The sequence below is a fragment of the Euleptes europaea genome, chromosome 8, assembly GCF_029931775.1.
Source record: "Euleptes europaea isolate rEulEur1 chromosome 8, rEulEur1.hap1, whole genome shotgun sequence".
In the NCBI taxonomy this organism is placed as follows: domain Eukaryota; kingdom Metazoa; phylum Chordata; class Lepidosauria; order Squamata; family Sphaerodactylidae; genus Euleptes; species Euleptes europaea.
The window spans coordinates 36,581,588-36,653,676 of NC_079319.1; the positions used below are offsets into that span (position 1 = coordinate 36,581,588).

At 41.0% G+C, this 72,089-nt stretch overlaps 1 protein-coding gene and 1 non-coding gene across 2 annotated transcripts; both read left to right on the top strand.

The window, feature by feature from the left end:
* Positions 1-409: 409 nt before the first annotated feature.
* Positions 410-49,472, top strand: TRPA1 (transient receptor potential cation channel subfamily A member 1). Its single transcript, XM_056854903.1, has 27 exons — positions 410-526; positions 5,387-5,549; positions 7,853-8,028; positions 9,056-9,163; positions 10,402-10,510; positions 11,000-11,145; positions 12,414-12,550; positions 15,896-15,944; positions 17,998-18,097; positions 18,204-18,304; positions 23,457-23,626; positions 23,708-23,872; positions 25,876-25,990; positions 27,101-27,267; positions 28,379-28,472; positions 30,408-30,467; positions 32,246-32,344; positions 33,914-33,984; positions 35,256-35,400; positions 40,376-40,465; positions 40,625-40,797; positions 43,109-43,238; positions 43,878-44,060; positions 47,278-47,346; positions 48,118-48,228; positions 48,432-48,529; positions 49,274-49,472. Exons 1-27 carry the CDS (start codon positions 410-412, stop codon positions 49,470-49,472), a joined length of 3,345 nt encoding a protein of 1,114 aa, XP_056710881.1.
* On the top strand, positions 30,055-30,125 carry TRNAS-AGA (transfer RNA serine (anticodon AGA)). Its single transcript has one exon. It is a non-coding gene; the product is annotated as a tRNA-Ser (tRNA).
* Positions 49,473-72,089: the final 22,617 nt, after the last annotated feature.

The following is a 72,089-nucleotide window of genomic DNA, read 5'->3' on the forward strand; positions in this document are numbered from 1 at the left end:
AGAAAATATTTTTGTTAGTCTTTAAGGGGCTCCTGGCCTCTTGCCCTTTTCTACTCATGCGATCGTTGCAACCACACAACTCTCTGTCCGGACAATAGGATCCTACGCTTGGCCTGCCTTCCTTCCTGAACGATTGGATGAAAGCCCGTTCGGGAAAGAGCCCGCCGGGGGCGGAAAAATCTGGGCAGAGGGCGGTCAAGGGGCAAGCCGGAGGGGGCTCGTTCCTGGGCCAGAGCGGGCGGGGGTCCGCGCGCCACGCCCCCAAGCCCCGCCCGCTCAGCCGTGGGGCTCGGCCGTCCTCTGCCCCAGAGGGTCTGACTCGGGGCTTTCTCGTGGCGGCTCGCGCAGGTGCCCAGGCGCCGGCCGTTCCCGACGGGCCGCCAGGCGAGGCGCGGAGGAGCCGCCCGCGATGAAGCGCTCCCTGGCCAGGTGGTTCGGCTCCGAGGAGAAGCCGCGGGGCGCCGCCTACGAAGGGGTCGTCTGCGATTCCGACGCCGCTTCCATCGCCTCGCAGGACGTTTTCAAGGTGAGTGGCCGGGCGGCTGCTGGCCCGCTTCCCATCGTCGCGCGTTAGCCGGGCCGACGTCCGCCTTATTTGGACGGGGACGACTGGACTGTCTGTCCAGCCAGGTGTTAAAAGCGCAAGGAGCGTGGCCGGGAGAAAGGGGCCGTTTATGCACGGCAGGTTTTTGCCCTGGGGGGGGGGGCACTCTCTAGCTCAGTGGTTCCCAACCTTTTTTTGACCAGGGACCACTAGGACTTCTTTGTTCAGTGCAGGGACCCCAAGGTTCAAAATAAAAATTTCAAGAATTTGAAAATAAACTTTAATCATAACTGTTAGTTAAACATTAAACTTAGAATAATATTTGAATATATATATTTATAGTAGAGAACTTTTAATTGAAAATATTTAATTGAAAATTTTAATTGAAAATATTTAATTGAAAATGTTAATTGAAAATGTTAATTTATTATGGGTTGATAACTTTGTTTCACGGACCTTAATTTTGTTCTCGCGGACCCCTGGGGGTCCACGGACCCCTGGTTGGGAACCAGTGCAGTCTAGCTGAACATTTTCCCCACCCGAATTCTCCAAACTCAACCATAACCCCCCCTGCAGAGTTTGGAGAATTCGGGTGGGGGAAATGTGCATCTCGAGAGCGGCAGATCCAAGGCAAAGCCTCCCGTGCATAAATGGCCACTGTCTGATAATTGCCCTTTCTCCATAGGCATTTCTTACATGCGCCTTCCTCCATCGCAATCCCGGTCCAAACTGGCCCGCCTCATTTGACTCTGAATGGCACCAGTGTTCCGAAACAGGGGGCAACAGTTGTCTAACTATTATGGAATGGGAAGCAATTCTTTATATTATTTTCTTCAAATATGGGATATCTGGCAAAACTAGGCTGAGATCCTTGACTATGCGTGTGATCTTTGAGTGAGCTTGTGTTGAGTTGAAATGAAACTGACGGTTGTCTTGAAGCCCTAGTATAAATTTGTTGTTCTACACATTTTGCCCTGTAAAGACTGCTTTCAAAAAGTTACCTTTTAATATAAGCATTTGTATAGAAGAAGGTTGAATGTGCTTCCTTTTCTCAGAAAAGATGTGTATTCTCCACAATACTGGAAGACTTTCTGGCATTTAATTTTTTCTGGGAAACAGATGTATGTAACCTGTGTGATGTTGGGATGCACATCTCTAAATTTTAACAAATGACATTTTGCATTTCCTATAAACTCTGACATAGATCTTACATTGGCTCCAATGTACATTTGATTTAGAATGGTTCCTCTCTTGTTTACAATAACATTTGCTCGATGCCGTCAACATTAAAAAGCATTCAGTGTAACCTGTGAAAACACTATCTTAGGATGTGTGCTCATAAAAGTATGGGCTAGGCATCCTTCCTGACCCAATCAGTCTGGATGCTAGAAAATCAACTTGAAAAGGTTTTACTCTAGGAAATAATTTACAGGATTATGTGTTAACAATGTATATGTAATAATACCTTTTAATTGCATTGAGTGTATCTTAAAACAACTTGTTTAGAAAATCCAGTGGTATGGTACATAATCTTAGAAACCCAGAAAAAATCTGGACCATAAGATGTGCTGCTATTGCATGCTTTTTATTGACCTTGATCTAAAGTTCACTAGGACAGTTTGAATGATTCCCCTTTTGTACTCAACTCCAGTCCACTCTGGTGCCCATGACACAATGTCCCAATTCCTGTCTAATGTGGGAGGCCTAGCCTTGCTGCAAGCTACATTTCTTTATTATACAATTTTTAAAGAACCCCATTATGATATCCAGATGAGGTCATGACAGTATGAGACATTTTGTCACCAAGGGACAGAAGGGGGTTATGCGTGTATTCACCTCATGACTCCCCCAAGGCAAGAAATCTAAAATATGTATTTAAACTGGAAAAATCTTGGGACAATATCTTAGGTGGAATTTTGTAGGAGATGGCAATGGTAAATTGTACCAGATTTTATCACTAATGCATAAGCAGAAAGAAAAAGTGAGAAAAGAGAGTAGATACAAAGGCGATGTGTTAAAATACACCAAAACTAGGAAATATATTAACCTAATAATTCACACAAATGCAAATCATGCAAATTGAGGAATAAGCAATCAACAAATGATTAATCAATTCCTAGTAGAAGCTGTCCCATAAAGCTAGATGTATTGGCCATGGACAGTCCAAAAACTGGATCCTCCCATTTTAGGTGTGTGCAGCATACTGGAGAGGGAGGGAGAGGAGGGAGGAGGCAAGGCTGTGGACATTAGGAAGATGAGGTATAGGGCTGAGATTTTCTAAGCAGGACTTGAAAGGAGTTCAGCTGTGCTGGAGAGTGAGGGAATCCACATACAGTTTAGAATGGCTGGGGAGAGGAGGGGGAAGTTGGTGAAGGAGAGATTGGAGAAAGAAGTAGGAAAGTTTCATACTTTGCCTGATCCTGTAGCGTGCTCTAGTGGTTAAAGCATCAGTCTGTGGTTTCGGCAACCTATATTCCAATGCACACTTTGCCACAGAAGGTCACTGGTTCACCCTAACCTGCAGTGCTCACAGGTTGTTATGATGATAAGATGGTGGGGGAGAATATTGTTAACAGCACTGAGTGCTTCTTGGGGAGAAAAGCAGGGTATGCAAATAAACAAACAAAAGTGGTCTTAGAGTTCCAGAGTGGCAAGGGAATGATCCAGGCAGAATAAAGCCTTCTTCAGTTATAACAGTGAAGGGAAATTTTGGTATGACTGGACCTCAATTTAGGGGGTTGAGTCTTCAAGAGCAAGTGGTGGAAGGCCAGTCCAGGGGGCAGCTGGCCCTAAAATGCCAGCTCAGAGGAACTGCTTAAATACTAAACCTTTGTTCCCCTTTTTGAGAGGGTGGGAAACTGAAACAGAGGGGCTACATAAGGAACAGATCTAGGATCCTCCTTAGATTACAAGAAGACTCCTTTCAGAGTAACTGGAAGAGGCCGGTTGATCAAAAATTGAAACAGCTAGGCTTTACTTCTCCATTTTTATTATCTGTAGAGAATGATAAACTAGCATTGGCTTGGGTTAAAAAGTAGTTATTAAAATTAGATTTCAAAAGTTCAAATCTGTGAGCAGGAAGGGTGTGTTCTCTTTCATAGAATGGATTGGAATCTCTGGTAACCCTTCTAGCATATTTAAAATATCAGTTTATTCCCAGATACTGTAATTTTTTTTTTTTTGGCTGCCAGATTAAATGCCGTACCATCGCTTGAATTAAAACGCCAATTTGCTGGAGTCCTTTTTCCAGAAGGCTAGTGCTTTTGTAACATGGGGAAGATAGGTACCTTGGCTTACTTAGTCCTTGAATGCACTTTATTTGTGAAGACAGAGAAGGATGGACAACCCTGTTGTTAGAGAAGGATGAGTTTATGAGCAGTTATCAGAGCTTTTCTTCTGCAGGATAAAGATCTGAATATTATTAAGTCATTGGCTTTTTATCTTTTAGTAATTCAGCATAATTTTTTTTTTTAAAAAAAACCCTTTTATAATTATGGTGGGTTTAGAAGGGAAAAAGGAGATTTAAAAAAGATATAGTAGTGTGGTTAGGTTTAAGGCTATGGCCAATAAAGCCATACCATTGAAGGAAGGAGATTGTGCTAATAGAGCCAGCTTGGTGTAGTGGTTGGTTAAGAGAAGTGGTTTGGAGTGGTGGGCTCTGATCTGGAGAACCTGGTTTGATTCCCCACTCCTCCACATGAGCAGCGAAGGCTAATCTGGTGAACTGGATTTGTTTCCCCACTCCTACACATGAAGCCAGCTATGTGACCTTGGGCTAGTCACACTCTCAGCCCCACCTACCTCACAGGGTATCTGTTGCGGGGAAGGGAAGGTGATTGTAAGCCGGTTTGATTCTTCCTTAAGTGGCAGAGAAAGTTGACATATAAAAACCAACTCTTCTTCTTGTGATGATGCTGATGAAAACAATCCTAAGAAGGTCTGCTCAGAAGTAAGTCCTATTTCATTCAATTTCAAGGGAAATGTCCTTAGGATTGCAACTGAGGTTACCTGCCTAAAGAATTAATTGATTGGTTTAGTGCATTTACAGCATTGTATTTTTTAGTAGAATGTAATTGTCCTGTAAACATCTGTTGTTTGTTTTGGCCTGGGTCTAAGGGAATCATACAGTCAAAGAACAAATCATTGATTGACGTGTGAAGCAGGTTTTCCATGGCAGGCTCACTGTTTGCTCAGGAGATGCACTTAATTGCACAAGGCTGATTATGATTCACTGTTTGATATAAGATGAATTCTTCCTGCGCCCGTGGCTACATATGATCTTGAGATCTGAAGAGAACTCCAGGGAGCATGGCAGAGAGGGATCTGTGTATAACACTTCCCAAAAAGAATGAGCATGGTACGGCACTAGGGAGTCAGTCTAGGGGATTCAGGTTTGAATCACTGCTCTGCTTTGGAAGCTTGCTAAAATGCCTTGGGCCAGTCATAGTCTCTCAGCCTAATCTATTTCACAGAATTGTTGTGAGGATAAAATTAGTAAAAGGAGACTATTGTAAACCACTTTGGACCTCTGTTGGGAGAACAGTGGGGTACAAATGCGTTAAAATAAAATAAATAAAAAGTTGAGAGAAACAACATGGAAAGGCATTATGTAGTGGACTTCAACAAAATTAAAGTTTCTGAACTCAGATAAATGGAGCGGCAGTTGTTGGATTTAAAGAAATTCAACCCACTTGGGTTAAATCTTTGCTATGGTTTTACAGAATTGTTAATGGCTAGAAACTATTTAACCAACTTTCATGTTGATTGCTAAGGTGTCTGGAGTTTCTGTAATCTATCCTCTATGAAAATAAATGACATAGCATTTTAAAAAAATAAAATTAGGTGATCTCAGATGGAAGTACCTGCAGACTACGGAGCTTTATTAAAAAGAATCGTGATGGACTTAAGAAAGTAGATGACCTCAATGCCACTCCACTGCATCATGCTGCTGGACAAGGTCGACTTGAGTCAATGCAAATGATTATTGATGGTTCTCCAGCTGAAGGTGACAAATGACAAATAAATTTTAATCATTAAATTGTCTGTATGGTGCTATAAAAATACTTATCCCGTTAAGATTCATTAACATGAATGAAGATTGTGCAGCAGCTTTGTTTTGTACAATGTTATGTTCTGTAGGCAATAGTTTTGCATGAAGACATATTTAGGCACTGTGCCATAACTAAAGAAAGTTTCGAATACTGTGCCATAACTAAAGAAAGGTGCATGTTAGTTTCTACATAGCAAACTTCTTTTAAACCTGGTGTCATGCTGCAGGCAGAGAGCAAGGGCCAGAGGCTCGAAGCATAGCCTAGGAAGCAGTCCAGGGTTGTTAACAGTTCAGTCAGAGTCCAAGATACCAACACAGGCAAGGGCAGTCCAAAGCATGAGTCAGGGTCAGTCCAAGAGATCAGGATGTCAGGAATCCAAAGTATGCCAGGGAGCCAACACCGATACACAGGAAGGTTAGTGACAAGTTGCTTGCACAACACCCAAGCTTGCTTGATGGCTTAAATAGGCTTGGGGTGAACCAGCTGTTGCCTGTTACCCTGTCTCAGCATTCCATGTCTGGTGGAGCTCATTAGTCTCCTCACTGACATCAGGGAGTGTTCTTTGTTGAGCTTGTAGTCTAGCACTCCTTCTCCTATCGTGTAGTTGTGCCGGGAGTCTTTTGCTCCTCTGCTCCAGAGGCTTTGGGGTGCTCTCTGGTGACACTGCCTTTGGCCTTGAGGAGCTCTCTGGTGACACTGCCTGTGGCTGGATCTCTGACACATGAGTCCCCTGCACTTGGTGGCTGTAGACACAGGGAGGACCTCTCTGCATGAGGCTGCTCTGCTTGTAGCTGCTTAGCCTTCTGCTGCTCCACTCTTTCACTGGCTTCTGCTTCACAATCTTCTTCTTCTGAGGAAGCCTCAGTATGCTGAACAATGACAAGTGGTTGGACTGTTTGTGTGTATATTCTCTGCTATTTATTTAGTGATTACTGACTTTAGTTAAGGCTCAGTAAAATGTCTGACCTTGGGTGAATGATCACTTCACCGCACAGTAAGTCCTGAACCTCAACATTGTATAATATATAGCCTCATTCAGCATACTTTTAAGATCATCTGAATTAGCTATTGGGTTTCAATTTCATACTCTCTTATTTTTCCTTTCTTTTATAAATTAACAAAATTGGCACTAGTAGCAGTTGCTTGTGTCTGAGCTTTCAGGAGCTTTGGAACTAATCTGGAACTTTTTGGGATTTGTTTTGTGAATTACCTTTCAAACAGAAAAGTAGTCCATAGGTAACTAACTTATTTGTAAAGTGTGTAGAAATTAAATATATAATTTGTGTTTTCAGATAGACTGTTTTGCTTCTTCCCTTGCTGATGGTAATGTTCCATTAGAAACCCTTAGTATTATTCCCTAGAACAGGGATCCCCAACCTTTTTGAGCCTGCAGTCACCTTTGGAATTCTTGCACAGCATGGTGGGCACAGCTACAAAATGGCTTCGATAAAACGGCTTCCACAAGAGGTGGAGCCAGCCACAAAATAGCTGCTGCAGCTTACCACAGTGAAAGTCCTTGTGCTGTGTTTGAAGCTGCTGCCAAAGCAACATCTTTAAAAAATTTGTAGAGCCAATCAGAAGCCTCGCTGGGCAGGAGCCCTACCTGGCCCCACCCACTTTCTAAATACACTTTGTGGGTGCCACGAAAGGTGTCAGTGGGTGCTGTGGCACCCGCGGTCATCATAATGACTCAATAAGAGGTTGGTCTTTTAAATGCCGACAGAGAGTTTAATCTGGAGAACTGGGTTTGATTCCCCACTCCTCCCTCCACATGAGCAGAGGACTCTAATCTGATGAACCAAGTTTGTTTCCCCACTCCTACATATGAAGCCTGCTTGGGCTAGACTCTCCAAACTCTCTTAGCCCCACCTACCTCACAAGGTGTCTGTTGTGGTGAGAGAAAGGGAAGGCGATTGTAAGCCAGTTTGATTCTTCCTTAAATAGTAGATGAAATTGGGCTATAAAAATCAACTCTTCTTCTATACAGATGAACTGGAAAAGTAATCAATTCTCAAACACTTTGTGCATTATACATCCATTTATGTTTGATACATACATCCATTTATGCTTGATATGTTTACATTTAAAGACACAGTCTGCTTTATGCAGTTCTAAGCACTCCTTTCATTATCAGGCTAAGATCTGCATTTGCAGTTATTATTTATTATAACATATTGCTGTGTCAATATTTGCTAGTTTAAGTGAAGCCAAACTGTGAGATGACGTCTGATCTGTTTTTTACTATCCTTTGGCCTAGCACTAAATGTGACTGACAACTCTGGAAACACACCACTGCACTGGGCCACGAAAAAAAAGCAGGTCGAAAGTGTTAAATTGCTTCTTAGCAGAGGAGCTAATCCAAATATTCTTAACTCCAGTTTGATGGCACCGCTTCACTTGGCTGTACAGTATCTTCACAATGAAATAGTTCAGGTAAAGCTAAAGTACATGATAATATGCATGGAAGCGAATGAGTATTAAAATGAGTATTAAAACATCTCTGTGTTGGTTAATTCCAAAATAACAACAATAAATAAGTCTGGTGGAGTCTTACATGGAGTTGGCACTAGGAACTCTTGGCCGCAGTAATTAATTAATTAATTTTGAACAGTATTTGGTGCCTTTCTACCTTATAGGAACTCAAGGTAGTGTACAATGTCAATAATTATAAAATACAATAAAATACATAAAAACACTAGTTAAAACTAATAATTTAAAACTACCAGTAGGCAGAAGAAGTAATCAAATGCCATCATGAATAAAACTGTATTCATCTGCTTCCTAAAGACTGAGAGTGAGGGGTCCGTTTGAACCTCCCTGGGGAGGTTGTTCCATAACTGAGGGATCCTGGCTGTCTAATTTAATTAACAGATTGTACCTTTTCTAGAGTTGGCAACTACTATCCTTGTCTTACTAGCATCTAGAGTCAACTACTGCAATGTGCTATACATGAGACCATCTCTTTAAGCATTTTAAAAGCTGTATTGGTACAGAAAGTAGGAGCCTTTATTCTTATTGTGGTGGAGAGAATACAACCAAGTAACAGCTCTAGCTGTATACTGAATAAAGGACCTGGACCATGAATTAGATCAAAGTTTTTTTTTAAAGCACTTTAGTCTGCAGTCTCCATTAAACAGAGAAGAGTCTCCCCCCCCCCCTTTGTAGATAGATAGGACAGTTAAAATATACATTTCATTCATCTGATGCAGTGGACACTAACCTAGAAAAATATTATGCCATAATAAATGTGCTAATTTTTTAGATGCCAGAAGACTCTTTTTGTTTTGCTATAGCAAAGTAGCATGGTTGCAGCTGTGGAATTTGCTGTACCTGTCGCCAGTAGAGAGAGTAGACCTGTCTGTAATTATAATGCCATTGCTGTAATGTCAATGTACCCTATTACTCTTAGACAATTACAACATTATGTGATAGAAAAGTCAATTTTTATGTTAATATTTAGATTTTGGCTGAACACAGCACTACAGATGTAAACCTGGAAGGAGAAGGTGGGAACACCCCCGTATTAGTAGCATGTTATAAAGATAATGCTGAAGCACTGAAAATTCTGGTATGTAGAACAAGTTGATTTTTGTTAGTAAGTTTTTGTTTATCTATGAATTGATATTTGTATCTACCCTTTTTTATTTCTGTGTAATAAAATACACACATATATAACCTCAAACATTTATTAGATGTAGCTACAAGGAGCTTAATGGGGGTTATTGCGGAATCTAGCTAAGATCTAGAGCTCTGTTTTTTGAAAGTATGGACGAATGTTTTGCCTCGTAAATCTGTGGCAAAGCACCATGTCTCATTTCATATGAGGAATGCCAAACCATGAATGAGCCCTGGCCTTATGCAGTCCCTCTTCTGCCTCCCCTTCTGAACGTTCTCCAGTTCCCTCCCTTTCTTCCTGGTTCTGGTTCATTGTTATGTCAGAACCCAGAAAATTTTCACTTGTGTAAATCACAGTTTGCCTGCAAGCCAAAATTGAAAATTACAAACAAATTATGCTTTACAATTCTGGTATGTAGGCAAAGTACAATCATGGTTTGTCTGCATCGAATGGAGTGGCAAATTATGGTTTGCTACAAACTGAGAACAGGGTAGGGAGAAAGAGAATCAGAGTGCACAAGGTGAAAATATGAGAAGGAAAGAGGGGATATGCAAAGGAACAGACGTTCTGAATAGTAAGTAGTACATGACATGCTCCTCACTCTTCTGCTGGCTCTTTTCTACTATGAAAAGGTCTCTAAAAATTCTGAATGTCTCTAAAAAATGCTAGGATGCTTGGTAGCTTAACATTTTCTTTATAGCTTCTCCAACCATGCTGTTTCCCTGCTGGTCTTTGGCCTTGGCAGTGCCTATGCATGCCAATTGCTGGTGTTAGTAGCCATGATCCCAAATTAAAGTGGATGCATGTACAAACCATGTACAGTGTACATTTTATTTTTAATACATGTGTTGAATAATTCTCATGTTACGTTTAACAAATGTACAGCTGTACATGTGACAGACAGATGTGTGCCCATTACAGTGCTTATATGTACATTCTGCATGTACATGTGAACAGGGCTAAAGAAAGTTAGGGAAGTCTAAGTACTTTCTGAAACCAAGTGAGTGCAACTGTTTAACTGCACCCAAATACCATTGCATCCAATGGGCTTTAGAGGCTATTGACATTCTGTGGACTGTACATATTGACCTCAGTCCAAAATTTTGAAGGTGACACTATGCAATTGGCTCTGTGTTTCTTGTGGATTTTTTTTTAAAATTGTATTTTAATGTCTGATCATTTTCTTTCAGATTGAAAATGGTGGTAAAATATGTAAAGCAAACAGTATGGGCTGTATGCCAGTTCATGCAGCTGCATTTTCAGGTGCAAAACCATGCATGGAGATTCTTTTAAAAAAGGGTAAATATGTTCTTAACATCTGACATTAATATTTCTTACAATGAAAGCAGCATGTATTTCGTTAAAATTTAATTATGTTTCAGGTGACACATTTCTCATATAACAACTGCAGTTGTCAGTAATGTGATGCTGCTCTCATAACATTAGTGTGTATTTGTTACTGGGAGGCAAGCAAAAAAAGCAATCATACTGTTTTGTGTGTAAATATTTTGTGCGTGTTTTATTTCTGTGAATTAATGTGTATTTTTGTATATGCTTGCAGTAGTTTAAAATGCAGGTATCTAAGGTAAGAAAGAGGGGGGTTGGATGAATTACTTTATATTCATTCCTAAATTTATTGGCGTAAATTCTGTAGTATTACCAGGAACTGACTTGGCAAAATTAGCATGCTCTAAAGCTTGGAGACATTTTAAAGTAATAATTGTAATATTGTAATCTGTGCTTTTTTTAGCAGTTTGCAATTTAAATATGTATATTATGTACTTTAAGGTGAAGAGTTAGGCTATTCTGCTGAAAATCACATCAATTTTATTAATCATGGGAGATGCAGTCCTCTCCACCTGGCAGTTCAAAGTGGTGACTTGGAAATGATTAAAATGTGCCTTGAATATGGAGCACAAGTTGATCTGAAGCAGGTAACAACTAATATAACATGCAGTTACTTAAATATATTGGGCATGGTTTATCTAAATCAAACTTATTTTAATGTAGAGGTTTAAGCATGTGCTTAACAGTGAAGACCTAAACAACATTGCACTCTTTTGAGTCCATTAACTTCAGTAGATGGGCAGAGCAATCTATGGGAGGGGGGCAATGCCCTTAGGAGCTGGTGTGATGCCTGCGCCAGCACAGGGCACTTATGCCGGTGCCGGAGCAGCAATGGTGGCAGCGTATTTCCACCGCAAGGGATTGTGCTGGCGCCAAAGGGGGTGTTCCAAGGGGTGGGGGTGACTTTAGTCAACTCACTAAGCCCTTTTGCCCTGGGAACATCCCCTTTTGCTGGTGTGAACTTTTGCCTGCAAAAATCATGGAGTTGCCCTGTGAAACTCTACGGAGCTGTTTCACAGGGCTTGGGTGTGAATTTATTTTATTATTCCTACTGCAGAGGCAGCATGGCTGTGCCATCCTCAGGTACTTCTTAACTACCCCCCCCATGGGATTGGTTTGTTTGAAGACTGTAACAGTTTAGGATTGCACTGTAAATCTCTCCATTGAATTTAGTGGGACAAAAATTGCTTAAATTTGACTGCATCTTGTTTGTTGTGTATTTTCTTTTTTCTTTTCCAGTCTAATCACATCTCATATTTCATGGCTAATGTGCTGATGTAATGATATAGAAATGATAAAGGATAGTGGAAATTAATTTTAGAGCAGAATAAAGACTCATGTGGTAGAGGTGGCTGTAACAGCAGAGGAAGTGTTGTATTGAACGTCTCTGCCTCATGGTTGAGAGACTGCCCAAGTTAAAAAACATGCATAGGGAACAATATGACAAAAGTTTCAAGATTCTGATTAATGCTAAATATTTTTGCATGCTTATAGGCATTGTAACAAGATCAGTGATCACAGCCATTTAAGCATTCACAATTTTGCAATTAAGAGAGCATCACAGTCAATTTCTGCTAGATTTGGACAGCTACTGTATACAATACATTTATTTCATGATTTGTTATACATATAGTTTGTCTCCAAACTAGGAAATAGTAACCAGTGTCTTAAATTCATGGCTGTAACAAGGAAGGTATATGATGTGATATTAAGGAGAAATAAAATTAAATAATATTTGAAATATGTGAGCTGGGTCCTAAATCTTAATTTCCATAAAAAATGAGAATTTTAAAAACAGTTGGCAGACAAACCCTAATTGACTGTTTATCTTATGTTTTATGTTACCTTTTTACAGAATGACAAATGCACAGCTCTTCATTTTGCTGCTACCCAAGGAGCCACTGAGATTCTGAAGTTAATGATGTCATCTTATAAAGGCGAAGAGTCTATAATTGATGCTTTAGATGGGAATAAAGAAACATTACTTCACAGGTGAGAGTGTTGATTGTCTGCTTGATTAGTTCAGCTGAGACTTTCATAAGCTCCTTGATAACAATGGGATGATCCCTGTCCCCCACAGTATGTTACACTCTGGACATGGCATTCTTGGACAAACTTGGGAGTTGGGAAGGTATCAATGGTGCCTTTGTCAAAGACAGATTACTACATGGTTAGATTATCAGCACATCTGAATCACTCCAGTGATATGGTCCAAACTGAGATGGATCCAGCTAGCTTCTAGAGAGCCCTGGGGAACTTTCTGATTGATAGAGCTAGCAATTCTCTCAACACTCTGATTTTAGGAATTATTCTTAGATGTCTTTTGCCACTGAATAGAGCCAGATCATGTCCTTGGTACACCTGGGAGCTGGGGACAATGAAACAATGTTGACTAGAATATAACTAGAGGAAAACCCAGGATACTACAGCCTATTTGAAGGACTGTTCTGTGTCAGAGATAATAGCAAAGAAAATTATCTCTCTACCATCATCAGTCCACTGAGGGTCAGGAGAAGGGTCTCATGAACACAGAGCCTCAATGAAATCATCTTGTAGCCTTGGTTGCCTATTCTGGCATAGAGGTATGCCAAAGTTTTTCATTTTGTTTTCATTTTACAAATTTCTTTCCTTTTAGTTTAGTTAGTGTTGTTTTTCATTGTTTTTGTTCCCATTTTGTTAACAGCCCTTTTTTTCTTTTCTTCCCCTACTTTGTGTGCTGGTGCTGATTCCTGTCCTGCTTTTGATGGTTGATCTGGTGTCTGGCCAGTCAGCTGAGCAGCAAAAAGTGAATCTTCCCCCACCTCATTGGCATCTTAGCTATTATTTTGGAGAAATCTAAGATGCTGTATCTTGGTGCAGTCAAGGAACCTGATATTAGAATGTGGGAGACTGAAATGGCATCTGAGGTAGGTGGGGAGAAGTTCTCTGAAGAGATGGCATAAAAATTCCTGACATAAATTCTCTTCCCACCTCCTTAATGTTGGCCAACTACCACTACGAGCCTGGCAACCATTGCCATCACTATAGTAAGTGCTGCAAAAAGGAGAGATGAAAGAATGGAGTAAAGATGTAGGATGACGACTAGATGTCTGGACTGCTAAACTCCAAGTCAACTAATAAACATGCTTGACTTGTTTATTCATTGCTTTTCCTGTTCGTTTTTTGTATCTAAACAAATGGGACTTTTTGTGTTTTTTCCCCATCCAATTTCAAATGAATGCTCATTTGTACTGTGAAAGGTTTGCAAGCATTTTGCAGATAAACACTGCAGCTACTCTGATGTGGACTCCAGGCTGAATATGCTACAAGTATTCCATTGGCACTCCCTTGCTATTTTTCTTTGGGTAACTTTCAGTTGTTACTGCCGGCAAATGCTGAAATTTGGTTAAAGAGGTGCAGTAGTCTACCACCTATATCAGGGATGGGGAACCTTTTTTCTGCCAAGGGCCATTTGGATATTTATAACATCATTTGCGGGCCATACAAAATTATCAGCTTAAAAATTAGCCTGCTATATTTGGTGAAATATTTAGCCAAGAGGCACAACCGGAGACGGCTCCGAGTGTCTGCCACATAGAGTGACTTGCTTTTGAGCTCTGCTGTCTCAGCTGGGCCCAAGAGATTCAGGCAGGGCAGCATCCTTCTGAGCTAGAGATCTGCCAGGACCCATGAAGAGCAGGACCAAATGATTACTCAGGCCTTATACGGCCCCCGGGCCTGACGTTCCCCACCCCTGACTTATACATTTGACTCTTTCCCATCATGGCTGATGTTATTTAGCTGAGGGCAAGTAGCTCACTGTTTCTGGGTGGTTTTTAAGTTCTTTTTGAGAGAGAGAATGATCTCTGCCAATCTGAAGGAGGCAGTCTGTGAGGCCATTCATTTTACCCAACAATATTTTGGACTATCACTAATATCCATGGGCAAGGTGATTGAGCAAGTGATGGTGGCCAAATTCCAGACATTCCTTGTTGAACATTATTATCTAGACCCATTTCGCTTGCTTCTGGTCTGTTGTGAAAATTCAGGTGGGATCTATATAAAAGATAATTAAAGCTCAACCTGTCTTTCACTCCCCCCTCCCCAACCATGGAAGAATAAGAATGGAAACTAGTCATTTAGTGTGAGCCTCTCCTGGACACCACCAGCCTGCTTCCAATGAAGACATACTCTGAGATAAACACCGTCTCCTGAGACCAAAGTTCCCTAACCTGCCTTACTGGCAGCTTAACCCTCTGAGAAGAAAAAGCTAGTTAACTGCTTTTTAGTCTACCCCCCCCCCCCACATCTGCTGCCAAGGTTCTTAGGGCCCTGATTGGCTGAAGAATTTAAAGGCAATTAGCAGCTGGTGGGAAACACATCTGTCTTTGGGACTAAAACTGCCTCAGATGAATGACCAGTACCAGAAAAGAAATGGAAGCTGGGTGAAAAGAGATATACAGAGTGTGATCTTGCTGATGCCTCTGGACTTCTGTCTTTTGATATAATTCTGGATTACCTAATGGGGTTGAGAGCTTGAGGTGCTATGCTTTAGGGTTCGGTTCCTAGTTAGTCAGTTGATTCTAGAAAGTGGTTTTAGGGAACAAGTGCTCTACACTGTAGCATTTCTGCAACAAACTTTGGTTTCTTTTTTTTTTTAGTTTTATTGAAATATGCAGAACACTACATAATATGTCAACGTACACGAAGCATACAAAAACACAATACACAAAAAGAAAAAAAGTGAAGAAAAAAAAGAAAAAGTGAAACACAAAACAATACAGAAACCAACCTCCAGCTCTCCTCATACCCTATTTCTCTTGTGAATAATTTTGATTTAATCTATTTTTACTTTAATTATTATTTAACTATTTTCATCTTAGTCTATCATTTAATAAATTTAGGTTCTAAACCCTAAGGTCATTTTTTTATTCCTAAAATATTGATTTATATATACTGACCATACCTTCCAGTTTCTTAATATCTACATGAAAGCTCTGGAAATAATCATTCAGAGATTTGGAGCAAGGTGCCATCAAGATGTGTGCAGAAAACACATCTTTTTCTCAGTTCCATCTGAGGTGGTGGATGTCTGTAGTCATGATCTAATACTGTGTGCACAAGTGTATTTTTATTTACAGAAAATGTATCATACTTGCATGAAAATTCCTCATTGTCCTCATAAAACCAGGGAAATGCTGTCACCTTTGAAGGCACTTGTGTGCCCCTAGAAGGCTTTGAATTGTGTCCAAAGTCTGTAATTAACATAATGTAGGCTTTTCATGGCAGAATCACCAATGTTTTCTTCAACATCACGTTGTGTTTTTATCATATTCTTTCCCCCCATTTTTATCACAGGACTGCATTGTTTGATCACTATGAACTGGCAGAGTATCTGATATCAATGGTAAATATTTAATTTTAATTGAATTTTTACTAGTACTAGGCTGGTGTTAAGCACTGCTTTCAGGTTGCATGGTAACATGCACAAAGGCACAATTAAATTAATTTCCTGTATAGGAAGTACAGGCCATTAACATTGTGGTATGTTTATTTGGGTTCATGTAAGTCTGATGATACCGAATAATACTTATTAAATTATAGTGCTGTTTTAAGATGATATATGAGGCTGGAAGAGCTGTGATTTTTGTTTTCATTGCAGCAATTCCACGGCTAAAGAGAGAAGCTACCGTTTTAACTGATCAATGGCTTTTTCCCACCACAGTTGAAAATATTGCTCCAGATAAAAGAGAAGCCTGACTACGTTAGGATATGTATCTGACCCAAACAATTAATAACAGTATCTATGCATTAAAATATATACATAAAATTTATTTTAATTTGATTTGATTTCTATCCCACCCTTGGCCAACCAAGTTGTATGCATGTGCAAAAGGAACTTCCATGTGCAAAATGTACATTTTCTGAAGATTTCCCACTCAAAGGCAGCTTTAAGCACTGTATCCTTTACTCCTCTGCTACCCCAGTTGCTAGGGGCAGCTTTTTGCACTGTAAAGCTGTCTACAGAAGACGGGAAAACAGGAGCCTACATGCGGCTTTTGAGCTCAAGCCATAATACTTTTGGCCATTCAATTTACACCTAAGCACATAGAGGCAGTTTGTATTGTTAAACTGTACCCATTTTCATGAGTGCTAAGAAGTTACAGGGGCAGGATTAGAAGATTAACTGTATAAACCAGAACAGAGTTACTCCCTTCTAAAACAATTGATTTCAGTGGATTTAGAAGATGTTTCTTTGGATGAGAGGGCATTGAACACAACACACTAGAACGCTGCATAACATTGACAAGAGACCTTCCACCTGCAGGTGAAAAGCTCCTTCAGGAAACCTAGTGAATATACCCCAAATACAAGTTGTGTGCATCTTCTGAATTGTCATTGCAAAAAAAAAAAAATTGTATTACATCATCATTTATACACTAATAGCGAAATCAGCCAAAGCTGAAGATACTTAAATCTGGTGACTGGAACTGTGAATGGGCAAAATATTTTTGAATATTTGGGGCTGGCATTTTAAGGATCCCAGGCCTGTTTTTCCTCAGTTTTACAAATTTGGATGGGGTTTCAAAGGTGTCCCTTGTATAACTTAGTTTGGCTTGGATTCTTTGCTTTGACATTGGTTCTGTTGGACTTTCCACATTGGCCCTGGGTTCTGCTCGATTTCTGTGGTTTTACATTGGTTGTGTTGGGCTTGTTGATGCTTGTGGAATTTGGAGGCTTTAGGCCAGTTGTTGCTCTTGTGTGTTTGGCGATTGGCTTATTTGCCCTGGAGAAAGCATGGGATTCCCCCCCATAGGAAACAAAGGAGAAGTAGGGGTACCTTGTTCAGGGACCTGTAGAACTGGACCCCTTGATCTAATTCACTTGAAACTCTGGGGGTCTTTAGTGACTAGGTCCCTGCATTGTTGCTGTTATTTACTTGAAAAACAGCCACTCCAGCCCGCTGGAAATGAGTCCCATAGGGCTTAATGGACTTGAAAAGTTTTAGAATTCCTAAAAAACCTCTGAATCCAGATTCTGAAATGGTATTGGGAACCCAAATAATATGGAATACCAGCGTGGAAACTGTGAAATCTGAATCTTAAAATCCCGTATTTTTTAGAGTGCACGTCCCTAGTTATCAGTGTATCAGTAACAAATTTCTCTTCCATAATGGCCCAACATTCTGGGTTGGTTTTGTCAGTACAATACCATAATTTGTTTCATTGGCTTGGTACAACATTCCTTAACAATGAACCTTTCTGTACCTTTGTCAGGGTACCTGGATTTAAGACTGAGCCTGAAAGAGTGGGTTTTGAGGTCCATTTACATCAAGGAAAAATGGTTACGGCATCTGAAAAGCAAACAGCTTTTCAGCAAACATATGTAATAGGTCTCTAGTTTTATTGCCTGCACTGTAATTACATTAAACATAATGTTTGATGGATCTTAAATTGCAGGGAGCAAAGATTGATTGTGTTGACGTTGAAGGTCGAACTCCACTATTACTTGCTACCTCTTGTGCATCGTGGAAAATTGTGAACTTATTACTCTCAAAAGGTACAAAATTAGCGAGATAATGAATTGTGTAAAATTGTAATAGCAGCTGAAATAACGGCATTAAGAGTCAACAACTTTTGAATTTTTTTTCCCTATGTGTATTTAGGAGCAAATGTAGAGTTAAAAGATCACCTGGGTCGTAATTTTTTACATCTAACAGTACTGCATCCTGGAGGATTACAGCATCTGAATGAAAATTTTTTGCAGGTACAAGGAACATCGGTTTGTGTATGTTAATTACTACAACTTAGTCTTATAGTGTTAGAGACAATATTCTTTTCTGTAGAATGTGCTTATAGGGAAAGTTATTTATAGTTGTAATCTGCCTGTGATATTCATCATAGCTATTTTTGCATATTTTGCCTATTTCAGTTTTAATAGGCAAATTTATTATTGCATACCTGCCTTGTTCCACCAGAACCTTCTGTAGAGAAATCTGACTATTTAGTAAGCACATTTAGGTCCAAATGGTACTCCATACCTAGCAAGCCTCCAATTTGCTGCTGTTATTCTGCGTGACAAACAACATGATGCTTAATGAACATTTATGAATGTATTGCTCACTGAAAGTCTTAACTGTCCAAAATATTGTTGAAGGCTTTCACGGTCAGAGTTCATTGGTTCTTGTAGATTATCCGGGCTGTGTGACCGTGGTCTTGGTATTTTGTTTCCTGACGTTTCGCCAGCAGCTGTGGCAGGCATCTTCAGAGGAGTAACACTGAAGGACAGTGTCTCTCAGTGTCAAGTGTGTAGGAAGAGTAATATATAGTCAGAAAGGGGTTGGGTTTGAGCTGAATCATTGTCCTGCAAAAAGTATCAAAGGTAATGTGCTAATCATTGCCCTGTAAGTATCAAGATAATGTGCTAATGAGGGTGTGGTATGTTAATATGGAACCATTGTATCCTGAAATGATCTGTTAATGTGTGAAATCCAAAGCTAATCCGCATGGCTATTGTGGACTATAGTCGTTAGTCTGGAGGTTTTCAGGACAGGAAGCCAAGCCTTATTCATTCTTAAACTCTCTTCTTTTCTGTTAAAGTTGTGCTGATGTTTATGAATTTCAATGGCTTCTCTGTTCAATCTGACAAAATAGTTGGTAGAATTGTCCAGTCTTTCAGTGTCTTGGAATAAGACCCTGTGTCCTGTTTGTGTCAGTTGATGTTCAGCCACTGCTGATTTCTCAGGTTGGCCAAGTCTGCAGTATCTTTCATGTTCTTTTATCCTTGTTTGTATGCTGCGTTTTGTGGTCCCGATGTAAACTTGTCCACAACTGCAAGGTATACGATATACTCCTGCAGAGGTGAGGGGGTCTCTTTTATCTTTTGCTGATCGTAGCATCTGTTGTATTTTCTTGGTGGGTTTAAACACTGTTTGTAGGTTATGTTTTTTCAAAAGTTTCTCCATCCTCTCAGTGACTCCTTTAGTAAATGGCAAGAAAACCTTTCCTATGGAAGACTGTTTATCCTGAGTTTTCTGATTTTTGTTTGGTTTAATGGCCCTTCTGATTTCATTTCTGGAATAGCTGTTTGCTAGCAGTGCGTGATTTAGATGATTAATTTCTTCCTTGAGAAACTGTGGTTCACAGATCCATCTTGCACGGTCCATTAATGTTTTGATTATTCCTCTTTTCTGTCGGGGGTGGTGGTTGGAGTTTTTGCGTAAGTAGCGATCTGTGTGAGTTGGTTTCCGGTAGACCTTGTGACCTAACTGAAAGTTTGTTTTACGGATGACAAGGGTATCAAGAAATGGGAGTTTACCCTCATTTTCCTTTTCCATGGTAAACTGAATGTTTGGGTGGATATTATTGAGATGGTTTAGAAAGTCCGTTAATTTTTCTTCACCATGGCTCCAAACAGTAAATGTATCATCTACGAACCTGAACCAGACTGTAGGTTTGTAAGGTGCCGATTCTAATGCTGCCTTTTCAAAATATTCCATGTAAAGGTTTGCTATTACTGTCCATTTATTACAGTCCCACTGGTTTTGTCATGGCCTGTCTGGACAAAATGGTGTCCTTGGGTCTGACACAGGGACACTGCAATTTTAAAATGTTGCAATTTGGCTCATGGTGCAGCAGGACCAGGAGCTCTTGTTCCCCACTCCATGCCTTTTCAAGTGCTGAAATGGCTGGCCCTGCAGCAGTTTCAGCATTTGAAAAGACACCGGGTGGGGGAAACCAGAGCACTTTGTCCTGGCGTCTTGTTTGCCTTGGATTTCTAAAGGGGTGTGACTCACAGTGCACATTGTATTGTGGTGTTTGTACAATTGTTTTTGTATTGTGTAATCAGATAGTTATAATGAGGTGCTTTTGTTTGTCTTGTATATATTGCATGTCTATTTTTTGAAATATAGAGATATGTTTGGGCTACTTGCTGTTATTCCTTGTGAGTAGTTCTCATTACAGCATAGGGTTTTGTTGTATTTAGTAGGGCTGTTGAAAAAAAATTCGGTAAAATTTAGATTCGGCAAAATTTGGCCCATTTTTATTCGGGGAAATGCCGAAGTCCGAACTCCCCCGCTTTGGATCCGTGCAATTCGGCATGAGGTCCGGAGTTCGGGGAAAAATTCAGCTGAATAAAGCCATTAAAATCACAACCGCACCTTTCCGTGGCTCTGGGGGGGCATTTTTGGGGGTAGAGGTCCCAAACTTTCAGCGTAGCTTCAAAGGACCCTTCTTGCAATAACCCCCAAGTTTTGTAAAGATTGGATCAGCGGGGGCTGAGATATGGGCCCCGAAAGGGGTCCCCCCTCCTTAATGTGCATTTGCAATTAGCAGAGCTTGCCGCCCACTCAAAGCTCCCAGCCCCGACAAACAGCTGAGCTGTGGGGAGCAAGGGCCGGGCAGGTGCGAAGAAGTTTGCAAACCATGAAAAGCAACACAACCGTGCAAACTATCACATTTGCAACCATGCAAAGCAACACCTGACACCTGGGAGTTTGCAAACCATGGAAAGGGACAGAAGAAGTTTGCAAACTATGCAAAGCAACCCAACCATGCAAAGCAACACGTTTGCAACCATGCAAAGCAACACCTGATGCCTGGGAGTTTGCAAACCATGGAAAGGGACAGAGGCATGCTAGCTAAGCATCAGGAGCAGGTGGGGGTGGAATTTCCCCTTTTGCATCGGACTCGGGACCAGGCAAATGCATTCTTTAAGTCACAATTTGAAAACAATTTTTGAGCAAGCATCAAAATAGACCTAACCGATCTTATGAATGAGGGAAAACATGAGAACACACAACTGAAGCCCCCCCTCAAAACAGGGAAAGAGAGACTCAAGGGGGCACCCCCCCAGACAGAATGGGCGAAAGCCCCCTTTGGCTTCCCCCCCACCCACAGAATCTGCTCCCTTCCCACACACACACAGGAGAAAAATTATAGATTAATTAAAGGGGTCTTACTGTGGATGTCTTCTGTTCCATCAGGAGGGACTTGGAGGACTGGGTAATCCAATACGTTTCCATTTAAGCACGGGAGGTTTTGCCTTGGATTTGCCGCTGTCGAGATGCACATAGGATCGGCTGATCCCATTCATCCCAATAGGGAAAAGGGGGGGCCATATCTCAGCCCCCGCTGATCCACTTTTTACAAAACTTGGGAATTCTTTCAAGAAGGCTTGTCTGAAGCTACGCTGAAAGTTTGGGGGCTGTACCCCCCAAAATGCGCCCCCTGCAGCCATGGAAAGGAGCGAATGTGTGCTGTAAATGGAATAAAAATGCACATTAAGGGGGGACCCCTTTCGGGGCCCATATCTCAGCCCCCCCTGATCCAATCTTTACAAAGCTTGGGGATTCTTTCAAGAAGGCTCCTCTGAAGCTACGCTGAAAGTTTGGGGGCTGTACCCCCAAAAATACGGCCCCTGCAGCCACAGAAAGGAGCGAATGTGCACAAGCACCCCCCCACAGGGATTTCTCTCTCACACAAACAGATACTCTCTCTTTCTCTCCCCGGCCGGGCCGTGCAGCAGCTGGGCTCAGGCACTCAATCGCGACTGATTGGCCAGAAGAAGACCCAGCTTGGCCACCGATTGGCCGGGGGAGAATGCTGCTTACTAACTGACGGTTATGCTGCTGTGCCGAACCCCGAATTTGCCAAATTTATTCACTGAACACCCCAAACTCGCTGAATTTGGCTCCCCGTTTTCCCGCCTTTTTTGAGTTCGGTGCCATCTGAACTAAAAACCGCTGAATCAGGGGAAATTCGGCTGTTTTTCGGTTCGGGACGAACCAAATCGACAGCCCTAGTATTTAGCCTTTACCTCTCAACATGGCCACATCTGTGGATACTTAAACCCAGAGATTGGGGCCTTTGACAGACAAGACAGATTTTTCTTCAGTTCTGTTTTTCATGTTTCTGGCTGTTCTACAACCCAAATCCTATGTCATTGTTTATTGAATGTCCCATCCTGTTGATTGTATCGACTCATTGTAATCCGCCTGGCGTCTCATTGAAAAAGGCAGTCTGTAAATAACATAAATAAATAGTATGGCCAAGGTGCCCTCCCCCTTTGATTTCCAAATAGGGACAGCTCTGAGAAACGCCAGTTACACACAGTTGAAGTACTAGATTGCTTAAGTTCAGCTATGTGAGCAGGAAGCTCAAAAATGTTACACTATTATACTGTGGCATGTGGGGAACATGTGAGAACTTGGGGGGGATATCATTTCTCTGTCACCTCTCTCCCTATTGCTATTCCTCTTTTCCTCCTCCTGTGAGTACCTGCAGTCTCTCCCCTTCTCTCCCCTTCAGCTTCCTCTTTCTGACTCCCCATCTTCAGCTTTCTTTCCCTTTGCAGCCCCTCCCCTTACGTTCCCTACCACATACCTAGCCTTTTTGTTCTCCCCCAGCAGGCTTTGCATCCTCCCAGTTACCCACCCACTCACCTAAATAATTGTGTATGTCTTTCTCCAACTTCAGCTTTCCTTTTTTAACTTTTTTATTCCTCCTCTTCCTGTTTTATCTTCCCTTTCTCCTATCTTTCTCATAATGTAATCTCTTGAGATCTCAGTCACATCATTTTCTTAAAGAAGTAGGCATTGCTTGTAGGATTTGAGTTTTTTTTTTTTTTTTTACTTTCCAATGTATTTTTAAACATTTAATATTTAATTCAAAGCTGGGGTTTCTGCCAGGCCTGTGGAAGACTAGCTCCTGTTTGAACATGGCCCTATTGTGTCGGATGTTTGTTCCACACTCTGAGGCCATTGTTTAGAATTGAATAATGGGAGTAAATACACAATTGTATATCTTCCCTTTGATCCACTGTGGACCCCCAAGCTGTATGGACTTAAATGCAATGTAGCTTTGCAAAACAATAATTTTCACTGATTACTATTAATATCACTCTTTCTATGTGACAGATGAAGCATATTAAAGATCTTGTAACTGATGAAGATAACGAGGGGTGTACTCCACTACATTATGCATGTAAACAAGGGGTTCCCCTTTCTGTGAATAACCTCCTTGGCTTGAATGTTTCCATCTATTCTAAAAGCCGAGACAAGAAATCTCCATTACATTTTGCAGCTAGGTAAGTTTGTGAACTGTCTTGTTTCCACTTAATCTTCGTGATACAATCATTAGTAATTATTACACAAATCTTTTCTTGTAGCTATGGACGTATCAACACTTGTCAACGACTTCTACGAGATATGGGAGATACCAGGCTCTTGAATGAAGGTGACAAGAAGGGCATGACTCCTCTACACTTGGCTGCTCAAAATGGACATGAAAAAGTAGTGCAGTTTCTGCTGAAAAGAGGTGCTCTCTTCCTTTGGTAGGTGTATATATCTTCTTCATTGCTTCCTTAAAATATATATAGGATAATTGCATGCATTTAATAATCTTCCCATAAATTAATCAGAGCTATTAAGAAAAACATTTTGTCAACATGGATAATACATATTAGTGTCACATGTAATATGATGTTGGGCCTCACAAGAATGTTGTTTAGTTCATCGGCAGTTGCACAGAGATACTTATGTTGATAACAGCTATTCTGCTCAACTGCCAATGAAGTAAATAGCCATAATTGCAGGTATAATTTTTTTATTTATTATGTATTAAAATAAAAATTGTTTACACCCTGCCTTTTCTCTTGGCTCAAGGCAGCTTTATTACCCAGGGAACAGGAGCAAATACATGCGTGTGACCATTCACACATACCTCCAACTCTGGGCCTGTTGAGACCCCAGTTTGTGTTCACACAGATTGCAAAGTGATGCAGTATTTTCCTCATAAAAGAATAATAATAATAAGAGTTGGTTTTTATATGCCGACTTTCTCTACCACTTAAGGAAGAATCAAACTGGCTTACAATCCCTCCCCCTCCCCACAACAGACACCCTGTGAGGTAGTTGGGGCTGAGAGAGCTCTAAGAGCTGTGACTAGCCCAAGGTCACCCAGCTGGCTTCATGTGGAGGAGTGGGGAATCAAACCCAGTTCTACAGATCAGAGTCCACTGCTCCAAACCACTACTCTTAACCACTTTTCCATGCTGGCTCTCAAAAGGCTAACTTTTATTAATGACAAATGGATATTTTGAAGGCAAGACAAAAGAAATTTAAAAGGCAGTTGGCAAAATACTTGGCAAGTCAAAGTGAAATATTTCAGATAGCTATTTTAACAAGTCCTAACAGTTACTAATTTTTTTCATAAGATGCCCAATTATGTCTCATTTGTGCCTAGGCCATGAGAATTGTATGGATGTGTGTCGCTGAAGAACAGAGGAAGGCCAACCAGATGAGGGAGGGAAAAATAATTAAAAATAATACAAGGAGGAGGCTTGCATATCTGAGAGAGGGATGTGGAGACATGGGGAAAGAGGGGTGGCTGGCAGGCAGGAACCATGAGATCCGGAGGTGGGCTTTTGGAGAGACAAAAGGAGGTTCTATGGTAGGAACCAGGAGCTTTGTCAGAGCAGCGCGGAACATGGGCCGTAGTGAGAAAAAGAGGAGAGGAGATTAAGAAAAAGTGAGAAGTTAGATCATAGTTACCGGTCTTGAAAAACTGCATGTTGTGTCCTTAAGGGTGGAGATAGGCTTAAATGGGAAAACTTAAGCTGACCTGTATGACCTGTCCTATTAAATCCTATCCCTTATATACCTAATTTCCTTCCATTTGGGGGGGTAGTCTTTTTAGAGTTCTTGGAGTCAAATTAAAAAAAGAACTTTGTTAATACTGTTCAAGTTTAAATTCACTGGCTTCTGTGTTTCTTGAGATCATGCATAGTGGCTTGCCTTGTTGGCAGAACAACAGTACAACAGCTACATTTTGTACCAGATTGAAGAACTTTTCAAAGGTAGCCTCGTATAACACATTACTGTAGTCTACTCTGACATTTCCACTGAACTGGAAAATACTATGTAGAATTTGAAATCCTCTATTTCACCCTCCCCGCAAACCTGATTGCCCAGGTTAGCCTGATCTCATCAGATCTCAGAAGCTAAGCTGGGTTAGCCCTGGTTAGTACTTGGATGGGAGAGCACCAAGGAAGTCCAGGGTTGCCCTGCAGAGGCAGGCAACAGCAAAACACATTCATTTCTTGCCTTGAAAACCCTACAGGGTCGCCATAAGTCTCTGCAACTTGATGGTACTTTCCACCACCATCCCCTCACTCCCAAAAAAGATTGACCATATCACAAAATCACCAGCCTGCACAAACTACTCATCTCAGCACACTTATATTTTGCTTTTTAGAAATAAGTCAGTATAGTATGTATGACATAAAAATCATGGCAATTCTTTTGTTGGAAATTATTTCAATTTGTTTTCCAAAAGTGATTTTAAAGGCTGGACAGCTCTGCATCATGCTGCCTTTGGAGGGTATACTCGCACAATGCAGATAATTTTGGATACAAATGTTAAGAGCACAGACAAAGAGGATGAAGACGGGGTAGGTGAATTCATAATCTCCAGCCATGATCCTGGAAAGTGTTATGAAGCAACCATATTGTTCTAGAGCATGTAATTAATATTTGAATCTACAGGGGAGTTAGGGTGAATCTTTTTCTAATGGAAATGTCATTGCGGTGTGAAGAATCCTTGTAGTTATTTCATTTGCACAAAAGTAAAAATATACAGTCACTTAGCTTTAGCTATCAGGCTGATATCCTTTTGCCTCTCTTACAGCTTGCCTTGTGGACCTCAAATTGGGTGGAATGGTGTCACAGAAATGTTTTAAATAAATGAAAAAAAATAGCCTTTAAACTGGATTAAAAAGTGCTAGAAGTCTTAAAAAAGGAGAAACACTGTATGTCTTGTGTTCGCTTTTGGGATATTAGACTGAATTTTTTTTAGATTAATGGACACTACATTTTATCCATGTTAATTTTCTCAATAGTGATATTTTTGTGGCATATAACAACAATATAAATGTTTTTCTTTCATAAAAAATAATGCTGTTGTCTGGCATGTGCCTAACTTCTCTCCACAGAAATCAATTTCAGTTTGATCTGTTGCTCTTTCCTTAAAAGTTTTGTGTTCAATACGGTAACTTCAAAGAATGTATATACTGTATAGAAACTGTGCCTGGCTTACATTGAAATCCTAAACAGAGCTATACCTTTCTAAATCCATTGAAATCATTTGTCCTGATTGTCCATCACTTTAAGTGGACTTAGAAGGGTGTGAAGCTGTGGTTTGGGTTGCAATGGTAGGCTGGATAATTCTTACAGTTTCTTACAGTATCACCATCCAGCAAACAAATTAGAAAAGTTTTAATTATGTTTATAAACATGGATTTTGTGGATCTGGTAACATACGACAGTTTGTTTATGTTTGAATACTTTAAATGATATATATAAAAGTAATATTTCGTTCTATTTGGGAAAAATGGCAAAAAGATTTAAGAAAGTGAGCAACAAAAGGGGTTAGATTCTGCCCCATCATTCTGCAACTTCATAAATTAGCAGTGCAGTTGTGTTCTACTGAGAGTAGTTTATAAAACTTGTTTTTGTGTTGAAATTTTTACTTCTATGTTTGATATGTTGCCCTGTGGAAAAAGAACACAGCTCTTCATCTTGCTGCCAGTGAAGGTCATGCAAAAGCAGTTAGGATGCTTCTTGATGCCGGAGCCAAAATAGTCTTGAACAAAGCTGATGCTTCTTTTCTTCATGAGGCAATACACAGTGGGCGGAAAGATGTTGTGAATGCTGTCATCTTACATAAAAGGTGAGATGCTTATAATAGGTAACAATGTGCAAAGTCCTGGATAATATAATACTTTCTAGGTCTATTGTTATTATTCACAATGTGATTCCACCATTTTAAACTACTGCTGCACCAAAATCAAATTAACTGTTTTAATTATATCATTTCTGTACCATTAACACCCACCTTCTCTTAGGCAATTCATTTTTTCCTCTTCGGCATTCTCTAGCAAAAGTAAAAAAGCATCCATTGTTGCCCGTTTGCTTTCCTCTCCATTTCTCTCCTCCTTTCTCTGAAAAGTCTATTTATGATTCTCATTCTGAGAAACTTAACCTTCCTGATTCCAATGAAGTCATAGAGAATACTTGTTGCATAGGTTCTTGTAGGTTATCCGGGCTGTGTAACTGTGGTCTTGGTATTTTCTTTCCTGACGTTTCGCCCGCAGCTGTGGCAGGCATCTTCAGAGGAGTAACACTGAAGGACAGTGTCTCTTGCTGCATAATTTATTATTATAATAATCTATTAATTATTATTAATACAATTAATTAATACTACAATTTGCCAGTGTTTTTATATATATTCAACAGTAATTATTCCAGGATCCAAACTCTTTTTTTTAATATTGGGGCTAATGGCAGTTCACAGATGCATTTCACTAACAGTCATGGTTTCCCCCAGCACAAGGGGCCTTGCCCTGATAAAGGAGATCTTCCATCCACAGAGGTTCCTTGCTCTGGAGGAAATGGCACTGTTAGCAGAATGGATCTGCTGGTTGCAGTCCAGTGGAAGAACTTCTCACCCCTTCTTTAGATAATCAATATTCTCATGAAGTTTTGGAGACAGCAGTGGCAAGGCACACTCTCTGATATCCATCAGGAGGTTTTCATTCTGCAGCAGAACGCAACAAGATCCATGTCCGTTTTAAAGTCAGCAGCATGTTGGGATTTATAATCGGTTCTGTCAAAGTAGCTAGCAAGGTATCATTTATTTGCTGCTGTTGAAGCCATTCCAAATGCTTCTGAATATTTTTACAATTAATATTTTTATAAATCTTAAAGCGTGTTAATGTATCTCCTTGTTTTTTATGATTACAGTAACTGTTCTGAGCAACTTCACCCTATTTCTTTTTCAGATGGGAAGAGTCTATGACAACTTTTTCTCACCGTTCTACTACCAATAAATGCGCTATATTGGAGATGGTTGAATATCTTCCTGAATGTTTTAAAGTAAGGCAGTTTTTACTGTAGAATTTAAACCTCAGTAATATAGAGCAAAAGTAAAAGCTAAGGAGCCCCGTGGCACAGAGTGGTAAGCTGCAGTACTGCAGTCCAAGCTCTGCTCACAACCTGAGTTCGATCGCAATGGAAGTTGGTTTCAGGTAGCCAGCTCAAGGTTGACTCAGCCTTCCATCCTTCTGAGATCGGTAAAATGAGTACCCAGCTTGCTGGGGGTAAAGGGAAGATGACTGGGGAAGGCACTGGCAAACCACCCCGTAAACAAAGTCTTCCTGGTAAACATCGGGATGTTACGTCACCCCATGGGTCAGGAATGACCCAGTGCTTGCACAGGGGACCTTTACCTTTACTTTAATATAGAGCTGGATTCAATTGTATTCATCTCTGTGTAGAAGGTGTTTTCTGTTAATGGAAATGATGTTTTTGAATCTTATACTAGAATATTTTGTAAGGAAAATGAAATTAAATCAGAAGGCATACTTCCTCATGTGGGCAGAACAGGAAAATTATTATTATATTACTAAAACATGCCTATTAGGAGTCATGATGGAGGAGAAATTGCATCCCTCCCACTGGTTCCATCTGTGTTTCCTTCCTGTTCAGCTTTTGTTTCCATCCCCCAGCTGGATCTCTCCATTACCCCCCCTCCATTAACATTTCCTTGTGCTCAACACCACTACAACATTCTTGATTGCTGCAAAAATCTCTCACAATGCCAAGGTTTTCATGGACTGGGCTGTGGGTTTTAGTGTCCTCTCCAAAGTATCAGGTGCCAGGTTGTTCACCTAGTGCTTGTGAAGAGAAATATGTTTATGAGTAATCTTTTGATATTTATACAGCACCTTAACTTGTTGGTGCCATGAGGTAGAGAAACAGATATACACATGAAAAAGCAACTTCAAAAATTGTATTCTAGAACTGAGAATTTGCAAATCTAAAAAATTCATAGTAAATAGTTCAAAATTTGAATTAACTCGTATTCTATCATTCTCTGATAATCAGGCACACAGAAACCCATTATTTCTAAAATTATCCCAAAATAGTTGTGAAGTATTCTGACAGCCCAATCTTAAATAAATTTATCTGGTAAGATTCCCCATGTATTTAAATTTAACTTCAAGTTAATTCTAAGTATTCTGAGAACTTTGATGTGAACACTATTGTCAGGTGAACTTACCTGGATTGAACATTTTTGATTACAGCTAAGGGGAGCTCCTAATAGAATTACATTCATGGTTTTTTGACAAAATTCACCTTGAGCACAGTGCTAGGAGGTGTTGTTCCTGCACAGTATCTGTTTGTGCTACATGAGCAAATCATGTCTGCATAATAACTTAAAGTAACAAATAACAGACTTTACTAAATATTCTCAGGAACTAAAGAAGAGGCATGTATCCTCCAGGGTCACAATCAGGTCATTAAAGGGTCCATTGGTTTTTCAGCAGCATAGAAAGCTGCATCAAGAAAAAGGCTTGGAAACAGCATATTAGGTGGCCCTTTGGCTCAGAATTTAGAACAGGAAAAGATGGTCAACTTTTTAATTCTTATGAAGTATCATGGATCTGCCTTGGAAGGGCCATGGCTCAGTGGTAGATCATCTGCTTAGAATGCAGAAGGCCCCAGGTTCAATCCCTGGCATCTCCAGTTAAAGGGACTAGGCAGGTAAGTGATATGAAGGACCCCTGCCTGAGACCCTGGAGAGCCACTGTCAGTCTGAGTAGACAATCCTGACTTTGATAGACCAAGGGTCTGATTCAGTATAAGGCAGCTTCACATGGAACATGTGAATGGCTAATTGCTTCATTCAAAGTTATTATCCTATCCTAGCTTTTTACTTCATCTTTGCTTTGGTTTAATGACATTTTTGTTGCTAACTGCACTCAAGTATTCTGTCAGTACTAAAATTCTTTTCTTTGTCTCTACAAGTTAGTTTTAGACAATTGCATTGTTGAATCATCAGAGGAAAAGACATGCAGAGACTTCTATGTGAGTAAAAAGCATAATAACTTAAAGTAACAAATAACCAATTCCCTGACTGGTGAGGAACCTAGACAGAGCCAAGCACAAATATAAAGCACAAGCAGATAAGCATCGCTCTCTCAGCAAGGACTTTCAAATTGGTGAATTGGTGTATCTTTCCACCAAAAACCTGCGATCCACTCGCCCTTGCCACAAACTCAGTGCCAAGTACATAGGGCCGTATCCCATTGCCCGGATCATTAACCCTGTCACTGTGGAACTAACTCTCCCTAAAACCTTAAGACGTATCCACCCCGTCTTCCATGTCAGCCTCCTCAAGCCTCATGTCGCCTCCTCGGAATGGCACCCGGAACCGCCTCCCGGGCAACCCGTGATGGTGTGGGGGGAGGAACATTTTGAAGTGTCAAAGATCCTGGATTCACGTATACGGCATGGGTCCCTGCAATACCTAATTCGCTGGAAACACTTCCCCCCTGCCTACGACGAGTGGGTGCGTGCACGGGATGTATCTGCCCCACACTTAGTGAACACCTTTCACACCACCTACCCGGACAAGCCATCCCCCTTGCAAGATGGGGGGGGGACTTAAGGGGGGCAGAATGTCAGGCCTGTGTCTCAGTTGGTTTCGTTTTCCCACTGACCAGACTCAAGGACTGTTATGCATACCTAAACTCTTTTGAAGCTGTGGGAACCACAGCGCTGTTTGCGTTTTGTAATCTCTTGCTGTTTTCATGCTTTTATATTACCAAGTGCAAGCCAGCAAGCTCCATTGCTGTCACCTTTTCTTTATGCTCTGTTAACCTATTTGACCAGTAAAAACCAACTTCTTTGGACCTGACTGTCTCTGATGTGGTTTTTGGTTCAGATTGGGCCAAGGGCTTACAAAAGCAAATATCTATACTGAGATATTTTGGTGTATTAAACAGCAGTGTATAGTTTACTTTGATACTTACTTTTGTGTTCATTAAAAAGATCATCAAGCCTTTGACTAGAAGTGTACTATTTTTGTATGCTACAATTTCACCAAATTGCATCATCTGAACTCTGATTTTTATGCCACATTTTCTCCAAGAATCTCAGGGTTCTGTACATGATTTTACACCCTCCCTTTAATCTTCATAATAATCTTCTGAAGAAGGATAGTCTGAAAAGTAGTGAATGGTCTAAGCCCACCCACCAGGCTGCAACTGTTTGCTAGAGAGTAAGTCCCATTCAACTCAATAGGACTTACTTCTAAGTATAGGCTGCACAGCCAGTAAAGTTTGGAGCTGGTTGGGGAACCCATGTCCTTGCCTAACGCCTACACTGGCCTAGCTCTTTCAAATATGACAGTGCTATTTATATTTTAAACAAAAGCATTTAAATTATTGTTTAAATGGAATTCACTAGAGCTGATGTCTCATAAGTTAGTTTTACACAATTACCTCCAAAAAGAAACACATATATTTGTCAAATTAATTAAACATGTCTGAACTACTTTATTTTCCTAGTCTGAGATAGTTTCCCAATGAATATTTTGGCAGAAATTGAATATTTTTCATAGTGTGTGATATGACAGGTGTAAAGGAAGACGGGTTGGTTAAAATCAGACAGGGAAGAGGCTGCAGACACAACAGCCATGCAATGAGGTGCAGGTTTTGAGATATGCAGATTATCAGAAGTTCTGATACCTCTCTGAGATTTTCCTTGATAGTGCTTGCACATTGTCAAAGAAGTAGTGTGTTACAAGGTTTGCTTGTTTTTTTAAAGTAAAGCTGAGATTTTCTTGGTTTGCACTTGCATAGGTTGAATATAACTTCAGGTACCTTCAGTGTCCCTTGAACTTAACTAAGAAGTTAAAGGATGATGACGACATAGTCTACGAACCACTTATTACTCTAAATGTAAGCTATGCATCTGTGATTTCCCTTTTCCAGCTGGCCCTCTTCTTTCAGCGTTCCCTCATATGTAAAATTAATCTTATCATTGAGTCATAGTTTGCCACCAGGCAGCTAAACAATGAGGGCCTCTCCACATGGTTAGTTGCTTATGGTCTTTTATGCATGGGTTAGATCTCCCTGCTTGGACCTGGGTTCATCACACATTAAAGTAACCCGGGTTGGGGGAAACTGTACGCATTGGCTTGAATGATCAGGAACGAAACTGTGTGCTAATTGAACCATGAATACAGAAAAACAGTCTCCCAAGCTCAAATCAAGTCCCACCCCTTTAAATGCTGCTCTGTAACTGGCTTACTTCGCAGTGCTCCCGGTGAGAGACGATTTCCTTCCCCCCCAAACCCAACTGGTGCATAAAAAAGAATTTTTAAAAAAAGGAGGAATCGGAAAGAAAGGGGGGGGGGAGAAATCCAAGCCTTGTTTAAAAAGTCTTTCTTTTGCTCAGAAAGAGCTCTGAGGTAGCAGGAAGCACTTGAATCCCCGCCTCTTTACACACTGGTTTGTGATTGGCTGTGAGAGAAGCCAATCTTCTGTTTTTGCCTCTTTAACCATCAGCATGCTGCTTTGAGGAGGGGGTTGGAAAAGAGTGGGGCGTGATGGCGCGGGGAAGCTCAACCCGAGAACGGAGTATGCATGCTCTGTGACTCTGGAATGAGCCAGGATGAATGGTTTAATTCGGGCCAGAAGAGAAATGGGAAAAGCCAGGTTCATTTTGCGTCGAAACAGCATTGAGCTTCCAAGGAAGGAGATATCGTTGTTTTATGCATGGTCGCTTTAACCTCCTTTATTCCCCATTTCAGCCAGGATCAGATTTTTCAGTATGCACATCCCAAACTGCATTAGACCCTTTTAAATCCATTGAGGCTCAGGATTGCACTGTTATTGTTATTGTTGTTTGTATACATGGCCACAGTTTCTCTTCTAGAAATAATTGGAATATTCTTTAATGTTTTCTGGGATTCTTTAAATACATGCAAAATGTCTTTACCTTTATTGCTCATTGTCAAGGTCTTAAGCATTTACATTGTAAGGAAAAACAGTTTTACAAAAACAGCATGATCCCTTAAAGCTTGGGACATGCAAAATGAGATAAGGAAATGAAATTGCTGTGTGACTTGAAGGTTTTTTCTTGTTGGCATATTCTCAAGCTGTTCTGTATAATTACACTAATTATCTGCATCTGGATAAGCATAAACATCCTTCAAATCATATCTGAATTAACTGTTGGAAGAGTGAAAATCTTGCATTTGAATTTGGTTTTGTTTCTTCGAGAGAATACAATTTTCGTTTTTAATGTCTATACATATGATATTTTTCATGATTTAAAAACATGGTAAGAACAATAAAGGATAATGTATACTACAATGTAATTTCAAAAAATAGCGGTAAGGGATTCCCCCCCCCCCCCAACACACACATACTGGGCTACTACAATTACTAAATAGCTCTGTGTTAAACTAGTATCTTGCAATTATTAAATTGTATTAAATGATACATCTGCATCCTGTTTTCTAGGCTATGGTACGTCATAATCGTGTTGAATTGCTCAGTCATCCTGTCTGTAAAGAATATTTACTCATGAAATGGTGGGTGTTTTTATGAATTAGCTCTGCAAATTTCCCATTTATAAAGTTCTTTTTAGCATTTATTGGAAAAGAGAAGCAGAGAAGGAACTCACTTGTTTCTCCTTTCCCCAAACTAGAAATTCTCACCCCTACTTATGATGCATGAAATTATGGTCAAACATTATAAATAAATTACATTTCATTAATTTCAAGGGTTGATTTGTATGAATGGAAGGTACTTTTGCTTTTTTTTTTTTTTTTTTGGCAGTTTCTGCTGATTTCACATTTGAATTGCAGTACGCAGCCTGCCCTGTTATCAAAAGCTTCCTCACCTTCATGAGCACAGAGAACGGAGTGGGCTACAAAAAACAGATGTGTTGAAAATATGTTTATATTTTGGCCCTAAGTTGAAAAGCCATCTTACATGCTGGTGGACCATGCGGAAATGTGGGAGGAGGCAACAGTTTGCAAATCCCCCCTTTCCTCTGAAGAATAAGCTGTCAGGAGTTTGAAAAGGCTCTTTTTATTCCCCCTGTTTCTGTCATAGTCACTGTGTGTCTGTGTGTGTGTCGCAGCAGACTTATGGCGACCCCTTTTGGGGTTTTCATGGAAAGAGACTAACAGAGGTGGCTTGCCAGTGCCTTCCTCTGCCTTCATCTAAATCTAATCCAGCTTTCCTAATTATATGTTCTGCATATAGATTGAAGAGATAGGGAGATAAAATACATCCTTGTCTGACACCTTTGCCAATTGGAAACCATTCTGTTTCTCCATATTTTGTTCTAACTGTGGCCTCTTGGAATAAGTAGCTCATTGATATAAGACTAGATATGTAAATTTACTGAATATTTTGAAGCCAGGGTTCATAGAATCAGAGTTGGAAGGGACCACCAGGGTCATCTAGTCCAACCCACTGCACAATGCCAGAAACCCACAACGACCTCCCCCCTACACCCCCAGGGACCCCCACTCCATGTACAAAAGATGGCCAAGATGCCCTCCCTCTCATCATCTGCCCTCCCGCCGAGGTTTTTCCACATATTTCCTGTGTACATCAAATGTATTTCCTATAACCCAAACTTTTGTTAGTTCTGGTCCCTTCTTTTTGTTTTGTTTTCCTTGAGATTGGCAACTGAAAAATTTGCCTCTATATAGCTTATTTAGCTCAGAACATAGTAATATATATTTAAGAGAGTTATATGTCAAGTTTATTTTGAAAAAAATCTTGCTTGTGCAGTGAAATAGAAAATGCCATCAACTTATAGTATTAAGTCATTTTTTTTCCTTTGTAGGATGGCTTATGGGTTCCGAGCACATCTTATGAATCTTGGTGTATATTCTCTTGGGCTAATACCACTAACCATTCTGATCACCCGCATAGAGCCAGGAATATATTGCAATGGAACAACAAATCAGCCAGGACCTTTTGACAATAAGGTACTAATTACATTAATTACAGTTTTTTAATTGTGAGGATGGAGGATGAGTCTATCAGTCATTCTTAGCCAGGATAACTAAGACAATAAGCGATTGGATTTTGGGGACAAACAGCAAGGAAAAATGATTGTCTTGATGACCTGACTGAAAACTTCAAGAGACATCAGAAGTGGAAACAAAATGTTCGAGTAGATGGTTCTTAATCTGATCAAACAAGGGAGTTCTTGTATTCTCTTGGGAACAGGAAACAGTTCTGAACAACCAACATACACTATTAGATCATTTTATTTTCACCTATTTTCTCTAAAAGTGAACACAATTTTAAATTATTTTAACTCTTGATTGTATTTTAACTAATTGTATACAGATTATAAACAGGTAAATCTGGGCATAACCCAACAATATTGCTAAACTAATGCAGGAGGTTGCTCAGCTTTATGATCGCTTAAACCATTGGTGTAACAAAACTCCAGAATTATTCAGTAGGCAGCGTGTTGGTCTGTGGTAGAAGAGCTAGATTAGAGTCCAGCAGCACCCTAGAGACCAACAAGAGCTTCAGGGTATAAGCTTTTGAGAGTCAAAGCTTTCTTTCAGGTATCTGACAAAGAGAACTTTGATACTTGAAAGCTTATACCCCAAACCTCTTGTTGGTCTCTAAGATGCTACTGGACTTGAACAAAACTCTTAAATTTCTACTTAAACTCCTTTAGGGTCAGTAAGTTGATTGAGCCAACCTGTTCTAGGTGGGGTTGTAGTTACTATTTTTGTTGTTTCCCAATTTTTGTATGTTCGAAGGGAAGAGCAGATCTTTGCTGTGCACAGCATCTTTATGCAATTTCCGATACTGTACAAGCTGCATCTTTTCCTAGAGAAGCAGATTTTGGCCACTGTTATCCATGCACTGATCACATCCACACTGAAGTACAGTAATAAGCTCAACACAGAATTCCCTTCAAAACATTCCTCATATTTGGAGGGCTACATATTTGCTTTTGGGTCCAATTTTTGTGTGTGTGTGTGTGTGTATGTGTGTAAAGTGCCTTCAAGTCGCAGCCGACTCATGGGGACCCCTTTTGGGGTTTTCATGGCAAGAGACTAACAGAGGTGGTTTGCCAGTGCCTTCCACTGCACAGCAACCCTGGTATTCCTTGGTGGTCTCCCATCCAAATACTAACCAGGGCTGACCCTGCTTAGCTTCTGAGATCTGACAAGATCAAGCTAACCTGGGCCATACAGGTCAGGGCAGATCCAATTTATCCAACCCTAAAAGGCCTGAATCTGGGATATCTAAAAACCAGTCTTTTTCGACGTGTTCTTTCTTGTCCATTCATATTGTCTACTTTTGTATAGATAAGGCAGGCAGTGATGAGGAGCGGGGTCTTCTCAGTTATGGTTAGGGCTGTTGAATTTAAAAAAATTCGGTATAGTTCGGATTCGGCCGAATTTGGCCCGTTTAGATTCGGGATATGCCGAAGTCCGAACTCCCCCACTTCGGGTCCGTTCAATTCGGCGGGAATTCAAAGTTCGGGAAAAGAATTTGGACGAATAAAGCCATTAAAAACACAATCGCGCCTTTCCGTGGCTCTGGGGGGGGCATTTTGGGGGTTAGAGGTCCCAAACTTTCAGCAGAGCTTCAAAGGACGTTTATTGAAAGACTCCCCAAGTTTTGTAAAGATTGGGTTGGGGGGGCTGAGATATGGGCCCTGAGATATGGGTCCCCCCCACCCTTAATGTGCATCTCTCAGCAGAGCTTGCCGCCCACGCACAAAGCTCCCAGCCCCGACAACAGATGAAAAGTTTGCAAAGCAACTGCAAAGCAACACAACCTTGTAAAACAACACCTTTGCAACAGGGAAAACCAGAAGACACACAACTGAAACCTCCCCCCTCAAACCAGGGAGCGAGAGACTCGAGGGGGAACACACACCCCAGGCAGAACCGACAAAAGCCCCCTTTGGCTTCCCCCCCACCCACAGAAACTGCTCCCTCCCCACACACACACAGACTCCGCTTTCCCCACACACACACACACACACATACACAGGAGAAAAATTATAGATTAAAGCCCCCAAAGGGGTCTTACTGTGGCTGTCTTCTGTTCCATCAGGAGGGGCTGGGGAGGACTTGTAATCCAAGATGATTCCAATTAGGCACGGGACGTTTTGCTCTGGAGATGCACAGGATCGGCTGATCCATTCATCCCAATAGGGGAAAGGGGAAAGGGGAAAAGGGAAAGCCCATATCTCGGGACCCCCTGACCCAATGTTCACAAAACTTGGGTGGTCTCTTAAGAACACTTGTCTGAAACTCCGCTCAAAGTTTGGGATTTGCACCCCCAAAAATGCGCCCCCTGCAGCCACGGAAAGAGAAAAGGGGGGAGGCGATATTTCTGCCCCCACTGAACCCATCTTTACAAAACTTGGGGGGTAACTTAAGAATGATTGTCTGAAGCTATGCTGAAAGTTTGGGGGCTATATCCCCAAAAAAGCACCCCCTGCAGCCACATAAATGGAAAAAGGGGGGAGGGAAAAGGGGGAGAGCCCATATCTCAAGACCCCCTGACCCAATGTTTACAAAACTTGGGGGGTATCTTAAGAAGCTTCATCTGAAGCTCCACTGAAAGTTTGGGGTCTGTACCCCCAAAAATGCGCCCCCTGCAGGCATGGAAAGAAAAAGGGGAGAGCCCATATCTCGGGACCCCCTGACTCAATGTTTACAAAACTTGGGGGGTATCTTAAGAAGCTTCATCTGAAGCTCCACTGAAAGTTTTGTGTCTGTACCCCAAAAAATACGCCCCCTGCAGCCACAGAAAGGAGCGAATGTGCACAAGCACCCCCCCACACACACACACACGAGGATTTCTCTCTCTCTCTCTCTCTCTCTCTCCCTGGCCGGGCCGCACATCAGCTGATTCCTCCAGTACTCAATCCTGACTGATTGGCCAGAAGAAGACCCAGCTTGGCCACCGATTGCCCGGGGGAGGAGAATGCTGCTTACTGACTGTTATGCTGCTTACTGACGGCCCCAAATTTGCCGGATTTATTCGCGAACTCCCGAACTCGCTGAATTCGGCTCCCCGGTTGCCCGCCAGTTTTGAGTTCGGTTCCTCCCGAACTAAAAACCACTGAATCAGGGGAAATTCGGCTGATTTTCTGTTCGGGCCGAACCGAATCAACAGCCCTAGTTATGGTGTCATATTTACTGTCCTTCAAGTGCCAGATGATGACTTGTTTATACTTCCAGGGTGTAAGTTGAGGTCCCTCACCCAAAAAAGACAAAACCAGTCACTCTTATCTGTTTTATTTTACTTCAGTATTTAATTTGGATTTTATGTGCTGTTTGAATTTTACAGATCAGCTATTGGCTTTAATGTTTCTAGCTTCCTAAAATTTTTATTTCTCTGGTGTATTAGCTTTTGTAATTTTATTTTATTTTTGATTTTAATTGTGCTTTTATTTATTAATTCAGAGAGCCAGCATAGTGTAGAGGTTAAGAGCGGTGGTTTGGAGTGGTGGATCTGGAGAACCAGATTCGATCCCCCACTCCTCCACATGAGCGGTGGAGGCTTTGTTTCCCCACTCCTACACATGAAGCCAGCTGGGTGACCTTGGGCAAGTCACACTCTCTCAGTCCCACCTACCCCAGAGGGTGTCTTATGTTGGGAGGGGAAGGGAAGGTGATTGTAAGCTGGTTTGATTCTGCCTTAAGTGGTAGAGGAAGTCGGCATATGAAAACCAACTCTTCTTCTTCTAATTTGTTTGAGGCCCTGGAAGCCATTTTCCTGACTGAAAAAATGGGATATAAATGTTTAAGTAAATAAATAAATTTATATGCTGAGGTACAAATTCATGGTAAACCTTTTGCATGGGTTCACTGCTGATAGTGAGAGTTTATTTGGATGAATTTTGATGCTCTGGGCAGAGGCTTCTGTCTCATGCTGAGTTTGAAACAAAGCGTCTCACACCAGACTAAAGTGTTTTGCCAAATGATTGCATGTTTATACAAAACAACTGGTAAAATATACAATCATTATATTGGTGCATTTGAATTCATTTGAATGGCTGTACTTCCAAAGGCAGAGACAATTCACAAGTAAATGTCAAACAGTTGTCATGCCAGTACCAGGCCTTAGTATGCTTAGTATTAACCAATACAGCTTGAACATTACATGCTGCAAAGAGATATCATTTTTTGAGAAGCAAGAGAGACTGGCAGATCTCAAGAATACACAGCCAAAATCCCAAGACATATATTCATTCTTATTAGTCTCAGGCAAAAAGCCGAACTGTCTCTGGTAATGACAGTGGGCTTCCAGCCTGGTTCATGACCCACTACAATAAGATGAATAAGGGATAGCTGTTCCTTCCCTTGATTGGGCACTGTTGAGTATCCCTATATTTGTAATAAATAGGTAAGGTGTCATATACCAGTGTTATCCTGTTTATACCTTAGATCCACTAACAAAGTTATGAATAGCTGAAGAAAATAACAAGAATGGGTATTGTACAGATCATAGAATCATAGAGTTGGAAGGGACCACCAGGGTCATCTAGTCCAATCCTCTGCACATTGAGGGAAATTCATAACTACACGTCCCAAGATGCAGTATATTTACTTTGTCTGAACTTCCCCTGGACATGGGGAATTTTTCTAGCCTTTAAATGCTTTTCTGTTATAACGTGGTTATGATTTCTGAGGAAGGGAAGCCTTAGACTTGTAAGAGCTATCGGTAACTGGCTGTCACATGGTACCAAAACTACCCACAGTTCTGGAAATAATTCAGAGAATTTTCTGTTTCATAGAAGTAGGGTGTGAGGTATTAAGAGTTATACAGTCTGTGCTAATAGAGCATCAACCTTAGCAGGATGGTAGACAACATCTCATGTCACTAGAATAGTATTAAGGAGGAACAGGAAACAAAGCTTATATTACATTTATCCATTCACCATTCCCTCTAAAAAAAATTCTCTTTCAGAACTCATACTTCATAAAAGTATGCATGTGTTTGGTTTTTATCATGAGTGTATTGGGAATCTGCAAAGAAATAATACAGCTGTTCCAACAGGTATGTGCATATATTATGACCCCTCCATTCCCGTATTTGAAAGTTTTTTTAGAAGCATGCAAAACTGTATTTTGTAAGAAAAATCCTTTTTCATTGTGCCATCTGCTTAATTATGTTATTTCCCCCAAAATATTAATACTTGTTGTCTTTATACACTAGAAACTTAGGTATTTGTTGGATTATTCTAATCTCCTTGACTGGACAATTCATAGTACAAGCATCATTTTTGTATCATCTTTATTTATTAAAATTGATCAAGCTGCATTACAGTGGGAATGTGGTGCAATTGCTATATTCTTGTCATGGATGAATTTCTTGCTGTACCTGCAAAGGTAAATATCTTTCTAATCCTGCAAGAGTACATTTATAAAATGTGACATGACTAACACTGAATAGGGAAGATATTATAAACCCCATAGTATTTAGATTAAAAGGAGTGGTTTTAATAGGCTCTGTGTTAGTATCACTCTGATTTGTGGGAGTTTAAACACACGTAGGAAGAGTATAACAATGTGTGTGTGTGTGTGTGTGTGTGTGTGTGTGTGTGTGAAGTGCTGTCAAGTCACTTCTGGTGACCATATGAATTAATGACCTCCAAAATGTCCTATGGTTAACAGACTTGCTCAAGTCTTGCAAACTGGCTTCCTTGACTGAGTCAAGCCATCTCAAGTTGGGTCTTCCTATTTTCCTGCCGCCTTCAACATTTCCTAGCATTATTGTCTTTTCTAATGACTCTTGACTTCTCAAAATGTAACCAAAGTACGATAACCTCAGTTTAGTCATTTTGGCATCTAGGGAGAGTTCAGGAATCATTTGATCTAGAACCCACTTATTTGTTGTTTTGGTAGTCCACAGTATCTCACACAACAAAACTTTCCCCCCTTTCTGTCACCCACTGTGCCATGTATCCCAGAGGTTGATTGTACACCCAAGAATAACTCTGGATGCAGCATAGAAATCTACACTGTGTGTGGGCAGTTGACAAAAATCACCCCCTGGTTCCACCAGCAAATTCGCTTTTATTCTGGCAAAAACTGATGGTGAAATCTAGGTTATTCATTTTAAGTTTTCTGCAGTTTTATTACTGTTTTTATTGCTGTTTTATGAGTGTTTATGCTGCTGCTAGTTTTCAAGCTTTGTATTGGAATAATATTTTGCTTTAATTTTATGATGTAAGCTACTTTGAGTGCTATTTTAATAGTAGTGGGGATTTAAATCTTTGTTACAACATAACTATAAGAAACGTATAAAAAAGACCGTATTTTTGACAAAATGGCAATTTCTGAAAGCAAGGGCAAGATACTTCTCATTTTTGATGTGTCTGTTCTTTGAAAAAAAAAGATTGTTTTTAGGAATAAGTAACTGCAATGATAACAGCAAAAACAACACCCTGACCTGGATGGCCCAGGCTAGCCTGATCTCGTCAGATCTCAGAAGCTAAGCAGGGTCAGCCCTGGTTAGTATTTGGATGGGAGACCGCCAAGGAATACCAGGGTTGCTGTGCAGAGGAAGGCTCTGGCAAACCACCTCTGTTAGTCTCTTGCTATCCAAACCCCAAAAGGGGGTCGCCATAAGTCGGCTGCAACTTGACGGCACTTTACACACACACAAAACAACACAATAATAGTTCTTATTAAACCCATGACCTTTGGATGTATCAGTTAATGTGTGAGACAGGAAAACAAAGAATTAGCTATTAACTTATTAATAGCCTGATTGAAAAAGCACCTAAAGAAAAAAAACACTAATGTTTTATCTATTGAGTCTTGTTAAGGAGACAACAAAATACTTTATGAATGATACATTTCTGATTGAACTTTTAGAGCAGACAATTTGAAACATTTGTACTGATCTCTGTTAATTGAAATGCATCTCATGATTTTTTTCTTTTTTGCACAGGGTTCCTTTTAATGCATTGTTGCTGCTGTTTATTTTCTTATTTTCATGCTGTATTTATTTTTTATGGTTCTGTATTTTTAAAAGAACTGCATTGTATCCAAAAACATCTACATGGAAGATAGCCAACTTCACAGGCAGGAATTTGGGATGGAACAGGTTTTAGCATGGTTTGCCTTAGCACCAGTTCATACATGCATCTGCAAACTTATTAAAGTGCCCAGGAGGCTATGCCATGCCTCTAAAAGCTCAGAATTCAAAGGCGAGAATAACCTACAGTGCAGTCTCCTAAGTCCATTGAAGTCAGTGTTTTTAAAAGAATGCAGCTCTGTTCAGGATTGCACTGCTAGACTCAGAATAACTACTATATATTTCTTATATAAAAATACATATGAAACCTATTTCCAAATGCAGATTTTTATTACTAAATTGGGGAAATTGTAAATAAAGAGAAACTTCCCATCTCCATTCTCAGCTAGGAGTACTTAAAAGAAACTTGATGAGTTTGATCCAAGATTCTCTAACACTGTTGCTGGAAGGAATCTCATTCATGAAACAATTCTTCCCTTTGGCAGACGGAATGCAAGATTTCTCCAACAATGGGAGGATATCTTTGGATCAACCCAATGTTATTTCCACTACAGGAAACTGAAAGCTGCAAAAATCTGTTTTTAATATAAATGTATATTTATAAAATAAATAATCCAGAAAGTTTGTTAGTCATGTTGTCTTCATATATCTTCCTAGATTCGAAAATTATGGAATCTATGTTGTGATGTTTTGGGAAATTTTGAGAACTTTGCTCCGGATTGCTGTTGTGTTCTTCTTCTTGATCTTAGCGTTTGGGCTCAGTTTCCATGTTCTTCTTGGATCACAGGTTGGACGCCTCATGGTTGTGCTCTGTGTTGTTTTATCATTAATGGAATAAAAACAATTTTCTGGTTTACAAACACTATCTAAGTTAATCAAATAGGATCCTGTGACATTTTCCCCTCCCCTCCCTATCAGCCCTTAGAGCCACCCAAAAGCCCACAATGCACTTCAGAAGAGCCTTGTCGGCAACATGCCATGTGACACAGAGGGCTGCTGTAAAGAAGATAAATTGGGTGAAATAGCTCGTAATAGTTACAAGCCATGAGTTCTATCTTGCCTCACAAGCAGAAAGATAGGGTGCAGTTCTATATAATGTAATGCAAAGTCACTTGTGTATTTGCAGTTGTCATTCATAACTCAGAAAATATTGTCAATATCTATAATGTCTCCTGAAACTTCATGCACATAATTACTACAACAGCCTGTTGAAATTGTTCTTAAATTTGATAAAAAGAAATGCTATGGAGAACAAGTTTCTCTTTAAGAAATGAAGGAAAAGTAACAGATGATAGTTCAGCTGTATCCACGTTTATAGCTTTAGATGAAGAGCAGTTATGTGTATTTATCCGTGAACAGAAGTACAGTATTGGCACAAGATGATATGATGATTGTCTCTTTTTCTTACTTTTTGAAAACCTTTTAGCAACCATACAGTCGTCCACATCTTTCTGTAATGCAGACATTTGCTATGATGTTAGGAGATATCAATTACCATGAAGCTTTCCTTGATCCATTGTTCGCCCATCAATTGCGTTATCCACTTCTGAGTTTTGTAATTCTCACTGTCTTCACTATGCTTATTCCAATTCTACTTATGAACTTGCTGGTAAGCATTAAATATGGAGTCTGATCACAGAACCCTAATGTTCGTTATATATTATTTTGTTTGATAATTGAAATAAAGGGGGAAATTGTTTGGGCAAATAGCACACTTCTGTGAATTAATAATGGGCAGCATTTGCCATTAGTTTGGAAAGGGCAGACTGATTTCTCACTCTTGCATTTCTGTAATATTTATAGTGCTTACAACCACTACAAACAGACATCTTTTGCAAGCATTGTATAAAAGAATGTACAAGAGTTCAATCCTAAATTCTTTTGAAATCAATGGTTGTTAGGGGTGTGCATATCAATTTACTGAAATTTTAAAAAACCTGGAAAATACCTTTTTGGTATTTTTCAGGTTTTTTTTTCCCCCAATATGAAATTTGGTGGCAATAAAGGGAACTGAGAAAAGTGGATCCTGAATAATGCCATTTTTTTCCAGCATTATTTGGGCTGCTTTGGCCCCACTACCATTTTCCCCCTCTCCCCCCATCTTACCTCCCCCCTTATTTACCTGCCTTTGACACCAATCCAACCTTCCTCTTACACTTCTCTGGAGTCCAGAGAAGCAGCACAGGCTGGACTGCTTTCAGATCCACCCTGATGGGCTTCTCCAGACCCCAGAGAAGCCTGGGGGTGGATCTGACACCAATCCAAGATCCAGAGAAGGCCGGCAGGGCAGATCTAAAAGATTCAGGTTTCCGGTATTCTTTGGCTTTATTAACTTGATTTCAACCCCAGATTTTTCAAAAATTTCTTGGTTTGATAAACCCGAAGCCGAAAAGTACTGGGGAAAAAATGCTGTGCATCCCTAATAGGTGTTAATTCCCAAGAGGATGGTCACAAAAATGTATGCACACAATAGATTTTCCCCCTTCACTTTCAATGCAGCAGTAGCCAACTCTGAACTACTAGGCTGCATGTTCTATGCAACAAACTTGATAAGATTGCTGGTACCTCCTCAGTTGACAATTCTAAAAAGGTAAGTATGTACTCAGTAAGCCATGCACACATGCTGTTGGTACCTATATACTGAGTAAAAAAAGGGGGGGCATATCTGATCCTTGAGAACATTGTTTCTTAAGATACCATTAAGCAACTATGTAATGAAATGCACTTATAGAAATCCCTTTTAATAACTCAAAAAGAAGTATAACTTCAAATTTGTCAGAATAAATCCATCTACAAGTGCTGTGTTATTCTATTGTTTTTGTTACGTTTCCAAAGTTTGTTCTGTAACAAATGTGAGCCCTGTTCAAAATAAGGCTAGCAAACTACCGGAGTAATGTATGGAACATACATTTGTAAAGGAGACTGTAGTGTTGGTGCTTCTGCTTTAATTCATACAGTATTGTAGACACTAAATTATGGCAACAGTGATCTAAGGTCAGCACACACAAAAAGCTTAAAGTGACATAAAGAACGTTATCTGATACACATAGTAAACCAGTGATTTTAAATAGCTTTCTGCATAGAGAAATGCCACTGAAGCAGGAAGCTATTTAAAGTGGCCTCCAAATGGTGGTAGGTTTCCATGAGGAGCAGTTAAAATGCTTAGGACTTAGGGCTGTTTAGCTTAGGAAAAAAATGAGTAAGGGGAGAAATGATAGAGGTCTATAAAATTATGTATGGTGTGGAGAGAAGGGACATAATACTAGAACACAGGATCATCTGCTGAAGCTGAAGGGTGACAGATTCAAAACAGACAAAAGAAAGTATTTCTTCAGACAATGCATAGTTAAATTGGAACTCCCTGCCCCAGGATATGGTGATGGCTGCCAACTTGGAAGGCTTTAAGAGGGGAAGTGACATGTTCATGGAGAATAGGGCTATCCATGATTTCTAGTCAAAATGGATACTCATCATTATGCATACCTATTCTCTCCCGTATCAGAGGAGCATGTCTGTGGAGGTGCTGTGGAACACAGGCAGGATAATGCTGCTGCAATCATCTAGTTTGTGGGCTTCCTAGAAACACCTGGTTGGCCACTGTTTGAACAGACTGTTGGATTTGATGAGCCTTGGTATGATCCAGAATGGCTTTGCTTCTGTTCTTACGTTCCACTGCTACCACTGTTTGGTAAAATGTATTAGAATTTTTTTATTTTATTTGCTTAAAACTCTGTTTTTTCATTCAAAGTCATAGAAATAAGGTTAGATTTATGTGTTACATTTTTATGTTCCTATGAAGAACTTGGGCTGAAGGGCAAAGTTCAGTAATACTGCACATGCAGAAGATTCCAGAGTCATATATAGCCTTTCTGAGGGGTTATAGACCACCAGGACCTACTTACGTGTTTCTATGAAATCTCACTGTTCCTGAAAACTTCAGTAAAAAGATTTCAGGTAGGAAGGCTGAGAAAAATCAATGTGAGACTTTGAAGAGCTGATGCCAGGCTGAGAAGATAATACTGAGCTAGATGGATCAATGGTCTGTCTCAGTATAAAGTAGCTTTGTAACTTAGCATGGTATCTCTAGTGATACTACCATTTTATCCATGACAATCATCCTGTTATGTAGATTAAACAGACACCAGGTGACTAGCTGATGGTCCAGTGATCTGAGCATGGATTTAAAAAAACAGTCTCCCTGTCCTAAATCCAACACTTGGATTTAGTGGTTTGGAGCAGTGGACTCTAATCTGGAGAACCAGGTTTGATTCCCCACTCCTCCATATGAGCGGCGGACACTAATCTGGTGAACCGGGTTGGTTTCCCCACTCCTACACATGAAGCCAGCTGGGTGACCATGGGCTAGTCACAGTTCTCTTAGAGCTCTCTCAACCTCACCGGGTATCTGTTGTGGGGAGGGGAAGGGAAGGTGATTGTAAGCCAGTTTTATTCTTCCTTAAGTGGTCAAGAAAGTCGGCATATAAAAACAACTATTCTTCTTTTTGTTCTACTAGCTCTCTCTAGAATACAGAAACGAAGACTCCTGTAGGCTGAATAGCTGTAGGCTTCCAACAAGTTCAGTAAGACATCCACATAACTGGATAATATAGATACATTATTGTTCATACACACAACTCCTTTGCTTCAGTGGAAGATAAACATATACAAAGGAGCGCAGGATGGCCTCTTTCAATTTTAAAGTTGCAGTTCCTCATATATTTATGGATAATACCATGCCAAAATAATACTTGCATTGAACAGAACTTCCATGTGGGAAAAGCATGATGTTTAAAATGGACTTATGAGTCTGTTTTGTATCTTTATAGATTGGTTTGGCCGTTGGGGACATTGCAGAAGTGCAAAAATTTGCTGCACTGAAAAGGATTGCAATGCAGGTTAGTGACACCCGTTTCAGATTTTATATTAATTATAAGAAGCAATTATGACTATGATCAAATTATTTTCATAATAGTATACCCAAACTCCAGTGGAAATATCCTAGAAGTAACAGTCTCTGTAATCGTGCTGTTGTGTGCAGGGATCTGTCAACTTATATCTAACAGTCACTCAGTCCAGTCAGCTTTGCCCCCACCATAAGGGAGGGAAGCCTTGATTACACCCTTGATACAGATTTGATGATCAGAACTATCTAAGTTTTCATTACTAATGTCTAGCACTGTCTGCATAATACTGATCAAGGGAGACTTCACAGCTCCGTGGAGACACAGAGGCTTATCGCAGCCAGTCCAGGAAACATGTGGAAAACACCTTAAAAGCGTTTGTCCTGGATGTGAGTTCCAATCCCTCCCCCACACTCCTGCCCATTCTAACGTCTCTAAAACGTCTGCGTTCAGAGCGCACCTCCAATAAAATAGCGCGCACACAAGAGAGAGGGAGTGGAGGGAGCAACACGTAATCATGGTGTTGCTTGGGTTTCCCCTCTACCTCCCCCCTTGGCATTTTGGTGCGCCTGTGCGGGATCGTCGTTGCAATAGGACGATAGGACAATGGGCTCACGGGGGGGAAGGAATGTTCCGTGTTATAAAGGGTTCAGAAACATTCCCTGGACTGGATGCGATAAGCCTTACAGATGGTTTGCATAATCACAGTTCTTTAGTTTCATGCAGTTTGTCGCTTGTATTAAGAAAATTATTCATTGTGGTTAGGTCAACCTTCACACAAACCTGGAGAAGAAGCTTCCATATTGGTTTCTCAGCAGAGTTGATCAAGAGTCAAATATTGTGTATCCTAACCGGCCAAGATATTGTGGATTCATGGTAAGGTGGATAAAGAATTATTTCTAAATTATACTCTGGTTAATTTACTTTAGCCAAAAGATTTATAAAAGTTGTTACCCTGGACTTTGGTGACTGAAGTCTTTTCTTATTCAAGTCATTAAAGAAAACAGAAGTCAGTCAATTTCTCTGAGGAAAAAAAAGTTTAAATTTCTAATTTTATTGGCATTTCTTTGTTTTTGCAGAGTGTGTTCCAATATTGCTTTGGATGTGATGATACAGCAACAGATACTCAAAGTGTTGACAGAACTGTAGAAGTAGAAGTACTGAAACAGAAATACAGGTATTAAGAAAAAAACAGTACTGAGGTTTTAGTTAATGGCAAAATTCTATTTTACTTGAGCTAAAAGGTCTTATCTGTTATGGGAGTGAGCCATCTTAAATATACAGCATGCAATCAGGCAGTGAGCTATTATTTTGAATGTATGGATAATAGTAAAACAGCTTTAAACAATTTTCACAGTAGATTTTTAAGATTGCTGGAGGGACCAAAAGACATTACAGAATGGACTTCTATAGAATATACATTTCAAACTTTACCATTAACCTGATCAGGGTAAAGGAAATAATATATTATCTATCAAAGCAGAGTTTCTCAAGTTTATCCTTTTTGAGCTTCTCAGAAAGAAAACCAACTGTTCAAACCACAGGGTAAACAAAAACTGAGAGTAAGGGACAATGAAAGAAAAATAGTTATTCTGTAGTTCCGGGTTGCCATCAATCCACCATCAGTGTAGGAATGTGCAGGTATCATGGCTTCAAGCAAAAAATGGCGAAGGGGAAGAGAGGGAAGTAGAGAAGAAGCTTGTGCATTTAATAGTGATAGCCTGTTTCCATTTTTAGAAACCTTACATCAGAAATAAATTTCTTGGAATATGAAAAATGAAGTAGTCCTTTGGTAGAGTAGTTTATATGTAGGTTAAAGTACCAGGTTGTGAAATGGATAAATAAGATGTCTTAAGGGGAATTTTTCATCTGTATAGCCTACTTACAACAGTTATTTTATGTATTTCCCCCCATGTTTTAGACTTAAGGATATGGCAGCACTCCTGGAGAAACAGCATGACCTTGTTAAGCTGATCATACAAAAAATGGAGATCATATCTGAGGTTGAAGATGAGGATGCAAATGATTTATTCCAGCACAAATTCAGGAAACATCAGTTGGACCATAAGAACAGCAAATGGGATACAGTGTTAAAGGCTGTAAAATGCAAAGATGCCTAGCAGTTTACTGAGATGCAAGTGACAACCCACCCTTCTTAGTAACCACTGGAAAGCATAGGTTGAGGCAGGAAGCCTCGCCATCAATAGCATGCAGACTTTCAGGTGGTGAATGACTAGTAGACCCTTCCTGATGTCAACAGCTCATATAACAGATTGCTGGTTGACTGATACTTCTTCTTCCTCCACTGCAGCTTTACTACAGTTACTGTAACCTGTGTACAAGTTATGGGAGCAATCCTAAGCAGGTCTGCTCAGAAGTAAGCCCCATTTTATTCAGTGGGTCTAACTCCCATTAAAGTAGTCTGGGCCTATAGTTTTTCAGAGGCTGTATTCCTGCTGGATGAAAATAATATTAATGGTTTTTATACTCTGGGCTGGATCCCTTGAGAAAATTCCATGTGTGGAACAGTCCTTGCACAAGTGGAAATGCTAAAGTTACTCCTCGCTGTCTGCTTGTGCTGTGAAAGCAACTGTATCCCCTCTATGGCACAAGCCACAGAACAAGGTATTTCTTCTGATACAATTTCAAGATTAAATTAAATGAAATCATCTAAACCACTGGTTCCCAACCGGGGGTCCATGGACCCCCAGGGATCCGCGAGAACTAAATAAAGGTCCGTGAAACAAAGTTATAAACCCGTAATAAATTAATATTTTCAATTAAAAGTTTTCTATTATAAAAATATATATTAAAATATTATTCTAAGTTTAACGTTTAACTAACAGTTATGATTAAAGGTTATTTTCAAATTCTCGGAATTTTTATTTTGAACCTTGGGGTCCCTGCACCGAACAAAAAAGTCCTAGTGGTCCCTGGTCAAAAAAAGGTTGGGAACCACTGATCTAAACCAATCAGTATTTTGTTAAAATCACATTAAAGCACTACATGTTGCTACAGCTGTGGTGCAACTACTTGCACAAATGGAACTATGCTAAGTATACTTTCCTTTCCACTTATGCATTACTAGATCAAACCCCATGTATAAAAACACATTCACCATAAAAGGCTACATACAATAACTTAGCTTTATAGCTATGTATCTGTTCACATACAGTGAAATTATGAATGGTAGCAACATTTGTCTCCTTTTCTTGTTCTTTCTGATCAAGCTGTTTCATAAGATAAACTGGAATGAGGAGGAGAAGCAATAGTTTTTAGAATGTACATTCAGCATGAGCTCTGATAAGTAATAAGATCTTTACATTTCCATTATTCCAGTATTACATCACTTGAGATGCATATGCTGAGATGATAAAGTCAAAGTTAAATGTTTGCAAAGCCTATTGCTTTCATTGGGGGTGCGACACTCCCATAAAAATCATGGAATTATAAAATGCATTACTTTGGTGGGAGTGTACATTTTGTCTTGCAAATATAACAATTGCAAAGAATCAGTTTATGAAATTATAAATAGTCAAAATAACCATAAACTCAGCATGCAAAGTTACTGGTGAAGAAAGGTTCTAGCCCAAATTCTGGGGTAATATAGAGTGAGATCCAATGAAGTGCTACCAGAAAGTGTTTGTTAACATAGCTCTTTCCCTCTAGCAAACCCTCAAATCATTGAAAAGCTGATTCTGGAGATTGCAGGACGTGCCTGGGGGAATTCACAGAGGCAATCAAATTCACCCTATCGCATTCTTGTGCCAGGACACCCCTAATGCTACAGTAAGCCAAATATTAACTTGCAAAAGAATATGAAATTAAATTTGCATCTGTGTTCATTTAACCACCATTTTAATTCAGTTTGGAATGGTTAGCTTGTTCCAAGATTCTGTAATCTCTCTTTTCTACTTCTCATAAGAACCAGTATAATGATTGCATGGCATAAAATATATGATGCTAGAGATATTATTATAATACGACAGCCTGTATAGGCATGAATTAGCTTCTGTTGAAGTAGCATGGTATGCTTCTTCATTCAATAAAGGTCCTAATAAAATCAACTATGCTTATGTCTGTTTAGTCATTTCTTTTTGCCCAGTGATATGTTATAGGCCTTTTATCACGCTTTTTGTAAATCAGGGATGGGGAACGTCCAGCCCATATGCGGCCCCCGAGGACATTCAAGTGGCCCTCGGAAGCTCCAGGGCCCAGCTGCGGAGGCGCAGCACAGCGCGGCCCTCCCCGAGGTTGTTCCTGGGGCCACGGCGCCCTTTGGACTTCCTCTTGTCGACTGTTGGTCAGCGAGAGGGAGGGGGAGGGACGCTTCCCCCAAGGCTGCCCCCTACAGTCGCAGCATGCAGGAACGCCGCGGCACACTGTAAGCCCCTCTTGCTGCCTGTCAAGCGGTGAGGGGGGGGAGAGGCCGGTGGCTCCCGGCGGCGGAACATGCGCGCGGGAACCAATCGGGCTTGGAGGGCCTTTTGTGGACTGGGGGGGGCGTGGAGGCTGGGGTCCGGTCACACGGGGCTGGGTGTGCTGCTGTGTGTGTGTGTGTGTGTGTGTGTGTTGGGGGAGGTGGGGAGCCTGGGGCCTGGTTGTGTGGTGCCGGCGTGTGCGGGTGTGTGTGTGTGTGGGGGGGAAAGGCTTTTCTATCTTCCTCTTTTTCTGTCACTCTTTCTCCTTTCTCCCCCTCTCTCCCTCGTCTCTTTCTTCGTCTGTCTCCTTCCGTCCTTTTCTCTCCCTCCATTTCTCTGTTTTCCTTCCTTCCTCCCTTCCCTGAGGATCGGCTGCGGGCTGCACCCCCCTGGCGCCTCATTTGCTTGGGGCCCACAGCTGGCTGCCCTCCCGCCTGGGAGGGGGGAGGGAGGGGGGAGGGGGGGTGCCCTCCAGGCCTTCTCTGCATGGCCTCCTCTGTGGTTGCCAACCTCCAGGTGGTGGCTGGAGACCTGGCAACCCTAGCCTCTCCCCCCCGGGCCGGGAGATCTTCACCTGGTTATGGCCCCCGAATGATGTTATAAATGAGCAAATGGCCCTTGGCAGGAAAAAGTTCCCCCACCCCTGCTGTAAATGGTAATGATTGTTTATATTTTTAAAATGTAATTATTTTTAAAACTTAAATTGTACAGCCTTAAGTCATGTTTTGAGCTTAGCACTTTAAAAATGCAAGGAAGTTTTAGTTCTCCCAAAGAAGTTCCACATGGGTGAGTTATTCTTTTCAGACTGCCCACAGGTAGTTCCTAACACCTTAACTCATTAGAGAGAAGGATTCTAGCCTAGCCTTCCTGATATTCTTTGTCTGGATAAGAAGGAAGAGTTTCTCAAGTAATTCTCCGTATGTCATTCTCACCTCTATACATTTTCATCTTATGGCCTAAATTAAATTCATGCTCTTCCCAATATCTTACTGTGACAAATTGGGATGCCCAAACTCCTGCAGATTCAGATTGCATCACAATGGCTGGTCATGAATATTCCCCCAATTAGTTGATGACTGGGTCAACTGTTTGTCAAGCCATTTGTCAGAGTTTGTCAGGTGGCTGCACAACTAGCACAACAGCATGCACACATAATTGGCCTTCATGCATGCACAGTTTCCCAAAGGCCCATAGGGAGCTGTATTGTCCCCATGTCACTAGTTAGCAAAAGCATTCTTCTTTACCCCCCTGTGACTCGCCAGCAAACTAGTCCTGGGATCAGTTATCATCATAATTGCTCTCAGCTAATACAGTAAATTCATCTGGTGACGTCATTCATGGTGAAGTTTGCGCCTTACCTAGAGATAACGGGCAACACAGCAGAATGATCTCGCTCACTACCTTACTTTACCAGACTTGTGCTCTCTTCGGCCATCCAACTCAATACTTATGCCAGCACAGAGAGCAGAATCCCCAAAATGTAACTTCAAAGCCCCCCAAAATCTGAAAATCCAGGTAGTTTTAAAATGGGACATGCTCATGCAATGCATGATCCCAAGTCCCATTGCACTGGAACAGCTGTGTGTGGTTATGTTAAGTTTGTGAAAAATGGAAATCACTTTGTTGACAGTCCATGAGAATAACACTAGAGGGCAGTGAGTGCTAGTATTTCTAATGGGACATGATACAGCCGTTAAAACATTTGTTCAGGTGAAGAAAGGAATAATTGTAGCAATTCTGTATAGAAATGAGCCATAGTTAGGGCTGGAATTCCAAAGCACAAAATTCAGTGCCATTTGACACTCCTAGGGAAAGTGTGTAGGAGTGGACCCTTTACCATGTCCTAACAACTTAGTTGGGGTTTTGCCCTTTAAGTGATTTGGAATGGTTTGTTTTTGTTCTGCCTTTATATCCTTCACTTATGAGGCAGCTGTTGTGGAGGCTGGGAATGTGCATAGCCATCCGTAGCCCACCCGACCCCCATATATGTATTTCAAGTTAACCTTAGAGCCATCACTTGGATTTGGCAAGCAGAGAAGAGCATTTGATTGGTGTTGTTAGCAACTTCCCAAGTCTCCAAGTGGTTTGATTTGGTTTTATTTGCTGTGACCTAGACATAGAAGGTTCACAGCCCTGGAAATTTTACAGCAACTGTTCTTCCACAGCTCAGGGTGACCACACAGCTTGGAAATTCAGTATAATCTCCACTATCATGTGACCACAGCACTAGTGTGGATAAGGAAACAAATACATGCAAACCAGTTCATATTGTTTGAGGAGTGTTTTTAAATGGCACATTATATTCATATTAAATATTATAAATAGAATAAATCTGGCAACACACTAGAAAACAACCGTGAATCTTGAGGCATGTTATTGACTAGCAGTACAGTCCTAAGCAGATCTACGCATAGTCTTGCTGAAGTCTACTCCATGGGGCTTACTCCCAGGAAACTGTTCTCAGGATTACTCCAGTTTAAACATGTTGATTTCAGTGTACTCAGGCTGCAGCAACTCAGTATAAGATTGCACCATTAACACATTTATTATGGCAGAAAGTTTTGAAAGCCAGCTCAATCTTTTTGTAAGTTAGCTACACCGCAGGATAAAATTTGGAATCTGTGTGTGTGTGTGTGAGAGAGAGAGAGAGGTTTAGCTGAAATATTGTAATCTCTCCTGTGTTTAAATCTCGTAAACATTATCAAAGCAAATATAACTTCCTTCACTAAATGTGTGCCAGGAATCATGCATTTTAAATCATGCATTTCTGTACCAGGAAAACGTACGACACAATGAACTTGCTAGCCTCTAAGATGCTAGCAGATTCTGTCACTGCTACTGGAAGCTGATCTATTTTTAAATGGTTAAGAAATACTGGTATTGTTCTGTGTAACATTTATGTAACTCAGTCTTCAATCGTCACCAATAATACTTTGTACCATGTGCCTCCTGCTTCATGGCATTCAGAAAATACCATCTTAAAAACCATAGAGTGCTGAATCCTATACTTTCTTGGGTCTCGTCCCATCAATATTTTGCACCAGTGTACTTGCAGTGGCAGAGCAGCCAAGATCTGTCCATCCATCTGAGTAAGAACTTCTACAAAACCCATTGAAGGGGCTGCTTAACTTGGCATAAGCTACCACTGTAGCATCTCCAAGCTGTTGAACATTACTTAAGTGCAATCTGTGTGGATCCTGGACTTAAGCAGATCAACAGCAGTTTACTTAGCTCAACTGTTCTCTCTTACCTTTTTGCCTGACTTTTTCTTCCTATAGGCAACCTGTTACCTTGCTCCACCATCCTTCCCTGATATAACTTCCTTTGTAGCTTCTTTGTGGGCAACTAAAAGTGTGTCCCTCCCTTGCCCTGATCATTCTGATTGATTACCTGGAATCAGTCTTTGCCTGTTTTTTATGCCAGGTTGTTTGGAGATGATCATTACATAGAAATAGCTTTGCATATGAAGTATTCTCCTGGGAGAAAATATCCTTCTTGAAGGATCCAGCTCTTGCAAGGAGGTATCCCTTACATCTTAAATTAATCACAAGATAAATCAGATGCCTCTTTGCAAAACCAGAACTCCTGACAAAGTGATTTTCAAGTTGGAAAACTGAAGTGCTGGCACATCAGAATGGATACTGGTATTGACCCCATTGACTAATGTGGATGCTTAGGATGGAAGATTTCATTGTAACATCTCCTAGGTGTTTGACTTTAAGGATTCCTCATGTTACCTCTTGTCCCAGGTCTAATTTCAAAAATGAAAACAACAATTGAAATTGGAGGAAGAAAAAAAATAGAGGCTATGGCTGAAACTTAAAAAAACAATAATGTAAAAATTTGAAAAAGCCAATTCAAGCAAACATTATTTAACATCAAATTAAACCAAATATTAGACAATGTTAGCATCTTATAAATGTTGTTACCATGGGCCTGTAGTAGGGTTGCCAACCTCCAGGTAATAGCAGAAGATCTGCTATTACAACTGATCTCCAGCCGATAGAGATCAGTTCACCTGGAGAAAATGGCCGCTGTGGCAATTGGACTCTATGGCATTAAAGTCCCTCCCCTCCCCAAACCTTGCCCTCCTTAGGCTCCACCCAAAAACCTCCCACTGATGGCAAAGAGGGACCTGACAACCCTAGCCTGTAGGCAGAAGTTGTATACATTTACAATCAACCATTTCTAGAGTCAAACTGCAGACAAAACTAACATTAACGCTATACAACTTTAATTCAATAGCAGTTCAAATAGGTGTCAACCAAAATGAAGGAATGTTATAAAACTCATCAGCATAATATACAAATTTGGAAAATGAATGCAAAGCAAAAGCAAAAGTAGAACTTTAGAGCATTGTGAAAGCTAGGATAGAGGCTGCAAACAGAAAATGAATTCAGAATTTTCTTTGAAAGTGGACTGAGGAATTTAATGATTAATAGGACTGAAAACAAAACCCAACCAATACTCCCAAAGCAGTCAGCTTAGAAAAATATTTACGTGACCCATGGTCATTCAAAATAATCATAAAACAGAAGCCTCATGAATAAAGATGGTCAAGAAAAAAAGTAAAGTTTACAACTGCCATAAAGCTGTACCAATAGCTTCGGATGAAATCACAAAATATGTTAAGATGTAACCCTTGGGGCCATGATGGCTGAGAAGGAAAGGAGGGCTGCTAGACTTACAACAGGCTTGGTAGGAAAATGTATATGGTAGACTCAGTTGGTTGATTTTTTAAAAATACAGTAATTAAAAAAAAACCTTTGTTTTTGCTATTCATCTGAAGCAGAAAGTTGTCCTCAAAAAGGATCCATGTACATGGCCACTTTATAAGTGGTAACTTGCCACAGTTTGCACAAAATTACTTGATAACCTAAAGCTGGTCATCTGCATTGCCTTACCAAGTGGTGAAGAACATTTTTCAACAGTTCTTTATATGATCTAGAGCAGGGCTTCTTTTCCCACTCGTGACCCCTTTTCACCCTAGAAATTTTTACACGACCCCGGGTATATAGGTATATAAAAATAGGTATACAAATCAAATATAAAATAGGTATACAAATCAAGCATTTACTGATAATAAATCATAATTTATACTGTTGCCAAATTTTTCATGACCCCCACATTCAGTTATGTGACCCATATGGAGTTGCGACCCACAGTTTAAAAAGCTTTGATCTAGAGCAGTGGTTCCCAAACTTTTTGAGTCATGGACACTTTTCAGGAGAGAAATACATCATGCAGCACTGAATTTCATCTAGCACCTATATACTAAACCAATGACAGTAATATTGATGATGGAAGCATTTGGGCAAAATAATACTTACCTACACACACTACCAGCATGGTGTAGTGGTTAAGAGTGGTGGTTTGAAGTGGTGGACTCTGATCTGGAGAACCGGGTTTGATTCCCCACTTCTCCACATGAGCGGCGGATGCTAATCCGGTGTACTGGGTTGGTTTCCCCACTCCTCCACATGAAACCAGCTGGGTGACCTTGGGCTAGTCACACTTTCTCAACCTCACCTACCTCATAGAGTGTCTGTTGTGGGGATGGTAAGGGAGGGTGATTGTAAGCTGGTTTGATTCTTCCTTAAGTGGAAGAGAAAGTCGACATATAAAAACCAACTGTTCTTCTTCTGTGCACAGTTCATGGCTGCAAAAATTCACAATTTTGAGATCTTGTCACATTTATTTTATTTATTTTTCTTTTCAATCTCGTCATGGAGCACCAAGAGCATCAAGTGATCTGTGGAGCACAGTTTGGGAACCGCTGGTTTAGAGAAACAGAAGAGTGTTAAAGTTCTTACCAGTGGACAAGGCCAAATGGATGAGGAGTCCCTCTGCATACTCGATTTAAATTTGCCCCTTGGTATCTTCTGTGTTGAGTTCACCATGATCTAAAGACAGTTATAAAGCACCTCCAGCAAAATGCCTGCATCTACTTTCCTTACTCCACACATGTAGACTGCTTAAACTGAACCACAGGTAGGACACACAGTTATAGTAAAATTGCTGGAATGCTGTATGGTACATATCATTATCTTTCCCCACCCTTCCTTCAAGATGCTCAGGATGACAAACAACCCTGTGAGGCTGAGACATACTGACTGGCCCAAGGCCACCCTAACTGAGTGTGGATTTCAACCCATCCCCCAGTTCCTAGTTCAACATTCTGACCATTGTACCCCACCTGCTCACAAGAGCCTTCCATTACAAACTCACTTGAGGGTTGGTGATAGAGGGTTACTGAAAGGATTCTTTTGATCTCTAAACAGGTCCTCTTCTGCATGCAGCCATGTGTTACAGATATATAGATACCAGTGGGGGACCAGAAAGTATTCGCAGGCAGCATCTCATTTTCCCCTACACTACTATTTCTTGTTTCCCTTCCTGAAAGCCCCTATAGCCTCTCCTCTTTTCCTGCTTTCTTTCCCACTGATCTTTCCCACTCCTAGAAGAAAGAGAAGAGTTTGTTTTTATATGCCAACTTTCTCTACCACTTAAGGTTCAAACCAGCTTACAATCACCTTCTCTCCCCCTCCCCACAACAGACACCCTGTGAGTTAGTGGGGCTGAGAGAGTGTGATTAGCCCAAGGTGACCCAGCTGGCTTCATGTGCAGGAACTGGGAAAGAAATCCAGTTCACCAGATTAGCCTCTGCCACTCATGTGGAGGAGTCAAACCCAGTTCTCCTGATCAGAGTCCACTGCTCCAAACCACCTGCCTTAACCACTACACCACACTGGCTCCCACTTCATCTCTCTTCTCCCACTTCAGCATTTCCTTCTGCACTCGCAGCAGCCTGTACCCAGGAAAATTAAAGTCCAGTTGAGCTGGGTGGGCCATTAGGCAGGGCAGGGCTCAATTGCACAGGGCCAGTAACTGGGCTAAGCCAAGTTGTGTGATACTGGCTGCCAGGCCAGATCCACTTGCATGGTAGGGATGCCTCAAGGGGAGCACCTTCACTATTCCTGCATACCCCTCTTTCCCTCCTCCTAGCAACCACCATATCCTCACCATTCCCTTCCTTCTTTTCTCCTTCTCACCCATCTACAAACCTACTTTTTATCTGGCCCCCATCTTCTGCTAAATCTATTATTTATTTACTTTATTTATACCCTGCAATTGTCCACAATATGAACCCAAAGTAGCTTATATCATTCCCCTCTCCTCCATTTTATCCTCACAACAACCTTGTAAGGTAGCTGAGACTGAGACTGTATGACTGGCCCAAGGTCAGGCAGTTAGCTTCTATAGTGATTATTTGACTTGGGTCTCCCAGATCCTAGTCTGAAGCTCTAACCACTACACAACACTGGTTTTGTGGAGGGTTGCTGTCCAATAGTAGCAGACAGCCAGGACTGAATGAGTCAAGTGAATTGGGTGGTAGGAAGTCACCCAGAGGGGGCTGCTGGCCTGGACCTGATGAATTGTCCCTCTAAGACCAAAATAATGCTGGAAAGGCCCATCCCCTGCCCAGAAACAAAGGTCTGAAGGCTGGCAGTACTGTTGTGGTTGCTTGGCAATGGCCACTGAGGGCTTCCATTTCTTAAAGCAACAAGCACTTTTTTATTGGGGTGTGTGTTTAACCCAATGTATTTTTTCTTTTAGATTTCAGATTTTTTTGCAAACCTGGGGCATTTTCCAGCTTTGTAGAAAGATCTTTCTTGTCTGCATGAAATCTACAAAACTTTCTTAAATTGTATCAGACTATTAATCCATCCACCTAATTAATATCTATTCTGACTGGCTGCAAGTCTCCAAGTTTCATGCACTGAAAGATATTTTACCAATATCCTTTGAACGGAGTTGCAAGGATTAAACTTTGAGCATTCTTTATGCAAAGTATATGTTTTTATAGAGAGCCATGGGAACTGTGGCACAGGCTGCACAGGACTGTGGCATACCTCGACAGATGGGCCCAGATTTGGCATAGTCTGCTTACCTCTCCTCTGCTGCACAGCGTGCACCCAGAGTTGTGGGGCAACTGCTCCCTGGCTCAGACATGTTGACACCAACATATCCCAAGGCACAGGAAGCTGTACATATACCACAGTGCACACTACAATGGCACCATCTAATTCTTTGCACTTGATTTGCCCAAAAGGCCAGGCAGCACTGGACTGCAGCCTTTTCATTCTTACCTAGGCTCCTGACCATGCAGATATGCAAACTGTGGACCACAACCGGAGTGTCTGCTGCTTTCAGAGAGCTAACATCTGACTAGAAACTGGGGGCTACATAAAGGGGACCAGCCATATGAGTATTGTTTCCATCTCATATACAAGCCATCATTAATAGAAGCACGTACTCGTGTGGGTCATACTATTAAGTGCTTTCCTGAATCTGGGCCATAGATAATGAAGTCAGTCTTTGGAAGAAGGAACTGGGGGAAGTAGATGATGAGCTGCAGGTAAAGGATCCGTTGGTGCCTGAGCTGGAGAAAGTCAGGAAGCTGCTTGTTTTGATCCCCCAAAGGGAAGATGAGCAAAAATGCTGCTGATAGTTCTTGGGAAGGGAGGAGGGAGACATGCTGAGGGGGTTCAGAATGGAGTCAATAAAGCAAGAACACGAACTATGAGTCACAACTACATTATATCTGAACTCTTGCAGAGTTGTAAAATCAGTATCCAGCTATACGAATAAACTCAGCAATATCCTAATGAGCCCTGAGATACTCATAAAGCAATCTTTAATATGTCTGCATGTGTGGACACAATCTCTCCAACGAACGCCAATGCTTAACACACACACACTCTGCATCCTTGTGGATTTTATACCCTGATCCTGAGCATTCTGTTTGGCTGGTTTTTGATCGCCTTAATCCAAAATGGCTCATAAAACATTTACTTAATGATTCCCATGCATAAGCAATATAAAATTGTAATTCAACAATTCCATTTTCTCAAATCCATTTGTGCTTCACAACCCTGCTTCGCCATCCAGAGACCACCATTGCCTTTTGGTTGGAATTGAATCACCGAACTACGAGTGCGGCTGCTACCACTTGAACCTATGTCCAAGCAACAAAGACTCTTCCCGCACTAATGTAAATATAGATATCAGAGGTGTACCTCCAGTATTACCTAGCCAAGGTAAAAGCCCTCCTACATTTGTTTATCTCTAAGTAACAGAGATAGGCTGCCGGTGCAAGGATAAATTTGGAGAGGTGATATGAAAGACCTCTGCCTGAGACCCTGGAGACTTTTTGAAGAGGGGCTGTGGCTCAGAGTAGAGCCTCTGCTTGGCATGCAGAAGGTCCCAGGTTCAATCCCCAGCACCTTCAGTTAAAGGGACTAGGCAGGTAGGTGATGTGAAAGACCTCTGCCTGAGACCCTGGACAGCCGCTGCTAGTCTGAGTAGGCAATACTGACTTTGATGGACCAGGGGTCTGATCCGGTATAAGGCAGCTTCATGTGTTCATGTGTTCATGTGTATGGCACAATCCACCAAGCAGCTCCAGCACCATCTCCATTAATTTTCTTGGGCTTGCACAGGGACACAGCCCAGTAGGTTGGGCTGCAAAGGGGGAGATATCAGGAAAGATACTTTCCCTTTGTATAAATTGTGATTACAGATGCTGGATGTTGTCTCCCATTGTTAGCATATTATGATTTCTTCCACAAATGCTACAGCCGACACAGATTTAGGCTTGTTCAGAGTTAAGCACATTCACATTCAGCCTCCCCATGGCAACTGTTTGTAATATGTGATTGAGCCACACTCCAACACTAATGAGGGCCCCTTTTAATTAATGTTTAACTAATTAATCCCATTGATTCCCCTGAAACATTTAGGCTGCAGTGCTAAATACGCTTCCCTAGAAGTAAACCCCATTGACTTATTTCTGAGTGGACCTGCTCAGAATTGCTCCCTTAGAGACTTTAAGTACCACCAGCCATGCTATTCTAGCTTATCAGTTTAAAATAGGATTGCAGGCACTGTTCTCAAGTGGTTCTGTTTCTATCTCTCATATCATAATGTCTGTAGTAATGTATTTACTTCATTTATACCACACATTCCTTCCCAATAGTGACCCAAAGTGGCTTATATTGTTCTCCATCTTATCCTCTCAACAACTCAGTGCGTTAGGCTAGACTGAATGTGTGTGAGGCTGGGCCAAGGCCACCAAGCAAGCTTCCATGACAGAGTGGAGATTGAAATGTAGGTCTCTCAGATCCAAATCTGATACTAACCACTATACCACATTGGCTAATTGGAGAGGCCCAATAAATTGAAGTTCAATCCAGACAAACTGAGTAGTAGATCATTGATAATAAAACCATTGGTATAATACAGAAATTGCCCCTCTGGGTGTGGTTTAATCCCTTTAAAGGAAGAGGAGGAGAAGAAGAAGAGTTGGTTTTTATATGTTGACTTTCTCTGCCTTTTAAGGAGAATCAAACTTACAGGCTCCTTCCCTTTATCTCCCCACGCCAGACACCTTATGAGGTAGGTGGGGCTGAGAGAGTTCAGAGAACTGTGACTAGCTCCAGGTCACCCAGCAGGCTTCAGGAGTAAGGAATCAAATCTGGCTCTCCAGATTAGAGTCCGCCACTCCTAACCATGCTGGCTCTTGTGTACATCGTGTATATTCACAGTTTGTGTATATTGGCACTTTGCCCAAACATAGACTGGTTTTCTAGTTGTGGCCTTTCTTCATGTATGATTAGGTCATAGTCAGAGCACTTCCAGGCTGTATTATTGCAATGCATCTTACTTGGAGCTGCCCTTGAAAAATGGCTCTGAACATTAGATAGTACAAATGCTGCAGTCGATTAGCTGTTGTATGTTCCTTCACTTGGTCCATGCCTCTGCCCTGAGGTTGCCAACTGTGGGTTGGGAAATGCCTGGAGATTTGGGGTGGCATCTGGGGAGGGTGGGGTTTGAGGAGGAACTTCAGCTGAGTGTAATGTCATAGAATCCACCCTCCAAAGCAGCCATTTTTCCAGAGGAACTAATCTCTGTAGTCTGAACATCAGTTGTATTTCTGGGAAATCTTCAGGTCCCACCTTGAGGTTGGCAACACTGCCTGTGCACTGGTCTGTCTTTGTTCTTAGTAGTCTGGGGGTGCAGGGTCCTGGCTGGGCTCCTGTAGTGACTACAGTTCAGCTGGTGGTATCAGTGGGATACAGATCTTCTCAAGAGGTTCCTGGTCAGTTGAATCCCTCGGTGTAGAAACCAAGCCTGGTTTCTGGAAGAACCATAGGTTCTGCCTGCAAAGCATTCAGAGGAACCTCACTATGGACATCTTGGGGCCCACAAGGTATCCTTCTTCATCCGAAATGTCAGTATTAGTAGAGCTGAAGTGATTCATAACAGTGGCTTCTACTTTGCTATCAATCCCAAGGGAGCGAGCAAGAGTAGTCTGACCCGATCCTTCCACAGAGGCACAGTGCTGCCACTTCTACCACCTGAAGGCAGAGAAGAGGCTCCTGCGAAATGACAGGTCCTTTCAAGGCCCAAGGGCCTTAGCAGTAACTGCCAAATGATGCTCACAAATGATACTAGTCCCAAGTAAGACCTCAGGTAGCTCGTCCACATTAACTTCCATTTGAAGAAGAGTTGGTTTTTATACCCCACTTTTCTCTACTTTAAGGAGTCTCAAAGAGGCTTATAATCACCTTCCCTTCCTCTTCCAACAACAAACACCTTGTGAGGTAGGTGGGGCTGAGAGAGTTTGGAGAGAACTGTGACTAGCCCAAGGTCACCCAGCAGGCTTCATGTGGAGGAGTGGGGAATACCACCCGGTTCTGCAGATTAGAGTATGACACTTTTAACCACCACACCACATTGGCTCTCATTTGATAGGTGATTTTTCTCAGTAAAGAGGAGGTCCCACACTTTCCCAGACCACTGAAGGGTAGAAAGAGAAAGGGAGAAATTGTACTTTCAAGTTCACTCTAGGTTTGCTGCCAGCAGTCAAGAAAGGATATGGATGGATCATGACATTTATCTCAACATATAGAACAATCTATGCTGAAAGTTAAGAGGGTTCAGTGCCTGCAATACAGCCAAACAAGTTTAATATATGGAGCCAAAAATTCTTTATATTTGTACTAATAGTGTCTGGACAAACACATGCCAATGCCAGTATGCACGAGGGAAGCAAATGTCCAAAACTGCCTCCATCTCTTCTTGATTTCAGAATCTGATACTTAGAACTATGAATGGATTTATAACAACTGGACTTGGATTTACAGCTAATGGACATATAGGCCACAATCCAGAGAGCTACTTTAGGCACATCTAAGAGCTTGGATAAGATTTGTCTTACCACACTATTTGGAATAGCAGTTCTCTAAAGAATTTCACAAACCGCTTTTGAAAAATCCCTAAATTTCCAAAACCAAAACCATTTGTGACACATATTATGGAATTGTTGCTTGGGAAACTCAAGTCTCAGGGCACAACACATTTAACAGTACAATCCTAAGCAGAGTTATACTCTTCTAAATCCATTGAAGTCAACAAGCTTAAAACAGAGTAACTCTTTTTAGGATTGGGCTGAAAATTGCATTGATTTCAGTGGAAAAGTTAAGCCTGTGTGGCGGTTGCTCTCTAGATATTATCATTTTTCGGTTGTTCCGATGCCTGCAAACGTTCACTCCTTTGCTGCTCTCTCAGTGGCTTTTTCATGTCTACCCCAGCCCTATGTAACTGTATCTTGGAAGAATTAAGGCAGGCTTCATCTTTGTTATAATTTCATAAAGGTTGCAATTCCAAATATTTTAGGAGGACCTTTGGGGTCATTAACAGTGTAGTCCAAAACAGCCTTTTAAACTCACTGACTTCAGTGAACTTAGAAAGGTATAATTCTCGTTAGGATTGCACTGTTAGCTGTACTATTGCTGGTCAGCTGGGGGTGTTGTCTTTTACATTTGTATTATTTATTAAGTTTGCTGACTGTTTTCAAATTACTTGATATTTTTGCATTGTCTTTTTAAAACTGTATGTCATATGATTTGCTTTGTAATATGTGTCTTGCCTTTCTGCATGAGTAATCTGCAGCTATCTTCAGTTATTGTCTTTGACATGGAACAAAAAGTATGTTTCTTGGTTTATCATAATGTGTCAGACTGAGGAGAGAAAAGTGGACATTTTACACTGTCATCTGAGTTAAGGTAAAATACTTAACTATGTAATCCAGCAGAAAACTAGATACCATTCATGTGAATTGGGACACTTTTAAATCCCATTAATTTTAGGAGGAAAGAGTTTACCCAGTGCTTAAGTATTTAATGTAGTTATAGGCTGCCTTTCTTCCATAAATGTTATCAGAGGTAAAAAACATGAAAATAAAACCATTTACACCAGATTGCATTTCTATATTTCAAGGACATTGGTCATTTTATGGATGAGGAACTCTGAAGCACAACAATAAGCAATTTGCCCCAAGACCAAATAGCAAATCCATAACACACAGAGTTTCCATCACTCGGATTCTTCCACATGCACTCATTAAGAGGAAGATTGGAGAACAGGGGTCTGCTGAGCAATCATTCTATCAGTGAAAGAACCATGCCTAAGGTGTATGAATGAACGTACCAGTCTACATAGATATTTTAATTTTTTTAAAATCAGCTTTAACTTTTATATTGACATATTTATGGGGGAACAGAAGAGCCCCGTGGCGCAGAGTGGTAAACTGCAGTACTGCAATCTAAGCTCTGCTGAGTTCGATCCCAATGGAAGTCGGTTTCAGGTAGCCGGCTCAAGGTTGACTCAGCCTTCCAACCTTCCGAGGTCGGTAAAATGAGTACCCAGCTTGCTGTTGGTAAAGGGAAGATGACTGGGAAAGGCAATGGCAAACCACCCCACAAACAAAGTCTGTCTAGTAAACATCGGGATGTGACATCACCCCATGGGTCAGTAATGACCTGGTGCTTGAGCAGGGGACCTTTACCTTATATGGGGGAACAACTGTAGATAGAAACAGACAGCCAAAAAACAAAACAAAAAACCTGTTATAAATTAAGTTGCACAATCAGTGGACTCCAAACTATATTCTTCAAGTTAATTAATTCTGCATCTAGTAAGAACATTTCTGGGATCTGAAGCATCTGTGAAAATTGGTGGCAAATGCAGAATCTAGCAAGATACAGTATCTCCATTCTGTACCTTCACTGTAATGTCTGCAAAGCAAATGTATTGCATCCTGAAGGTAATTGCTTCAGTCTCGGGCATCTGCATTTACAATGAGGTGAGAAAGATACAGCTCAAGATTCACCTTGGACAGCTGCGGCCAGAAAGACTGATTCAGTGAAAGGAAGGTTCTTGCATTCGCATTTGTTGACCTTGATGACCATGCAGCATATATACAGTTCCTAGCATAAGGATTATATCCTTGAGCTGGGGGGAGGGGGAGATCAGCTAGAGGAGAGATGGCCCAGGCATCAGTGGAATGCCCCCCACCCCATGCTGGCATTAGTTGGCTCCACACTGGCTCCTAAGCCAATTTGACACACACACACCCTTAGGCTGCACCCTTAGGGAATTAAAAACAATTTGTTTTCAGGGAAGGAAACACGATTTTTTAAAATTTTTGCTTTTTAATCTGCTTCATGTTTTGTTTTAAGCATCAGCCTAAAATGTAGGGAAATATGCAATTATCTGTGAACCGGTCATTATTTCCTTCATGATCTCCTCCATTCATTCACCAATTCCTTCATCCCTTTTAGTGCCTCCATCAGAAGTGCTCTGAGTAATACTTGTTAGCAACTGCAAGCCTGCTGGCACCCTCAGCAATATCAGGCACACTCCTCATGAGTGCTATGCTGGTTTACCCTAGAACTTTGTTCACTGTTGCACTCCGCCTCCAGCAGGCAGTCAGCTTGAGTGAAGCATGACATCCTCCCCCTACCTTTCCATCTTCCTGAGACTGGTCTATTACCAGGCTCATATAAATCATTGTTATTAGCCCACTGACTCATCTCAGAGCAACAAAGAAGCCAAGGCGCTCCAATCTCCAAAAGTTTTCTGGGTCTAGACAGCATCAGAATGTTGATAAATCTTTATAGAATCCTTATCTTGTATTTGCAACAGCAAGACTCAGGCTATGTTTTAACAAGGTTGTTTATGTATCTAATCAGAGTAGGCTGGGAAATGTAGATGACAGCACAGAGCTATCCAAGAAACATAATAATGTCGGAGAGCATTAGCTCTGGCTCTTTTTCTTTTAAGGAATGATAGATGAACTGTGGCCTGAAACTCTGTTTAAAGTATATGAAATAATGCACTGGTGGTTACATTCATTTTAAGCAAATCATTTTCACCCACTTGAGTTTTCTACAAAATTTTCTGTAACACTTCACATAAAATAACAACAGAAAAGGAGACTTCACATGACTCCTACAGGGGAAGGGCCTGACTGAATAAGTCTGTAAAATGATCTTTCTGTAAGAACATAGGTGACAAATTATACTCTGCTTTAGTGCAGTCAAGATAATGGAGGGCACCCATGCGATAAGTGGGCAACCACTGTGGCTGAGTTTCTTTCAGTATGTTCCAAAGAGCCCTGGAATTCTTGTGCAGGTTCTCAGCAATATTCAAGCAAGAGGCCTTACCCATACCTGCCAGTCATTCCCTGCAATGTGCTGCTCAGAAAAAAAATGTTAGGCTAAATCGACGAACATCGTGAATAAGAGACTGATGGAAGAATTTCAGCAGAATTGGAAATTGTATTATGAGTATGTAGCAAATTAGTCCCTGTGTTGGGAGCTTGCAGAAGGGAAAGCTATTGCCAATATATAACAATGGTAAGTAGTGCCACAATGTAGGCCATTGTGGTAGAAAGTAGTTATATATGTATGCGCATATTTCTTTTTTAGATTTAATAATATTAAATTTATATAATCATTTATTTTTTAGATATGATAGTTGATGATATAGTAATTGATATACGTATAAGGCAATAACTGTTAAGTTTCACATGGTTGTTAAGTTTGCTGGAGGGGGGGAGGATAATTATATATAGCCCCCGCTTGGTTTAAAAGATTTATTTACTTGTAAGATTTAAAGATTAATGCTAAAGATTAATGCTAGATAATACAGAGTGATGTATCTCAGCTCATAGATGAAGACCCTGTTTTAGGCATGGAGTACTGACTATGTATATAGAGTGCGTATTGTATGTTGTATGTGTTGTTTTTATGTTGTTTGGAAAATAAAAAAAATAAAAGAAAGAAAAAATGTTAGGTGTGGTCAGGATTCCCATTTTCCCGCATATGGTGGGAAACCTCCAGGTAATTGCAGCCCTTGCCTGCTGATGTTCACCTGGTTGGGGGGGTAGAAATTGGAGCCAAACCAAAGAATGATGATTGTTCTGGAGAGAAAAATTAAAAATAAAGCTTTGTCTACCTACAGGAAGTTCTGACAATAGTTAGTTCCTGACAATTCCTAGAGCTACCCTTTGTCACTTCTGGGTAGCTCTAGGAATCGCTGAATAAGAACTTCCTCTAAGTAGACGAGGCCTTTTTTTTCTTTTTAATTTTTCTCCTGGGACACTGCCCCCACTGCCTGGCAACCTAGTGTGGTCTAGGCCAAGATCTCAGATCAATCAGAACAAAAATGAGGTCAAATGCATTGCATCCAGATATTTAGTGTGAGTATCTTAGATCATGCCCCTGAATCCTTAGTAATATGGTGTTGGGCATAGATTGTGGTAGGCAAGCAGAAGTTGATTGGCTAACAATGATTTGAAAGATTCCTTGAAGATGGAATTTTAGAATTAAAATCAGTTCTGTTCTCATAGGAAAGATAGCATGGAAAATAAGGGAGATAACATGGACAGCAAAATTTCCTCTGCATTTAGAACAATTAGCAGAGCCGACAATTAGCAGAGCCTACTAGACCAGGGGTCGGCAAACTCATTAGTCAAGAGAGCCAAATATCAACAGTACAACCATTGAGATTTCTTTTGAGAGCCAAATTTCTTAAACTATATAGGTAGGTACACTGTTTATTAACTTGATATCATACTTAATAATCTTATTTATTGATACAAATTAAATTGTAAGTAAGGTATCCATAAAATTAAATCATGACAATGACTGACAAACACTTAATGTGAACAATGGCCTTGCATCTCCTTAAAAAGTTTGGATAAATCAGGTTTGTATGTTGTTGTTTTTAATTTTAGGCACGATTCCAGGTTCTCATAAAAAGACAACTTCTCAATTTACTCTTGATAAGGTTCATGCTTGAAAAAGATTGATGGCATGAATATGTAGAACCAAAAAGGGAAAGAACACTAGTAGAGGAAGGGAGGGGGGAGGAATGGAGAAAGGAAGGAAGGAACTGGGAAAGGAAAGAAGGAAGGAAGAAAGGGGGAGGGATGGAGAAAGAAAGAGGAAGGAAGGAAGGAACTGGGAAAGGAAAGAGAAGGAAGGAACTGGGAAAGAAAGGATGAAAGGGAGGAAGGATGGAAGGAAGAGTGGGGGAGGGACAGAAAGAAAGGAAGGAACTGGGAAAGGAAAGAGAAGGAAGGAACTGGGGAAGAAAGGATGAAAGGGAGGAAGGATGGAAGGAAGAGTGGGGGAGGGACAGAAAGAAAGGAAGGAACTGGGAAAGGAAAGAGAAGGAAGGAACTGGGGAAGAAAGGATGAAAGGGAGGAAGGATGGAAGGAAGGAAGAGTGGGGGGAGGGACAGAGAGAAAGGAAGGAAGGGGGAAAGGAAAGAGAAGGAAGGAACTGGGGAAGAAAGGATGGAAGAGTGGGAGAGGGACAGAAAGAAAGGAAGGAACTGGGAAAGGAAAGAGAAGGAAGGAACTGGGGAAGAAAGGATGAAAGGGAGGAAGGATGAAGGAAGAGTGGGGGAGGGACAGAGAGAAAGAAAGAGGAAGGAAGGGGGAAAGGAAAGAGAAGGAAGGAACTGGGGGAAAAAGGATGAAAGGGAGGAAGGATGGAAAGGTGGGGGAGGGACAGAAAGAAAGGAAGGAACTGGGAAAGGAAAGAGAAGGAAGGAACTGGGGAAGAAAGGCAGGCTGGAGCTGGACTTTTGGGAGCCACCTGAGGGGGACGAGGAGGAGGAAGGCGGCGAGGAGGAGAGTTTACCCCTTCCAAGTGGGCCGGTGATTAAGGCGCGAAATCCACCCCTTGCCCTGGAAGTTCCCCCGCAAGATCCCTGCCGGGCAAGATGCGGCCTGCGCTGGGGGCAGGAAGGCGATGCGCCAGACCGGCTCCAAACTCTCAGTCTGAGGCGCGGGGAGGGCAAAGCGAGCTCAGTCCTGGCCCAGGAAGCATCGTCGCCTTCCCCGCCCAGGGCCAGGCAGAGCCAACAGGAGGAGGAGGAGGTGGGGGGTGAGAGGTCGCCCAGCTCCGGTCGCCCATAGAGACAGAGGAGGGAAGGCGGCGGCGGCCGAAACAAGGACCGGACAGCCACGCCTCACTCCTCACGGTGGAGAGAAGGAAGGGAGGAGGGAGGGAGGAGCCCCCTCTCTGCCAAACCAAGGTGCGCAGCCGGGCGGCAAGAAAAGATGGGGGGGTGGCAGCTAAGGGGCTCTTGTCGTTCTCCGGCCGTCGCCGCAATGGTGGGAGGTGGGGACGGCGCTGGGGTGAGGAGAAAGGGCCACGCCTTCCTCTCTCAAAGACCCTCCCGCTGCTTCGGCCGGCCTAGGGCGCTGCTTCCGCACGTGGGAAGAGCCGCACTCAGGGGCCCAAAGAGCCACTTGCGGCTCGGGAGCCGCGCTTTTGCGACCCCTGTACTAGACTGATCAAGCACCTAAAAGTTAACAGATAATTACTTGTAACTCATATAGTATAGCTTAGATTGTTTTCAGAGTGGACTTTGCTAGGAAAGTAACTTCTATCTAATTGAGTCAACTCATTGAGTACATGTTTCAGTTATGTATCCTATAACCTGAGTCAGTAGAGACATGTTATGATACTCAGAAGTAACACAGTCAAACATCTTATGGTTGTCTAAGAAAATAACACAAGAGTGGATCTTTAGATTGTCTTGGTCACATTTGACCGCATTTACTGGCAAGAATGTTCCATTCTGTTGAACTAGTGATATTTCTGGGGTATCTTAAGAACTGTTGTATGTATCGACACTAATATAGTTAATGAAACGGTGTCTTTACAGGGAAACCATCTTCACACTTTCCTAAATATGATGTGGTAACATCAGTTAAGAATTCTGTGGATGAGGTAAAGACTCTCATTAACAACTTTTTTTCTAAGAACCTTAGAATAAAAGATAACCAAGTTGAATGCTTGTATGAAATATGACTTCAAAAAACTCCGTTTCCTTTCCAAGGTTCTTTTGAGAGGAAAGAAAGTTTGGGAACATGTGGAACAGTATCTTTAAAAGATTTATTGAGAGTCCTGAAGGGCTTGGTAAACAAGGAGGGTAACTTTTGTATGCTACCTTGCTCATGACCAATTTAATTCATGCGAGTTTTGAAGCTGCAGCCACAATATTAGCTGTCAGTTCATAAATTGATCCTTGGTGTAGCTGAACTTGGTGAGCAGGGCAGACATGAGCTGAAAGACAGAATAATAAAAATTGTCGGACTATTGGTCTACTCATTTTTACGGGGTTACTGGGCTTCTCACTTTACCTCAGACTCCCTGTTTTGCCCCCTGCTATTTTTCCTGCTTTTCCTGCTATTTACATCAAATGTGGCACAAGCACAAAAGGCTCTTAAGTTTTTCTGAGATTCCACAGACTATTGAACTAGTAGAATGGCCTGAAAAAGCTCTGCTAAACTCAAAACACCTCATTCTGCTAAACTCAAAACACCTCATTATGATAAAATCAGTATTACATAATTGCAGCTACCATTTTTCATAACAAAATAAACTCTAAAATTAAATTTGACAGAAAAATCCAGTGTTAGCAAAAGAGTGAAATTTTTGGCAGTGATAATTCTCTTTGCTAGGCATGAGGCAGACAGAAAGGATAGCTGCCTGCAATCACCACGTGTGTGACACTGATATCTTCTTGTTACGTTATGAGCTATATATTATCAATAGTGGACATCCTTGATAATATTGTATCAGATTCATATTAAAATACATAATGGGTACAATATTGTAAATTGTCTTTATCATACTTTAGAAATTTCATCTCCCACATGAAGAGTTTTCTGTGCTTTGGCAGATTGGCTTTCTTTCTTTTAGTGCACCCACACAACATGGTACTCTAATTGTGTTTTGCCTGTCCTCAGTGCATTCTGTCCCAAACCTGCTTCACTGTGATCTTTTTGGGAAGATCTCAGTCAATTTTCCTGTTGTCATTGTCAGAGTATCAAGTTGATTGTAATAATCTGACAGAAACAGCTGTGTGAGAGCTGTCAGATATGA

What these genes read in the sequence shown, in the direction of transcription:
- TRPA1 (XM_056854903.1), top strand. Translation starts at nt 410, where the DNA reads ATGAAGCGCTCCCTGGCCAGGTGGTTCGGCTCCGAGGAGAAGCCGCGG. An exon ending in TTCACAATGAAATAGTTCAG is followed by an intron (nt 8,029 to 9,055) that starts GTAAAGCTAAAG and finishes GTTAATATTTAG; the next exon opens with ATTTTGGCTGAACACAGCAC. An exon ending in ACAAAGAGGATGAAGACGGG is followed by an intron (nt 25,991 to 27,100) that starts GTAGGTGAATTC and finishes CTGTGGAAAAAG; the next exon opens with AACACAGCTCTTCATCTTGC.